The sequence below is a fragment of the Microcaecilia unicolor genome, chromosome 9 (genome assembly GCF_901765095.1).
Source record: "Microcaecilia unicolor chromosome 9, aMicUni1.1, whole genome shotgun sequence".
Lineage (NCBI taxonomy): Eukaryota > Metazoa > Chordata > Amphibia > Gymnophiona > Siphonopidae > Microcaecilia > Microcaecilia unicolor.
Genome location: NC_044039.1, coordinates 118,956,666 through 119,028,754, shown reverse-complemented (window position 1 = coordinate 119,028,754; position 72,089 = coordinate 118,956,666).

Below are 72,089 nucleotides of genomic sequence, written 5' to 3'. Positions count from 1 at the left end.
TGTGATGCGTTTGCTTCACTATCACATCAGAAAGACCTGGGAAAGCATGGGGGAAATTCATATCCTGTCTGCACAAAATTGATCAGACTTATCACCACATGCTTTCCTTGAGGCATTTAGATGATCTGTTTATGGGCTCTAAGGTTAGGATTTTTCCAGATCTTTCCAGGCCGACACAAGCTAGACGCAGAGCCTTTTTACATCTGTGTTCTAGAGTAGAAGCCTTGAAAGCAATTTTTCTTTTGCGTTTTCCTTGTATATGCATTGTATTGCTTGAGGGTAAACAATTTCAATTTGTAGACCCTAAACAGCTTAAAGATTTCCTAGATGCTAGAGTTGATGTGACTGTTACATGCCCTCCTACATAGCAGGCAGGAGTCGGAACATAGAGATAGTAGTTGTGTAATAACAATTTAAATATTTTGTTTCTTTTCCTTTTCTTGGAATCCTCTTTTTCTTTTTTATAGTGGACGGAAAATAGTCTTCATTGTTTCCTTATATTTTTATGTAAAGTGACTTTTTTTTTGTTATTTGAATCTGAATTGCATAATCACATTGTGTTGTGAATTATTAAATGATTAATAAAGGGGAAAAAAAGACATCACCACAGAGCAGTTTTATTTATTTATTTGCCTTTATTTGCCATCTTTTTGCAGAAATTCACCCAAGGTGATGTACAACGTGATCAGTTTTAACATAGACAATAGACAACATTAATAGAAAATATATTCTAAATAACAGTATATATTATGGCATAGTATGTTACTTACAATGTTGGCATAATCTACTATAATAAAACGCAGCCTCAACGTTCTGAGGACACTGACGTCACTGAAGTCACTCACACACCGGTTCGTGGTTTCATGGTGGTGAAGCCACACAACATCTTCATGCCCCGCCCTCGCATCACACGTGATGACGTCGAGGGCGCAACACGAAAACAAGGCTAATTAACGCACGGGGAGCAGTAGGGAAACACACGGAGCGTGTTTCCCTACTCCTCCCCTTCCAAAAAATCCCAGCCGCCCAGGACGTCCACATCAACCCGGCCCCTTTCCCCACATAGCCCCGCCCCTTAGAAGTTACCGCCCCGCCCACGGTACCACACTCACCCTCAGCAATGTCCCTCCCCCCCTGTCACCTCCCCTCCCCTTCCCTTCCGCCTGTCTCCCTGGTGGTCTAGAGGTACCTGTTCGGTGGGGGCAGGAAAGAAAGAGCCCCCTCTTTCCTGCCCATAGCGGTGGTGGTAGCATCCTTGCTACATCGTGTGGGAGTCCGGCTCTCGGCGTTTCAAAATGGCCGCTGAGAGTTCAAGCTGCATCGCGAGACTGCAACTCTCGGCGGCCATTTTGAAACGCCGAGAGCCGGACTCCCACACGATGTAGCAAGGATGCTACCACCACCGCTACGGGCAGGAAAGAGGGGGCTCTTTCTTTCCTGCCCCCACCGAACAGATACCTCTAGACCACCAGGGAGACACGCTGTAAGGAGTATGGTAAGGAGTCTGGAGAAAGAAAGGGGGTGGGGAGGAACCCCAGCTACCAAAAAGGGAAAGAAGACACGGTGGGGGTTCCGATCCTGCCCAAAAGGGACATAAGAGTAGAACACTACAAGTCCCAGAAAGCCCCAGGAGAGCACCTGGTAAGGGGGAGAAATAGGGTGCACCTCCCAGAGGCTCCAAAAGGGGGCCAACCAAAAAGGGAGAAAGCTGAAGCTCTACCCTGGTGGAAAAAGTGGTGGTGGAAAAAAGGGGCGGAGAAAGAACAACCCCAGAACCCGGTTAATGAGGGAAAAGGGAATCAGCTGGAGGGGGGGAGGGGAGAGGAGAAAATGGACTGGGCTCCAGAGGAGAGGGGAGGAGAGGAGCCAGAGGCAATGGAACAAGGAGAGCCAGAGGAGGTCCCTGAGGAACCGATGGAGCTGTTGGCTCTGACTCAGTCAGAGCAGGAGGTATAGGGGGCTGTCCGGGTCGAGCGGGAGGAGGTCAGGGGAAAAGGCTGACCAAGAGGGTGGGACCCGGAGGCTTTGAGCCCGCGCAAAGCCTTGCTACTTTGTGATACTGTGGTTGAAAAGCCTGGCTACATTTAGGGCTGTGTTTGGAAAAGCCCTGTTGCAAGTGGAACTGTGTTTAAAAGCCTTGCTACTTTGTGATACTGTGTTTGGAAAGCCTGGCTACATTTAGGGCTGGGTTTGGAAAAGCCCTGCTGGGTTTGGAAAAGCCCTGCTGCAAGTGGAACTGTGTTTAAAGGCCTTGCTGCTTTTTGAGACTGTGTTTGAAAAGCCAGGCTACATTTAGGGCTGTGTTTGGAAAGGCCCTGCTGCAAGTGGAACTGTGTTTAAAAGCCTTGCTACTTTGGGATACTGTGTTTGAAAAGCCTGGCTACATTTAGGGCTGTGTTTGGAAAAGCCCTGCTGCAAGAGGAACTGGGTTTAAAGGCCTTGCTACTTTTTGAGACTGTGTTTGAAAAGCCAGGCTACATTTAGGGCTGTGTTTGGAAAGGCCCTGCTGCAATTGGAACTGGGTGTAAAAGCCTTGCTGTAAATTGAAAGGTGCTGGAATCAGCCTGTCTCCCCAGGGAGCCGGGTTTTGAGTGGAAAGATCCCTAAGGAAGTGGGACAACAGAGGAAAAGGGCTCTGAGCTGAGGACCAGCAGGTTCATTTCTACAACGCGTAAGGGGAGGGGAAGGGAGTCCCCTGCCTGCTAGCGCCCATTTCATCGCCGCCAGAAACGGGCCATTTTTACTAGTACACAATAAAACATCTTAATAGGATATAAGCGAACATGGACTGGCAAGAAAATAACAAGAGTAAGAGAATAAGGGGACTAACTTAGTTACATGTGGAGTCATAAATGTACATGAAATTGATCTCAACTACAGTAGGAGTGGATAAACAAGTCCTCCTAGGGTGCAATGCTGCTTCTGTACAAGTTCAGATTAATTAACAGGTTTTTTTTAACAATGTATGGAGAGTCAATAAAATTACTGAACACAAAGATGAACGTGGTTTAATGGGACAGTCGGCATGGATTCAGGCAAGGGAAGTCATGCCTCACCAATTTGCTTCATTTCTTTGAAGGTATGAATAAGGATGTGGATAAAGGTGAGCCGGTCAATGTAGTGCATCTAGATTTTCAGAAAGCTTTTGACAAAGTCCCTCATGAGAATTAATGGGTAGAAACATGACGGCAGATAAGAGCCAAATTGCCAATCCAGTCTGCCCATCCACGGCAACCAATATCTCCTCCTTTCCCTAAGAGATCCCACGTGCCTCCCCTCCACTGGTATCTCTAACACCTCAGTCTTCCTACTCCCCCCAAACCTTCAAATTGCAAATCAAAGGAATAAGCAAGAAAATAAATGAATTATATATATATATATATATGTATATATTTATATATATATATAGGGAGTATGGTTGGCTCAGTCATGGTAAGACACCTTAACTCATAACTGAGATGGTGCCATCTGAATAGCACCTAGGTAGCTGCTTTGCTGCCACTTACATGCGTAAGTGTACACTTACTCGCAAAAGGTATACTGTACCTTTAGGTATGCACACGGCATGGAAACGCGGATGCCCAGTTCTAGTATTTCCCTTACAAAGTCAATTTAATGTGCATATGGTACATGCATATAATTTTTCCAAACTGAAACACAAACTAAGGGGCCCATTTACCAAGCCGATTTGCCGCACGCAAACCTGGCGGTAGCCCTACTGCCTCTTTGTTAAAGGACCCCTAAATACACAGCACTACTTAGAATTATTCAAAAAGAAATAGAAAATAAAGCTGAGAATATAATAATGCCTGTATATTGATCCACGGTGCAACCATGCCATGCATATCATGTACAGGTCTCAACACCAAATCTTAAAAAGGATATTGGAAAACTAGAAAAGATGCAAGGGAAAAGCAGCAGAAATTAAGAGGACTTTTACAGACAATCTGGATTGTTACAGATTCCTACATAGAAATTACATGCCAGCAGAATGCATGACCTCTTCACACAAGCAAATGAGACAGAGCCTCACCCAATACAAAATAAATGACTGCAGACTAGAAATAGAACACACAGGCAAAAAGGTAACTGAAAACTCAAGAAGCCAGCCTTTCAATGCAATGCATTACTGTGGAAATAGAAACAGAAATGCGGTTTCTGTTGCACTATGCAAAATAATAATAACAACAATGATAAAAACCCAGCGGTGCTCATTTCCCAAGACCAATAGAGGAAGTCAAAGACTACCCTCCAAAAAAATCAGGAGGAAAAACCCCATATAATCTGGGAGAAATAGCTTCAAATATGTTCTATCCTGCCACCAGCAAGAAACGTAACTGACTAGGGACAATACGTACCAGAAATAAAACCTGGACATTGTTCTTTTTGTCTGTTCTTTGCCCAGTAAAGTCATCTGAATAATTTTATTCAGCCAATTTTATCTAAGACTGACTGCCACTTTGATCCCTTCCTTTTATCTGTTTAATGGCATTCAGCTAAAATAATTCCCTGCCACGAGTTTTTTTTTTTTTTATAATATAAGGAATTGATGTACTGAAATATGTCAAAGGACTCATTTTTGAAACAGAAAGACCTCCAAAAAGTCGCAGATGGACTTTTGTTTGCCAAAACGTCCAACTCACTATGTTCAAAACCCATTTTAAGACATTTTTCTATGCTGATCCTCTGCAGTGCATCCAAATCACAAGGGGGCAAGTCAGGGGCACATTGGGAGGCGGGATTTGGGCATTCCCCAAAAGTGGATGTTTTTCTGCCATAATGGAACAAAACAAAAACATCCAGGGCTAAAATTAGACATCTTGATCTAGACCTGTTTCAATTATGACTGTCACTAAAAGGTACCCTAAATGACCAGATGACCACTGGAGGGATTAAGACATGACCCCCCCCCCCTTACTCCACCAGTGGTCACTGACCTCCTTCCACCTCCAGAGATGTGAAAGAAACAGTACATACCAGCCTCTATGACAGCTTCAGATGTTAGGGTCAGTCCTATTAGAGCAGCAAGCAGATCCCTGGAGTAGTGGTTGGTGCAGTGGACCGTAGAGAAGGGGACCCAGGCCCATATCTCACTCTAACTGTTACACTTGTGGTGGAAAGTGTGAGGCTTCTAAAACCCACCAAAACCCCACTGTACCCACATTATAGGTGACACCTGCAGCCCCCCTGCATAAGTGGTGTACAGTTGGGTACAGTAGGTTTTTGGTGGGTTTTCGAGGCCTCCCCATACAATATAAGGGGTAATGGTGAGATATGTACCTGAAACCTTTTATGTGAAGTCCACTGCAGCACCCCCTAGGGAGCCCCACTGCTCTGCTGGGATGTCTGTGTTGACAGTGCACTATGAATGCTGCCCCCCCCCCCCCCCCCCCCCCCAATACGTCCCAATGGCTTATTTTTGTGTGGTTTTCCCTTGGACTTTTTTTTTTTTTTCAAAAATTGTAACAAGAAAAATGCACTAAGCACAAAACATTTAAGAGATGACCATTTTTGAAACAAAGACATTTTGCTGGTTTGAAAAACGTTATGTTTGCCACTTGATTTTTGCACATTTTAAGCAAAACATCCAAAATAATATTTAGACATCATATCAAAAATGCCCCTTTAAAGTTATCATAAGTATGAATGTGCATTAAAATCACTGTTAGCATGTGCAAATTGATTTACACACAACTATCTCGCTATTAATATGCATAAATTAGTTTTAATGGGAATTCGATACTAATGAAATAATGAGATACAAAACTATGCAAAATAGCTTATTAGCGCAACCAAAAAACATGTTTGCAGATGCATTAAGGCAAATGTTTTAAGTGCATGGTTTGGAGGTGTAGTTAATTTTTCACATGTATAGTGTCTGCCTCATTAATACCTTGTGCAATTAATGCTTGCAAATGCAATGTTTAAGACCAAGGTTAGTGTACTAATATTATAAAACTACTTTCCTAAGGGAAAAAGGAACATTGATTTTTAAGTTTGAGTTTATTTGATATACCACAAATCGATACTGGTCAAAGCAATTTACAATTGATATAAATGTAAAAAGAAAATATAATATAGTAGTCAGTTGAAACAACACAAAATAGGCAGACACAGATGTTCAGAACAACAAAAAAACAATAATATTCAAAACAGATTTATAACAATGAAAAAGAAACATAACATAAAGGACTAATCAGTCAAATTATAACACATGAACAGTAATACTTAAGCAGACAAGTCTATTGCTTCAACTACTAGGACACTCTCCCTTGTCTGCAAGTAGCAAGTGAACAGAGTTGCAAGGAGTGCGGTCTGGACATTCTTGAATTCTTATCTGCTTTCATCTGCATGATATTTCAACTACCCTCTTTCATTTCACAATTATCAATGCCATTTTCTGCTTCAGGTCCCTCACCTTCTCCTTCTGTAAATACTGCATAACAGAAGGTTACAAATCCTATATTCTCCCTTTTTTTCTTTCACCTATTACCCCTTTGGTTTATGCCTTTTCCTTATCTCTCTAAAGAACATACATTGCAGGCTCTGCAGTGGGGTAGTTAGAGGTGCTGAGCAATGTACCAAAGTTTGATCACATGCTGTTATACATTATTCTCTTTCCCTGCATGGTAGATATAGCAGCCACACAGGCCGTCAAAGTCTTATTTTTACACAGTAACTTATTACCAGAGGAACACTATAAATTTTATAGTACTGTACAGAAGAGACAGTTCTGTTTATCAGTTCTGCTGAACTATGATAGCTCAGCTGCAAAATGCAGCAAGATATTTTGTCCCCTCTGCTCACTCCTTGTTCGTTACACAGAGAAGAGACTATCTTGGTGGTATAAAGAGAATATCCCTATACTATGTTCATTCACAGTTCAATTAGTTTGAAATGTTATTAGAAATAGGGTTACCAAATTTGCGGAGACAAAAAAAGAGGACACACAAAAAAAAATGCTGCCCTGCCCCTCCCCCAGTCCGCCGCCAGCCCCACACTGCACCCTGCCACACAGTCACCTTGACCCCTCCCTCTCAAGAAAGCCAGATTCCTTAAGCAGTGAAAATACTTGTAAAAGTAACAGAAAATCGTTTTCTTCTGTACTCTGCTAAATATAAAATTAGAAAATATGTACATTTCCAAAAAAGCAAGTATCCATGAGCAGCATGTCCCCCTTTCCTTTCCCTCCCATCCATGAGCAGCATGACCCCCTCTCCTCTCTTCTCCATAACCTTTTATCCATGTGCTGCATTTTCCCCGTTTCCTTTCCCCCTCTCCCTTCCCTCCATGTACAGCATGTCCCCCTCTCCTCTCCCTTCCCTTCCATCCACTTGCAGCTTGTCTCCTTTTCTCCCCCCCCCCCATCCATTTGCTGCTTGCCCCTTCTCCCTCCCATCTATAAGCAGCTTATCCCCTTCGCTCTCTCCCATCTATGTGCAGCATATGAACCCCCTCCCCTCCCCTACCATCAATGTGCAGAATATCAACCCCCCTCACCCCTGTCCCCTGGCCTGGTCTTACAGCCATGGTGGTCTACTGACCTCTTCAGGGCAGGAAAGAACCCCACTCTTTCCTGCCTGCTGTCGCCGCTTCTTTAAAATGACTGCTGAGATTTCAAGCCGTGGCCTCACATACTGCATGTTGGGGGTACTGAAATTGCTGCTTGATGATAATGCTCCTGAAGAAGCCAATATAAAACAGTTGCGCTGTAGAGCGCGTCAGCTTACATTTCAGATAAGTACCTAATTGAGTAAAAATCATGACAATGAAAAAGGATATAATGAAAATGGCACAATAAAAATGTAATAAAATTGATAATAAGAAGTTGAGCCAGTCATTAGTCCAAAGCACTATCAAGATGTGATCTAAGCCTCTGAAGTCCTTTTTCCTCCTTGTTATTTTTAGCAGATTGGGAGTCACTTGCATTATTCTCAATAGTGACATTTTCTTCAGTGCAAGTAAAGCCTTTATTGATAGTTGTGATACATTATATTAAATGGAAATCATAAACGGCTGTGCCAGTGGTGTGCTGGTAAATGTTTAACAACAGGCTCTCTCCCCGGTCCCCCTCTGCACCCCCTTGTCCCCCTCTGCGCCCCCCCCCCAAATTGCAGAGCTGGCTATAGCCGGGGAGAGAGCCTGGGGGGGGGGGGGGTGGCAATGCATTACTCCAGGGAAAAAAAATTAAATGATCCCAGGTTCCAATCTAATTCATGTTTAATGTGGGATAAAATGCCATAAATAAGTAAATAAATATAAACTTTTAATGTTGAGCACCTGATTCTCAAAGTGAACATATTCCAAACACTATAATGAAAATAAAATGATTTTTTTCTACCTTTGTTGTCTGGTGACTGTTTTTCTGATCATGCTGGCCCAGTATCCGATTCTGCTGCTATCTGTCCTCTTAACTCCGTTTCCAGGGCTTCCCTTCCATTTATTTCTTTCCTTTCCTCCTTTCTTCTTCATTTCTGGTCCTCAGCTTCTGCCTATTTTCTTCATCCTGTGGAGTTTTTCTCCTCTCTTCCTTTTCCCTCATCTCATCTCCTGCCTCACTCTTCCCTCCCCTCCATCCATGTCCAGCATTTCTTCTCTCTCCCCTTCGCTCCCCTGCCCTCCATCCACCCATGTCCAGCGACCCTTCTCTCCTCCTGCCCTCCATCCACCCATGTCCAGCAACCCTTCTCTCCCCCTGCCCTGCATGCACCCATACCCAGTGAACCTCCTCTCCCCTGCCCTGCATGCACCCATACCCAGCGACCCTCCTCTCCCCTGCCCTGCATGCACCCATACCCAGTGACCCTCCTTTCCCCTGCCCTCCATCCACCCATGTCCAGTGACCCTTCTTTCCCCCTGGCCTTCCATTACCCATACCCAGTGACCCTCCTCTCCCCTGCCCTGCCCTCCATCCACCCATGTCCAGTGACCCTCCTTTCCCCTGCCCTGCATGCACCCATACCCAGCGACCCTTCTCTCCCCTCCATCCACCCATGCCCAGCGATTCCCTTCTTTCCCCTGCCACCCCCTCCCGAGTTGTTCAGTGAATTCTCCTCCCTCCCTCCCTCGGGATCCGGTCCCTCACCGACTCCTTGTCCTTCGAATTCTTCGGGGCAGGCAGTCTTGCCTGCCCGCTGCCAGCACTGACTCTCCCCCGCTGCTGGATCGCGTTTCAAAATGGCTACAGAGACTTCAACAGAAGTCTCGCGAGACCGCCTCTGGAAGTCTCGGCGGCCATTTTTAAAGCGTGAACCGGCAGCGGGGGAGAGTCAGCTCTGGCAGTGGGCAGGCAAGACTGCCTGCCCCGAAAAATTCGAAGGCCAAGGAGTCGGTGAGGGACCGGATCCGGAGGGAGGGAGGAGGGAGGGAGGGAGGAGAGCCAGAGCCGGCTTGCGCGTTTTAACAACTGGCTCTTGCGAGCCAGTGCGAGCCGGCTCCAGCACACCACTGGGCTGTGCACTAATTAAAATATTGGTCAGTGGTGATTTACTGCCTGAGCCCTTAACGCCTCCTATTTAGCAGGCAGTAAGGGCTCATGCACTTATCCTGCGGTAATCAGACAGCACATGCCGATGGCCAATTACTGCTGGGCATGCCTACTTCCTGCCCTTTGCGCTAGAAAATGAAGCACAGAACTATTGCAGGGCACCACAGTGCACCAAGCAATAGTGCTGTTTTGCAGCACAGTACCCGCATGGTAGCCCTACCACACCTTTGTAAAAGTGCTCCTAAGTGCAATATTCAGAATTTAACTAGCTAGGAACTGCATAAAGATAGGATTGTGTTTCATGCACTCCTACATATGCGATTAGCTTAGTCAATTAAGTGCTAAATATCAGCTCTTAATTGGCCAAGTGCCAATTGCATCCTGGGAATGCCCACAAAATAGCTAGTTTTAGCTTGGGCATTAACCAGACATTTTCAGCAGCACTATGCTGTTAAATACCATAGAATATGCCTGAACAGCCGCGGACAAGTGATTTAAACGGCCAGGATTCATTTCTGACCATTTAAATATCTCCCCCTAACTGAATAAATGCCAGCAGTTTGCACATACCCAGATCTTCTATGCCAGTGCCTGGACATGGCCCAGCATTGAATATAGTAACATAGTAGATGACGGCAGAGAAAGACCTGTATGGTCCATCCAGTCAGCCCAACAAGATAAACTCATATGTGCTACTTTATGTGTATACCTGACCTTGATTTGTATCTGCCATTTTCAGGATACAGACCATAGAAGTCTGCCCAGCACTAGCCCCGCCTACCAACCACTAGCCCCGCCTCCTCCCACCGGCTCTGCCACCCAATCTCCCCTAAGCTTCTGAGGATCCATTTCTTCTGAACAGGATTCCTTTATGTTTATCCCACACATTTTTGAATTCTGTTAACATTTTCATCTCCACCACCGGAGAATAAACCACTGCCGGTTAAATATTTAGCCAAATGTGTGATTCACTATTCAAAAAGATAACTTTAATCACATCTGAGGTAGTGAAAAGACCACCAGATCCCCTTTCCTCCAGAAGAGTGTACTATCGCATGATTCTGCTACATGACTCTGAGCTGGTCCATTTGAGCACCACGCTATAACATTTAAAATTAGAATACAGACAAACCTCCTCCGATTGTGATAACCACAAAATCTGAGTTTTGGCAACATTCAAGGTCAAACCATTCGCTCGCAACCAACCCTGAACTGTCTGAAAATAAGATTCCACCAAAGAAACGCCCTCAGACAGGTACAGGAAAATAACACTATATTGTCAGCATACAAACGATAACAAACACCTATATTCGCAATCACCTTGCAGATAGGGAGCAAAAATAAATTGAACAACAATGATGGTAGATATGAACCTTGGGGTACACCTGCAGTCACCATCATCCAACTAGACAAAGTGGAACACTGAACCACCTGAGACAAACCAGCACCCAAAAATGATCGAAACCAAGCCAACACTTTCTCAGAGATTCCAAAAGACTGCAATCAATATAACAACAGTTCACGATCTATGGTATCAAATGCAGCGGCAACATCCAAAGGGAGTTAAAAAACTGATCTTCCCAATCAAAACCCAAGTGAACATCATCCAACATAGTAGGCAACAACAACTCAGTGTTCTGTTGTTTATGAAAACCAAATTGGCAATAATTAGAATTTACATACATAACTCACTAAGCACATTCTGTAATGAATTGTGCCTAAATTCTGAAGTGCGCAGTTCAAAAGGGGCATGGCTATGGGCGGGGAAATAGGCATTTCATGGGCATTCCCATATTTACGCGCATTGTTATAGAATATGGCCCAGTACGTGTACATCTGCATGCCGGGATTTACGCTACATTTTCGTTGGTGTAAATGGAGGCATGTAGTTTTAGATGCTGGGATATCAACTAAGCATATTCTCTATACTACGCCTAAATCTTATAGAATACGCTTAGGAAGAAATGTTTTGCACACCTGATATTTTAAGCGCCATATATAGAATCTGGCCCATGATGCCTATCTGTTGTGTACTCTTATAGTATTGTCTGTTCCTCAATTTCTGAGAACACAAAAGGTAAGGTACGGTTGGTGTTTCATAGTTTAAAGATACATGATAGATTCACAGAGCCAAGAAGGTTGCATGAGAGAAAAAAGGTAGAGGTAAAGCTGAGATACACTTGACAAGGCAGAATAATGTGGGGAAAAGGACAAGAAGACATGCACAAATATTTGGATGAGAAGGGGAAGAATAAATTAAGAAAGATTTACTCAGGGAAGAGAAGGATAGATATGCTTGTTTGTAAAGGGAGAGACCACCACTTGAAATCTCGGCAGCCATTTTAAAAAAGCAGATACAGTGAGAGGATCAGCGGCAGCGGGCAGGAAAGAGCGGGGATCTTTCCTGCCCCAAGGAAGCCGCGAGACCACCAGGGTGCCTTGAGGTATGTGCCAGGAGGGCACTCAGGGCTGGAGGGGAGGTGAATGGATATGGTCGGGCTGTTGTCAAAAAGTTTAAACCAATTAGGTTAGTCTCTATTTCTCCTTCCTTGTGCAGCCGCCATTACGTTACACTCAAAACAAAGCAACCAAGCCTATCAGCTGCTGCATCCACGTTGTCATTCTTTATTGTTGGTGGCATTTTTATTTAATCTCACTTATATTTTCAAACATGCCGGTTTATGCAGCATACAGATGTACATAGAGGAAGTATAATAACGGAATAACTTTTCATAGGTAGAGTAGTAATTTGTTATAAATCGTAATCAGTGTGTCATTTGGAGGGGCTGGTTATAGGGACACCCTAGCACTGTTTTATTTGTGCATAGATATTTTTTCTCCTGGTAAAGGGCCACTAAAACAGACATCATGTTATGAGAATCAGATGCTCAACATTCAGAATTTCTATCTATCTATTTACTTATTTATGACATTTATATCCCACATTAAACATTAAACTCAGGCACTGACAGGAAAATCAGTGCAGAATAGTGAGCAGCTAATGTATACTGCAGTTTTAACGTGGCATTAATTTGCATGATCATTATTTTGAGCATGTAGGTTCGCGGTAGAATTTAATTGCACGATGAACCTTTGAGCATTGCCCCTAAATGTGAACAGTATCCTAAAAGTCCCTTTTACTAAAGCTTAGTGCATGCTAAAGGAATTAGAATATGCTAAATGCTAAGAAGCCCATATGTATAAAATGAGTTTCTTAACATTTAGCACACGCTAATTTTATTAGAGTGTGCTAAGCTTTAGTAAAAGGGCCCTTAAGTGTCACTTAACCTTCCTGATGTCAGGGAGACTTTGAAATTCTGTGAAAGTATTGAAATAAGAATGTACAGGCAAACAAAATGTTTTGTTCCTTGTGTCGTTTGCAGACTTTCATTTTACTTTGTCTTTATAAATTCTATTTCTAGGGCACAGCTGGACAAGAACAACACTGAAGCAACAGGAAACAGCCCAGAGGTGGAGCAGAAATGCTCAAGCCTGCCCCGAGCTTGTTCCTGCTGGCCCAAGATGACCAGAAATACAAGACACTGCTAGGAATGGGCTGGCAATTATAAGCTTCTAAAATGCAGAATAGCTTCTTCTGGAAAGTGGCTGCTTTCCAACCCAAAGGTCACAGCTTCACGGTTGGCTCGCTTGTGTGTAATTTTTACTAACACTAGGTTAAAATGCAGAAATTTAAAGACATTGGAAAGAAATCTGTCATTTTGGGGTTTTTCCCCTGTCATTTCAGGTTAGACTCAAATTTAGCTGAGCTTTTCTATCAACTTTTTTTTTTATGTAGGTAACTGTGTTAAGTTTTTCAGTATTTTTACTTTGGCTGATTCATTCTGTTACAGAGGCCCTAGCAGGGACTCCTGAGGCTTGAATACTGGACTAAAACAAGATAAAATTAGGATTGCTGAGGTAAGTCTTAATGTCATTGTACCTCCACAAGTGCACGAAGCACAAAAGGACACACAAGGTTGAAAACAAAAAGCCAAAGAGGAAACAGGAACTATTAGAAATATAAGACACAGGTAGGCAGGATTGGTTAAGCTGGACTCTCAAGAGGCAGTCTGAGAGCATTTTCCATCTCACAGATAGGCTGCAGAGAATACCTTCTCCTGCTTTAGACTTAGCCTGGCCTCAGAATGACATCCTATAGTATATCTCCTATCAAACTGAGCTCTCTTTTTCATCAAGCACTGCCATTTCCTCCCCTCACCCTCCCCACTGACAGTTTGAACTTCGTGGGTGTGGCTTGGATCTCTTTCAGGGAGAGAAAACTAACAACTTATAGCAGCAGCTTCAGAGAGCATTTTCCATCTCACAGATAGGCTGCAGAGAATACCTTCTCCTGCTTCCACCCACCCTACCCCTCTACCCACCCACCCCTAGAGTGACATGTCTTATATAACCTCCCTATCAACCCACTCATTACTTTACCTCACCCATTTCTATTCTTCTATCACCTTCTCCCACTACTCCAACCAGAGTTACACCTAATCACACTGACCACCCTTCAACATCTTCTGTCCTTCTGTGACTGTTCTCTTGTGCTTGACTGCTTAAATATTTTAAATTTAAATGCTTTACTTTTTGTCTATTAGATTGTAAGCTCTTTGAGCAGGGACTGTCTTTCTTCTGTGTTTGTACAGCGCTGCGTACACTTTGTAGCGCTCTAGAAATGTTAAATAGTAGTAGTAGTATCTCTTTGGAAAATGAATGCTATCCAATCCAAAGGTCACAGGTTCAAGGCTGGCCAGTTCCTGACAACTATTAACACCCTGTCATTTCATGTTAACCTTGTCATTTACTTTTTCCATGTCATTTCAAACATGTAGATACCTAATTTGAAACAGGATTCTTCTGGGCAGCCCAGCATTTAGTTTGCCACTCATTTCCCCACAAAGTTGGATTGTGCAAGTGATGCATTTTTTTAAATAAGTGAATCTGCTCCTTTGCGTGAGTGAATGCCTTCAGGGTTACAAATGCATGGTCTTTTCTGGAGCTTGCATAACCCGTGGTCCTTCTAATTTCTGTTCGGATTAAAATCATAAAATGAGCTCAGATTTGTTTTTTCAGGTATGACTGCTGCTAAGACTGATATCTCTTGTATAATTCTCCAATTTGTAGCTGTTTGTTATAGTATGTATTCCTAAACTATGCCACACTTCTCGTACACCATGGCCATTTTTTTATACCTTTTTACCATGAATGCAACTGTCTCCAAGTAAAACAATAGTGATATTTTTAGTATAATATATGGGACCCAAAAGGGTTGCAATCATTTGCTTCATAACTTAGCCCTCAGGAGCAGTGCAGTATTGGAATGGGGTAAATCTGCAGTTGAATACTCATTCTAGACAGGCATTCTTTCCACTAATGACTAATTAAAGGTCAGAGTTTTCCCAGTGAGTAATCCCAGCTGTCATCCTGATTTTCAACATGAGCATATCATTAAGCCAATCAATTCTGGCAGAGGAAGAGTCGGATCAGCAACTTGAAACCTTTACAGAAAGTTGCTCTGATTTCTATTTCCATACTTCTGCAGACCTGTTACCACTGTGTAACCTTTCCCTGGATTCATCATGCCAATCCTATGAACATATCAGTCTCCTTTCGGTTTGCAGCACCTGTGAGTAAATACTTTACACCTTGATAAATCAGCTACATTTCTTTAATGCCTAAGGAATTATGGATTTCACTTCCCGACATGTCCAATCTAGCTGAGCGACCCAATGTGCTGAGTCGGCAGTTGGCTGCCCACCAGATGCACATTTTTCAAATTCTCTTATTTATCTTGATGGGCATCACATCCATGGTAAATGAAGCAGCTCCAGCATATAGATGTCAAATTAAAGCACCCCAGATAAATGTGACAGAAAGAGAGAGAGAGCGAGCGAGAAAAATAGCTAATGTAAAATATGGTGGGACCAAAGCAGTATTAAACAGTCAGAATCACTCACTTGAAATCTTTACTTTGTAAACTCTTACTTCTTTTTATGAATTTCAGCAGAAAGCCCAATTATTTAATTTAAGGCCACATGCATCAAAACATCATTCCGCTTTCTCAAAGGTCAGGCTAACCTCTTAGGCGTTAATTGATATTGTATGTGTAGCTCATGCAGTGCGTTTTGTCTAGCAAAAAATGTGCCGGTACTCAAATACAAGGCCACCTTTCAGGGGTGGGGTGATCACTGAGGGACCCACCCACAATAGCCAGGCCCCCTGCAACCAGTCACCGAACTTATGACAAGGCAGAATTGGTATGTAGAGCCTGAGCTCTTTCATTAAAACTTGGGGACCATGAGTCAATTTTAGCAGACAATGGAAAAGATGTCATTACTCAGAACCCCCAAGTACCCCCTCAAAAAAAGCTCTGAGCTCATATGTGGCCAAGTGTCCTGGTGGTGTAGCTAAGAAATAGCACAACTGGCCATTCTATTTGATCAATTCACCTACCTTTGATAAATAATACTGCTGAGACACTTGGCTGTGGAAATTAGTATGACCCCCATGCCTTACATCGGACAAGCTCGATTTTGTACTTGAAATATTGAATGTGTTGCTTGGAGGGAATCCAGTACTGAATCTCTGTCATTCAAGATTATTTAAAATTCATATTCATCTCATTTGAAGTTGGTGCACATCTTGAGAAACTTGCTGAACATGCAAAGAGAGAGGACAAACAAGGAGAGAGAATGGAAAGTAATACTCTAGGATGGCTAGGGTACATTATTTTTCACATTTGGCTAAAGAAAATGATAGGAACCAAAAATTGCAATTATATAGGTTCACAATATGCAAATAAATTTTAACAATCAGTACCTGGCCCAGTGGCTGAATGACTATCCTGCTTATTTTCGAAGGAGAAGGCCGGCCATCTTCCGACACAAATCAGGAGATGGCCGGCCATCTCCTAAACCCGGCCAAATCAGTATAATCGAAAGCCGATTTTGGCTGGCTTCAACTGCTTTCCGTCACAGGGCCAGCCAAAGTTAAAGGGGGCGTTTCGGCAGGGTACGGAAGGTGGGATGGGGACGTGGTTACGAGATGGCCGGCTTTGGCTGATAATGGAAAAAAGAAGGCCGACTCTGACGAGCACTTGGCCGGCTTCACTTGGTCCTTTTATTTTTAGGACCAAGCCTCAAAAAGGTGCCCCAACTGACAAGATGACCACCGGAGGGAATCTGGGATCACCTCCCCTTACTCCTCCAGTGGTCACCAACCCCCTCCCACCCAAAAAATTTTTTTTTAACATTTTTTTGCCAGCCTCTATGCCAGCCTCAAATGTCATACCCAGCTCCCTGACAGCAGTATGCAGGTACCTGGAGCAGTTTTAGTGGGTGCTGCAGTGCACTTCAGGCAGGCGGACCCAGGCCCATCCTCCCCCTACCTGTTACACTTGTAGTGGTAAATGTGAGCCCTCCAAAACCCACCCAAAACCCACTGTACCCACATCTAGGTGCCCCCCTTCACCCATAAGGGCTATGGTAGTGTTGTACAGTTGTGGGTAGTGGGTTTGGGGGTTTTGGGTGGGCTCAGGTCCCAAGGTAAGGGAGCTATGCACCTGGGAGCAATTTGTGAAGTCCACTGCAGTGCCCCCTAGGTTGCCTGGTTGGTGTCCTGGCATGTGAGGGGGACCACTGCACTATAAATGCTGGCTCCTCCCACGACCAAATGGCTTCGATTTGACTGGGTTTGAGATGGCCGCCATTAGTTTCCATTATCGGCGGGAAACCAATGGCGGCCATCTCTAACGCCGGCCATCTCTAATGCCGGCCAAAATGTTGAGATTTGGCCAGCCCCGACCGTATTATCGAAATGAAAGATGGCCGGCCATCTTGTTTCGATAATACGGTCGGGTATGCCGCTTTCTGGGGCCGGCCTTGGAGATGGCCGCCCATATAGATGGCCGGCCCCATTCGATTATGCCCCTCCCCGCTATGCACTGGACCTTGGTTGTTCGGCATTGGACGTGCTAAGGAATCATGTCCCCTGGTAGTCCCATTCATACCATAATGGCAACTCACAGTAATCAGATTTAGGGCCAATGATTGCAAACAAACCCATGTCTTTTACCTTTGACCAAGGAGTCTCTCTGCAATGAGTGGATTACACTAGAGGCATTGTAAAATAGAGAAAGTGAGAGTTTCTAGGTACTCATGAGTGAAGGCTTCAGCTGTCATAGTGGAATAGGATGGGTTCTGATTGAACTGGAAATTCAAAGGAGCGTTACTGCAGTTGCATCTATTTGTAATTGCTATTGTAAAATGATTAGCACTGGGTCATACAGGATGAAATGAGGGTGGTGTGGGACCCCAGGCGCTGAGGGTGGTCTGGGCCCCCTGTCTGGCAACTGCCCGACACCCCCTGCCACCCCTGCCACTCCTGCCGCCGTAGCCGACGCCCCTGCTGCTCTGGTCTTACCTGAGGGGTCCTGGTGGTCTGGTGGCCTCTGTGAAGGAGCATGTTCTTTCCTGCCCATTGCACTGCCGTTATTCCCCCACCTGTTGGTGCCACCGTGTTTTCTCAAATGGCGGCCGAGACTTCCTGCTGTAGTCTCACGGGTCTCGACAGTCTCGTGAGACTTCCACAGGGAGTCTTGGCCGCCACTTTTAAAATACGGTGGTGCCGGTTGGGGGGGTATAGCGGCAGCCCAGCGGGCCGAGCAGGAAAGAACATGTGCCTCCCCCCCCCCCCCCCCCCCCCCCCGCAGAGGCCACTAGATCACCAGCGGTGCACTGGGTATCCAGGTAGAGCCTCTGGGCCCCCTAGAGCCTCTGGGCCCTCGGGCATTGCCCGGTTAGCAGAATGGTCAGTCCGCCCCTGGTACCTGGTTAACTTAGGACAGTCTTTGGTTGGGTAATGGAGGGCTTACATGAAGTGAATATTTCATAGACAAAGCACTCTCTACTGGATTCTATATATCGTGCCTAGCGTTCTGCACCTAAATCTAAGCATATACCATAACAATGCGTGTAACTTAATTGACTTAACAAACCAATCAGCAAACAATAATAAGCACTAATTGGCTGCACCCTATGCCTGGAATAAACTTCCTGAGCCCCTACGTCTTGCCCCATCCTTGGCCACCTTTAAATCTAGACTGAAAGCCCACCTCTTTAACATTGCTTTTGACTCGTAACCACTTGTAACCACTCGCCTCCACCTACCCTTTACCTCCTCCTGTATACATTAATTGATTTGATTTGCTTACTTTATTTTTTGTCTATTAGATTGTAAGCTCTTTGAGCAGGGACTGTCTTTCTTCTGTGTTTGTGCAGCGCCGCATACGCCTTGTAGTGCTATAGAAATGCTAAATAATAGTAGTAGTAGTAGCAATAATTAGAATGTATGCACATAACTCGCTAAGCGTATGCTGTAACTCACTTCCCCTAAATTCTAATGCACACATCCAAAAAGGGGCGTGGTTATAGATGAGGAGATGGGCATTTCATGGGCGTTCCCAAATTTACACATGCTGTTATAGAATATGGCCCCGTCTGCATAAATCTACATGCAGGGATTTATGCCATGTTTTCATTGGTGTAAATGGATGCACATAGTTTTAGGCGCTGGGATATCAACTAAGTATATTCTATATACCGTGCCTACATCTTATAGAATACGCTTAGGCAAAAATGATTTCCTCGTGGATTTTCCTGGTGCCATATATAGAATCTCCCCCTACATGTGATTGTGATGCTAGGAAGTTATGCATGAAATGGTAATAAACCAACAGTGCACTAAGGTGTAATTCAGTAGGTGGGGATTTAAGTCACACAGGGTATTAATGCTGAGGAAGTTGGTATAGCACAGTATGAGATATCAGATTCAACGCAGGGCTGGAGGTGCAATGAGCATTCTGTGCCATAGCTGTGGTGCTTTTGTGGTACACGCTGTGGTGTTTAAGGAGTGGTGGACCCAATGTATGCATTCCCCATTTTCCCCACTTGAGTGCGGAATCCCAATAATTGGAAAGGGTTTAGTGTCCCAATAGACTCCCTGACAGAGGAATGCTTTTTTCGGCAGTTAAAGAAGTCCCCTAGGACACAGGGAAGACACCTAAAGAGAGAAGCTTCCTGATTCCCTAACCCTCTAGCTGCCAATCAAATGAGGGAGTGATCCCAAGGGAGGGATCTGAGAACTCCTGCAGTTAGAGATAAGAAAACGGAAGAGTGGGGAAAACAGAGCTAGAGGAAGAGTCCCAGCCCAGAGACAGTCTCCAAACACAAACACTGAGGAAAGGCCGGCGGATATGGACTTAGAGGAGGCCTGTGAGCAAAGGGTTGGAGGCAGCAGCCCTAAAGTTACAGAGGAAGACCCAGCCATGAAGGAGTTTTGATTGTTTTGTGGGATTACTCTTTTGCCCTGAACTGTTAAGACGCTGTGGTTTTGTTTGCTCACGGCAATGGCTGGTGGGCCAGTGTGCCAAGGAACACTGCAAGAGTGGTGGCTGTCACATCCCATATAGCTATGAACTAAAAACCAGGGCTGTGTTTTTCTTTTGAATTCAGACAAGTTTGGAGAGAAACTTGTGGACAGCATAAAGATGCAAAGAAAACTGTTAACCAGGGCTAAGGGAAGAGAGGGGGAAAGGGACTTGATATACTGCCTTTCTGTGGTTTTTGCAACTACATTCAAAGCAGTTTATATAGTATATACAGGTATTTATTTGTACCTGGGACAATGGAGTGACTTGCCCAGAATCACAAGGAGCTGCAGTGGGAATTGAACTCAGTTCCCCAGGATCAACATATGTTGTATTAACCACTAGGCTACTCCTCCACTCCACAGAAAAGAGGGGGATGGGCAAAGACCCTATTAGGGGAAGCAGGCGCACCAAACTCCTGTTGAGTCAGGCCCAGTGACCCAGGGGTTGCCTGAGAAGAAGGAATCCCAAAGAGACTATCTCCTGGATTCTATGTATAGTGCCCAAAATTATGCACACAATTTAATTGAGTAATAAGCCAATTAGTACCAATAATTGGGTGCTAACATTCAATTGCTGGTTTTAATTGACAACAATTTTGATTTGAGTGCACATCTATAAAATGCCATTCTATTAAGATATACGCACAAATCTTTTAGTGTGTAACTGAAAAGGGGGTGTAGCTATGGGAGGGGTATGGGCAGGTCGGGGCGTTCAACAAAGATGTGTGCAGTATTATAGAATTTGGGGGATCTACGCTTAATTTACATGCAAGAATTTACACCAGGGTTCAGTTGGTGTAAATTTTCGCACCCAAAGCTGAGCCTGGATCCTGGCGCTAAGAGCTGTTCTATAAATGGCGCCCAACTGGGAGCACTGTTTATAGAAGAGTTCTGTGCACATTTTTCAGTGCCCCAATTTAGGCACCATGTACTGAATCCAGTCCTATATGAATAAAGTAGAATACTGCACAGGTAACTTGTCTTCCTAAGCTAAGACTATTGGAAACCATAATGAAGAACTATTATTGTTGAGAGAGACTGGCTCACAAGAACTGTTTTGATGGAAAAAGCTACTGGAGAGAAGCACAGAGTAAAGGAGCTAAACCGTGTCAGAGATGCTCTGCCCATGGTGACCCACATTACCATTGCAGAAGAAGCTGATTGAACAGTGGGACTCATGACCACAGGATCAGCACAACCCTGAACAAGAGAACTCAAGCATGACCTGACAGCCTTCAAGGAAACAGATCAATAAAATATTTCTCTGTTTCCAGACCTCTGGAGCCTCTGCACTGGTAGGCCTCTAGTAGAATAGCAAGGTGACTGGTTGAACGCCGTGGTATCCTCATAACACAACTCTTCCGTTCTCTGATTCCCTAATGTGGCTGTGCCACATGAACTTGATCTTACCACAGCATCACCCTGTATTTGTTCACACCGGAGCTTGCAAAGGCCTCTCCGGTACTATGTAAGCCACATTGAGCCTACAAATAGGTGGGAAAATGTGGGATATAAATGTAACAAATAAATAAATAACTTGGATGTTCCAGTGAACCACCACAACAGAAAAGAAGTTAGTGATCTGGTCCTGATATTGACAAAGCTGCTCAAGCCTGTATTTCAGTAGGATATCACTGTATAGAACATGCAACTTTCTGGGTCATGACCCATCCCCCGGCAGGCAAGTAAAAGGAACAAATTCCTTTTCTTCTGGAAGTTTCCAATACATGGAAGACACAGCTGGAGAGTTTACCTGCTATAAAAGATAAAATCGCACTTTTCCCTCAAAAATAAAACGATGGAGGACTTTGACAGTTTATGAGAAAATAAAAGCAAGGAAATGATAATGGAATGAAATTTGATGGGAGAATTTTGTTGTGTCTATTTGGTAAAGCAAAAGAAAAAAAATTGAGGAGATGAGGAGACCGCTGCGTGTGGGAAAGGTTATACATGCTCAGAATTTTATACTACGGGCTAGATTCAAGACATGGCGCTGATATATAGGCACCAAGAAAAAGCACTCCGTGCTCTTTTATAAAGGGCACTTTGAGATAGACACCCTTTAGAACAGCACCTAGAGGGGATTCCTGCACTCAACTTTGGATATGAGGACTTACGCCCGCTGAAACCCGGTGTAAATCCTGGCATGCAGGTTGGGCATGGATCCCCAGAATTCTATAACACTGCGCTGATCTTTTGAGAATTCCCCTGACCCGCCTATAGCCCTTCCATGGATTGGCCACTGTTAGAAACAGGATGCTGGGCTTGATGGACCTTCGGTCTGTCTCAGTATGGCAATACTTATGTACCTTGAGATAAGCATGTTTTTAGCCATTTGCGCTAGTATTTTATATAGAAAAGTAGGCATCTACTTCTGTTTATAGACTAGGCTGGCAATAAGCACTATAACCCGCACTATAGTGAGTGTCCTGTTATAGAAATACCTCCCAAGTGTGTAGGGCCATGAAAGGTCTTTCTCTCTCTCTCTCTTTGGACACCAGCTGGACCCACAAATAGAAAGGTTGTTCTATAGCCTCATGAATCAGCCTAGCCAATCGGGGTTCGATAAGGGGCAGCTACATTTGCAAGGAGATTTCATCACTCCTCCAATCTACCCATCAATATTGGTCTTACCCCACCACACCAAAGCTACAAACTTCCACATCAAGGATCTTCCACATGAGTGACCACTTTACTCCCACTAGGATAGAATGTTTTGATAGCTCAAAACTGACTTAACAATCTAGAAAGGAATGGTAAGACCATGAGGAAAGGCATGTTCTTCTACCTCATACCCGATTTTAACATACCAGACTATGAAATACACAGTACTGGGAAAAAGATAATACAAACTGAGAGGCCCTATTACATAGGGGCCTTTTTCATGCACTAAGCCCATTTCTAACGTATTCCTTAAATAAGGCTTTTTTTTTCTTCATTTTTGCAGGTCCCATGCCAATTTTTCCATTAGCATGCAAGACCTACAAAAATATTAATGTGGGAGCATTTACTAAGTGCCCCCACGTTAGGTCTGTGTTATCTAGTTAGCATGCACTAATGCGAACACCCTAGCTGGATAACACTTCCATGCCCATTCCCCACCCATGACAAGCCCCCCTCCCGAAAACATTACCAAAAAAACCAAAGTGCACAATTAGTGCACATTGACAGGCACTTTACTGCATTTTGTAGTAAGCCTTTTCTTGCACATGAAGCGGGTGTATTCTATAACCCTGCATGCACATTTTTGGAACACCATGATCCGCTCATGGCCACGACCCCTTTTTGTCAGCGCCACTCCACTGAAGCAGAGTGAAGCAGTCAATTTTTGTGTACATTTTCTGTAAGTTAACCATAATTCTTATATTCTGATGTATATTTGACTTTGAATATGCCTTGTGTTCAGAAATGCCATGTTTAGCAAGAAATATATGAACAGTGTGCTAAACTGCTGCGCTGTATGTTTGTAAAATAAGCATTTGAATAATACATGTGCACACTGGCTTGTGTAGAATAGAATTAATGGTCTATAGTAGTACTAAATGATGTGTCTCTATATCTTCTGATATAGCTATAGTCCTAAGAATCCTTTGTGCCATAGATGCATGCTATGAAATGGAAAAGAAAGGTGTGCATGAGAAAGTGTTTTATTGTTCGTTCTTCCTCTTCTTTGTATGGAGGGTGGGGATGAGGTAGGAATTTTAGGAGACAGGAGGGGGAAGGAAGGAGGAATGATTGTATTTCATAGTGGTGTAAATTTGGATTGATTGCACGTGTTTTGTTGGGCTTTTTATTTTTATTAAGACACAATGAAAAGAAGGGTGCATTTTAAATAGGTGCCTATATTGACAATGTATACATGTACTATTTAGCCCATTCAAAACCAATTTTCAAACATAAAATACCCATGTACATTGTGGTTGAATATTGGTTTATGGATTTGTCAAGCAATTGGAGCAGCAAGTTGAAAACATATTTATTTAGCATTACTTATATTCTCCATCATTCAGCTTTCTAAGCGGATTACATAAAAACACACATAAAATACATAAAACAGGATAGGGTATGATACATACCTGTAGCAGTTGTTCTCCGAGGACAGCAGGCTGATTGTTCTCACGACTGGGTGACGTCCGCGGCAGCCCCCACCAACCGGAAAAAAGCTTCGCGGGACGGTCGGCACGCAGGGCACGCCCACCGCGCATGCGCGGCCGTCTTCCCGCCCGTGCGCGACCGCTCCCGCCAGTTGAATAACTAGCAAAAGATGAAACACACAACTCCAAAGGGGAGGAGGGAGGGTAGGTGAGAACAATCAGCCTGCTGTCCTCGGAGAACAACTGCTACAGGTATGTATCATACCCTTTCTCCGAGGACAAGCAGGCTGCTTGTTCTCACGACTGGGGTATCCCTAGCTCTCAGGCTCACTCAAAACAAGAACCCAGGTCAATTGAAGCTCGCAACGGCGAGGGTACAACAGAAATTGACCTACGAAGAACAACTAACTGAGAGTGCAGCCTGACCAGAATAAATTCGGGTCCTGGAGGGTGGAGTTGGATTTACACCCCAAACAGATTCTGCAGCACCGACTGCCCGAACCGACTGTCGCGTCGGGTATCCTGCTGGAGGCAGTAATGTGATGTGAATGTGTGGACAGATGACCACGTCGCAGCCTTGCAAATCTCTTCAATAGTGGCTGACTTCAAGTGGGCCACTGACGCTGCCATGGCTCTAACACTATGAGCCGTGACATGACCCTCAAGAGCCAGCCCAGCCTGGGCGTAAGTGAAGGAAATGCAATCTGCTAGCCAATTGGAGATGGTGCGTTTCCCGACAGCGACCCCTAGCCTGTTAGGGTCGAAAGAAATAAACAATTGGGCGGACTGTCTGTGGGGCTGTGTCCGCTCCAAGTAGAAGGCCAATGCTCTCTTGCAGTCCAATGTGTGCAACTGACGTTCAGCAGGGCGGGTATGCGGCCTGGGGAAGAATGTTGGCAAGACAATTGACTGGTTAAGATGGAACTCCGACACCACCTTCGGCAGGAACTTTGGGTGAGTGCGGAGCACTACTCTGTTGTGATGAAATTTGGTATATGGAGCATGAGCTACTAGGGCTTGAAGCTCACTGACCCTACGAGCTGAAGTAACTGCCACCAAGAAAATGACCTTCCAGGTCAAGTACTTCAGATGGCAGGTATTCAGTGGCTCAAAAGGAGGTTTCATCAGCTGGGTGAGGACGACGTTGAGATCCCACGACACAGTAGGAGGCTTGATAGGGGGCTTTGACAAAAGCAAACCTCTCATGAATCGAACGACTAAAGGCTCTCCAGAGATGGCTTTACCTTCCACACGATAATGGTAAGCACTAATCGCACTAAGGTGATTCCTTACTGAGTTGGTCTTGAGGCCAGACTCCGATAAGTGCAGAAGGTATTCAAGCAGGTTTTGTGCAGGACAAGAACGAGGTTCTAGGGCCTTGCTCTCACACCAAACGACAAACCTCCTCCACTTGAAAAAAGTAACTCTTCTTAGTGGAATCCTTCCTAGAGGCAAGCAAGACCCGGGAGACACCCTCAGACAGACCCAACGCAGCGAAGTCTACGCCCTCAACATCCAGGCCGTGAGAGCCAGGGATTGAAGGTTGGGGTGCAGCAACGCTCCGTCGTTCTGCGAAATGAGAGTCGGGAAAACACTCCAATCTCCACGGTTCTTCGGAGGACAACTCCAGAAGAAGAGGGAACCAGATCTGACGGGGCCAAAAGGGCGCTATCAGAATCATGGTGCCGCGGGTCTTGCTTGAGCTTCAGTAAGGTCTTCCCCACCAAAGGTATGGGAGGATAAGCATACAGGAGGCCGGTCCCCCAATGAAGGAGAAAGGCATCTGACGCTAGCCTGCCGTGTGTCTGAAGTCTGGAACAGAACAGAGGCAGCTTGTGGTTGGTCTGAGAGGCGAAAAGATCCACCGAGGGGGTGCCCCACTCTCGGAAGATCTTGCGTACCACTCTGGAATGGAGCGACCACTCGTGCGGTTGCATGACTCTGCTCAGTCTGTCGGCCAGACTGTTGTTTACGCCTGCCAGGTATGTGGCTTGGAGAAGCATGCTGTGCTGGCATGCCCAGCGCCACATCCCGACGGCTTCCTGACACAGGGGGCGAGATCCGGTGCCCCCCTGCTTGTTGACGTAAAACATTGCAACCTGATTGTCTGTCCGAATTTGGATAATTTGGTAGGACAGCCGATCTCTGAAAGCCTTCAGTGCGTTCCAGATCGCTCGGAGCTCCAGGAGGTTGATCTGCAGATCCTTTTCCTGGAGGGACCACATACCCTGGGTGTGCAGCCCATCGACATGAGCTCCCCACCCCAGGCGAGAGGCATCCGTCGTCAGCACTCTCGTGGGCTGTGGAATTTGAAATGGACGTCCCAGTGTCAAATTGGTCCGAATGGTCCACCAGCGCAGTGAAGTGCGGCAGCTGGTGGAGAGGCGGATGACATCTTCTAGATTCCCGGTGGCTTGGAACCACTGGGAAGCTAGGGTCCATTGAGCAGATCTCATGTGAAGACGAGCCATGGGAGTCACATGAACTGTGGAGGCCATATGACCCAGAAGTCTCAACGTCTGCCGAGCTGTGATCTGCTGGGACGCTCTGGTCTGCGAAGCCAGGGCCAGGAGATTGGCGGCCCTCGCTTCGGGAAGATAGGCCTGAGCCGTCTGGGTATTCAGCAGCGCTCCTATGAATTCCAGAGACTGGGACGGTTGGAGATGGGACTTTGGGTAATTTATCACAAACCCCAGCAGCTCCAGAAGTTGAATAGTGCACTGCATGGACCGGAGGGCTCCTGCCTCCGAGGTGTTCTTGACCAGCCAATCGTCGAGATATGGGAACACGTGCACTCCCAGCTTGCGTAGGTAGGCCGCTACCACCACGAGGCACTTGGTAAACACTCGTGGGGCAGAGGCGAGCCCAAATGGCAGCACACAATACTGAAAGTGGCGTGCGCCCAGGCGGAATCTGAGATACTGTCTGTGAGCTGGCAGTATCGGTATGTGAGTATATGCGTCCTTTAAATCCAGGGAACATAGCCAATCGTTTTTCTGAATCATTGGCAGAAGGGTGCCCAAGGAAAGCATCCTGAACTTTTCTTTGACCAGGAATTTGTTCAGGCCTCTCAGGTCTAGGATGGGACGCATCCCCCCTGTTTTCTTTTCCACAAGGAAGTACCTGGAATAGAATCCCTGCCCTTCCTGCCCGGGTGGTACGGGCTCGACCGCATTGGCGCTGAGAAGGGCGGAGAGTTCCTCTGCAAGTACCTGCTTGTGATGGGAGCTGAAAGACTGAGCTCCCGGAGGACAATTTGGAGGCAGGGAGGCCAAATTCAGGGCGTATCCGCACCGCACTATTTGGAGAACCCACTGGTCGGAGGTTATGAGAGGCCACCTTTGGTGAAAAAATTTTAACCTCCCTCCGACCGGCAGATCGTCCGGTACGGACACTTGTAGGGCGGCTATGTTCCCGTGGATCCAGTCAAAAGCCCGTCCCCGGCTTTTGCTGTGGAGGCGCAGGGGGCTGCTTAGGCGCACGCTGTTGACGAGAACGAGCGCGCTGGGGCTGTCCCTGTGCCTGACGAGGCCTTCGGGCCGGCTGGTTGTACCTACGCTTTGCAAAAGAATAGGGTGCAGCCTGCCGTGCCCGGGAAAAACGCCCACCAGTGGGGGCGGATGCTGAAGGCGCCCGGTGGGAGAGCTTGTCGAGAGCGGTTTCCCGCTGATGCAGTTGGTCCACCATCTGCTCGACCTTCTCACCGAAAATGTTATCCCCCCGGCAAGGGACGTCGGCCAGTCTCTGCTGGGTGCGGTTGTCCAGGTCAGAGGCGCGCAGCCATGAGAGCCTGCGCATCACTATACCTTGGGCCGCAGCACGAGATGCCACGTCACAGGTGTCAAAAATACCCCTGGACAGGAACTTTCTGCATGCCTTCAGCTGCCTGACCACCTCCTGATAAGGCCTGGACTGCTCCGGCGGGAGCTTCTCGACCAGGTCCGCCAGCTGTTGCACATTGGTCCGCATGTGGATGCTCATATAGAGCAGGTATGACTGGATGCGGGTCACGAGCATGGAGGATTGGTAGGCCTTCCTCCCAAACGAGTCCAGAGTGCGAGACTCCCGCCCCGGGGGCGCCGAGGCGGTATCCCTCGAACTCCGTGCCCTCTTGAGAGCAGAATCCACGACCGCTGAGTCATGGGGCAATTGGGGCCGCATGAGCTCTGGGTCGGAGTGGATCCTGTACTGGGACTCTGCTTTCTTGGGAATGGTGGGGTTAGTTAACGGTCTCACCCAGTTCCGGAGCAGCGTCTCCTTCAGGACATTGTGCAGCGGCACCGTGGAGGACTCTCTAGGTGGTGATGGATAGTCGAGGACCTCGAGCATCTCGGCCCTCGGCTCTTCCACAGAGACCACGGGGAAGGGAATGGTGATCGACATATCCCGCACAAAGGAGGCAAAGGAGAGGCTCTCAGGAGGTGAGAGCTTCCTCTCCGGTGAAGGCGTGGGGTCCGAGGGAAGGCCCGTAGACTCCTCTGAGGAGAAATATCTAGGGTCCTCCTCTTCCCCCCACGAGTCCTCATCCTCGGTATCGGACATTAGCTCATGTAGCTGAGTCCTGTACCGGGCCCGGCTCGACGTCGAGGCACCGAGGTCTCGGTGTCGTCGAGCGGTGGACCCCCGCGCCGGCGGGGACGGAGCTCCCTCCATCGACGTCGACGGGGACTCCACCTGCGTAGCAGTCGAGACCGGCACCGCAAGCGGCGGCGGTGTCGACAGCTCCGGCGCCGGGCTAGAGCTCGCCGGCGCCACAGTCATCGGCGCCGAGGGCGCAAGCACCCCCGGCGCCGGCACAGCCTGGCGCATCAGCCCTTCCAGGATCCCCGGAAGGATGGCTCTGAGGCACTCGTCCAGGCCCGCTGCCGGGAAAGGCGGTGGGGCCGGTAAGGGTGTCGGTGCCGGAAGCTGCTGGGAGCCAGGAGACGGCACCGAGGTGCCGGAACCCCGACGCGTCGGTACCTCCACAACCGACGGGGACCTCTCCTCTCGACAATGACGCTTCGGCGTCGACTCCTCTTCAGGATGCACCGAGGGCGTCCGGTGACGACGCTTTTTGTCCTTCTTTCGATGCACGTCACCGGCGCCGGAGGGCATGGAGGAGGAGGAGGTCGATCCCCCTCGGTCTCGAGGCACCGGGTCAGACAGGGTTCGGTCCCGTGGCTCACGAGCTGAGGGAGTGACCTGGGCCGACTGCCCACGCGGCCTCTCAACCCCACTCTCACCGGCGGACCGGCGGGCCGACGGGACCTGTTCTCCTGGGGTCGCTGCCATCGGTGCCGATGTCTCGGGCATCGATACCGGTACCGAAGAACCGGCCTTCGATACCGATGCCGTCGAGGTCGACGTCGAGGGGCCGGCGCAAGTTCCAAAAAGACGGTCCCGCAGAACTTGCCTCGCATCCTGAGTCCGTTTCCGGAGACCGAGACACAAAGCACACGACTTGAGATTGTGCTCCGGCCCGAGGCACTGGAGGCACCAAGCGTGGGTGTCGGTCTGCGAGATCGGCCGGCCGCAGCGACCACACTTTTTAAATCCACTCGGGACCTTCGAGGACATCGACGGAAAAATCGCGTCGGCGAAGTCAAAGTCGTCAATGGTGGCTAAAATCACACCACGAAAAAATAAACGACCGAGCGACCACTAGGCCGCAACGTAGCGTCCCCGCTGGAAGCGAGGGAAAAGGGGAGCGCGTGCTCCACACGCGCAGTCTTTTTTTTTTTTTTTTTTTTGTAAAAAGAAAAGATAAAAGGAAATTAAATTAAATTAACGAAGCGCGATCCGCGTATACGCGATCGCAAGAATCCGGCAGCTGAAGTAGAGAGAGCGGCAAGGCACGACTCTCTCCAGGCGCGGAAAAAAAGGAACTGGCGGGAGCGGTCGCGCACGGGCGGGAAGACGGCCGCGCATGCGCGGTGGGCGTGCCCTGCGTGCCGACCGTCCCGCGAAGCTTTTTTCCGGTTGGTGGGGGCTGCCGCGGACGTCACCCAGTCGTGAGAACAAGCAGCCTGCTTGTCCTCGGAGAAAATAAACATCAATTATAAACTAACCCCCCCCCCCCCCCCGTTTAATAAGCCACACTAGCGGCTGCTGTGTGCTAATGCCAATGCAGCCCATTCATTTTGAATGGGCTGTGTTGGCATTGCCGCGTGGCTTAGTAAACAGGGAGGTAAATCAACAAAAACCACCAAATAGTTAAAAAAAACCCTCAGGAAAGCCACTAATATGTATTGTCTGCAAGAATTGTCAAAAGACGTGCCTAAAAAATAAAGGGCCGATATTCAGCAGGCAACGATCAGAATTTTGCTGACTGCCCCTACTGCAGTTAAACCTGGATATTCAATGCCAGTCCATGTCCATGCTCCAGCATTGACTTTCTGGATATAGAGAGTTGGCTAAAACATAGCCGGTTAAGGGCCTCTTTTATCAAGCCGCCCTAGCGGTTCCCACGCAGTAATGCCGACAGAGCTTATATAAAGTAAATGGGCTTTGTCGACATTAGCGCACCAGGAGGCAGGAGGGGCTCAAAGGGGTTGGCGGTGTGGGGGCCAGGGCCAAATCTACGGGGGTCCATGCCCCCGTGGCCGCATGTAGCTATGCCCCGGGCCTTAGTGCATGGGAAAGATCCACATAAGGGCATGCTAGAGCCACTTTTTACCACAACTTAGTAAAAGGATCCCTTAGGATTCTATTTACTAAAGGTTTTCTTCTATTTTGCCTCTATGGGGAAAATGATTAATGAATGGGAACCTTAGATTTTATGACTTACATGGACAGAGACATAAGCATCAAAATGCAGTAGCTACATAGGCCATCCAAATTTTAAACCCTCTCCCTCCGTCCTACTGCTGTCGGTATATCTTGCTGTCTAGGGAGTAGATTCTATATATGGCGCCTGAAAAATAAGATTTCCACCTAGTCGTATTGTATAAACTGGGCCTAGAGTTAGACGTAGTAAAACTTGGAATAAACACCAGCACCTAAGTTAGGCGCAAAGTGGGTGTATTCTATAAACCTGCATGTACATTTTTGGAACACCATGATCCGTTCATGACCTCGTCCCCTTTTTGGCAGCGTGCATTAGAATTTACGCAGATCACATTATAGAATACGCTTAGCAAGTAGTGTGTGTAAATTCTAATTAATGCCAATTAGTGCTGATAATTGCTTGTTAACATCGAGTTAACAGCGCTGATTGGCTTGTTAACCAAATAGTTTATGCACATTGTTATGGAATATGCTTCGATTTCCACATGGAAATCTAGGCGTGATATATAGAATCTGGGGGTAGATGTCTAAAATGCATATGCTTACTGAAGCAAAAATCAAAAATAGTCAGATACCTAGATATCAGATACCTAGAGAATTGCACAATCCTGTAACGCTTATTTAGACACTTGTTGAAAAGGGAACAAAGTAGAATTCAATATAGGTTGTTCCCACAGCTGAACTTTAATTTCAGTGAGTTTAGCTGAAAGCAGCTCACTTGAAAGCTCTATACATCATTAATACTCCTTATTTTTGTAACCCTTAATTTATTTCTTTTTTATATCAAACACATGTTTTACATTGTACATCAAACATATAAATGACAAGTGACCGACTCACCCGCAAATGCGCAGTAGAGACTTCCTTCTCTGTCCCGCCCTCGCATCAAGATGTAATGACGTCAGAGAGCGGAACAGAGAGAAACGGACGCTGCCTGCTGCTGCCGCTGGAGCCTGCAGACGAAACAACATCACTGGTGCACCAACCTCCACCCCGCCATCCCCCATCCCCGATGTCGTCACCGCCACCGCTCCCGCCCCCCTCCGTATCGGGCCCCCTGCACTGACATGACAGCCCCTCTCACCTCTGTGTGGAAGCACTGCATGCAGCAGCAGAACGATCTGCTGCTGCCTGCAGCGCTTTCACACGGAGGTCAGAGATGCTCTCATGTCAGTGCAGGGGGTCGGTGGACGGGGTGAGGCCAGGGGAGACAGGAGGGCTGCTGGACATGGGGGGGGAGGGCAGGGGAAAGAGGAAGGTTGCTGGATATGGGGGGAACGCAGGGGAAAGAGGATGGTTGGTGGACGGAGGGAGGCCAGGGGATACAGAAGGGCTGCTGGACATGGGGGGGAGGGCAGGGGAGAGAGCAGGGTTGCTGGAGATGGATGGGGGAGGGGAGAGAGGAGGATTGCTGGACATGGGGGGAGGGCAGGGGAGAGAGGTGGGTTGCTGGACATGGGGGGAGGGCAAGGGAGAGAACAGGGTTGGTGGATGGGGGGGGGGGCAAGGGAAAGAGGAGGGTTGCTGGATATGGGGGGAACGCAGGGGAGAGAGGATGGTTGGTGGACGGAGGGAGGCCAGGGGATACAGGAGGGCTGCTGGACATGGGCGGGGGAGGGCAGGGGAGAGAGCAGGGTTGCTGGACATGGATTGGGGGAGAGGAGGGCAAGGGAGAGAGGAGGTTTGCTGAACATGGATGGTTGGGGTTGAGAATGATTTCATTTTGCAAAACACAAATCTCGCCCGTTTTAACGGGCTTAACGGCTAATTTTATTATGTCAAACCAGGTATGTGAAAAATTCAATAGGAATCCGTATACAAAGAAAGAACTGCAAACTGGATGACTTGTTTGAAGCCTTGGAGCTGTAGACCTGATTATTGATGGTCATCGTTGTCACAGTGTGGGACGGATGCCCTGTGCTATGTTCAAATAAATGTGTGCAGCAATGCATTTGAAATACCGGGCTATTTTGTAATCTGATTTGCAGCTCTTAAAATGAAGCCTGAATGTTCTATGAATTCTAGGGGAATGGAGCTGACCCGTCTACCATGGCCTCCAGCACGGCAGAACAATATCTGAAAAAGAATGAGTGCACATTTGCTTTGTGTCCAAATGGAAATCAAAGCAGTGTTCTGTTTATAGTTAAACGTAACTCATTTTTTATACTGATTAGAAAATAGACTGTACGATTAATATTTAAAACAAGTGAAAGGCCGGTTTCTTTTAAACCTAGTGTTGCTGATCAGGATAAACTGTACAGAAAATTAGCTCTTTTACAGCCAGTCTTCCCTTTATTTCCCCTATGGTTTCAATTTCCTGTAGAAATGTGATATTTCTTATATTCCCAATGTAGCAGCCAACTCATTGAGGCTTTTTCCCCATTCTAAGGGCAATTCTATAATCTAGGCACTAATGGATATGTGTGCATTATCCCACGGATTCTCTATATGGTACCTAGAATTGCACGCCAAAATTTGGGCGTGTGCCCAAGATGTGCAAACGACTTAATTGCGTAATAAGCCCTTAACTATCAATAATTGGGTGTTAACAACCAATTATTAATAATTGTCACTCATTAAAGTTTGCATGCACATCTGGCTGCACACTATCCTATAAGGAATGGTGCCTAACTCCCATAGTGTGTAACTCAAAAAGGGGCGTGGCCATGGGGATGTCAAGGGGTACTCCGAAAAGTTGTGTCCAGAATTAGAGAATTCAGCTTCAGAGTACCCTAAGTTGCATGCTTCATTTACATCAGGTTTCAACAGGCATAAACAGTGGCGCCTGCGCAATTCTATAAAGAGCGCACACCCTTTATAGAATCACGCTTGGTGCTTATTTTTTTCCAGTGCCGAATTTTGAAGGGTATTCCTTCATATGTGCATAAGTGTTTACAATACTAGCATATACATGCACAAATGTGCGCACAGAGGGGCCCTTTTACTAAAGGGTTGGCGTGCAGCAACAGGCTTGACGAGCACCAATTCAGAACTACCACCGGGCTACCACAGGAGCCCGATGGTAGTTCCCATTCCCAGCTATCCCATTTCTGGTGGTACAAAAATATTTTCTATTTTTGTAGCGCCGGTGCTTACCTTGCGGTAATTGGGCAGCACTGCACACTGCCCAGTTACCGCTGTGGTAAAAAGGGGCCTCAGCATGCATCAAAAACATGTGCTGAAACTAGTGCAGACCTCCCCTTCACCACAGCTTAGTAAAAGGACCCGATAGTGCATGTATGCTAGCTTGCCGAAGTGCTATTCTGCAAATACCAGCTTACTTCACAAAGCCTGTATTTTCAAAAGGGTATACACAGGGGCAAAGCATTGGTGGGACATACTTAGGGCTCCCACGAACGCACATAACTTACAGAGTATTGTAAGTTACCCATGTATTGGTTGCATTCACGGGCGCACTGTTATACCAGCTGAATAGCTGGCATAAGTGTAGGTATCTAATTGTTAGGCGTATTAAAACTGGATTACACTAGTATTCTACACTGGAACTTTATCATCTAGTTTCTTTAATAGAATAGACTCCTACCATGCACCCTTGGGGCACCTAAATGAAGGCCCCCAGTTATGGAGCCACCTCCTTTGTCTGTCTGTATGATAAGACATAATAACATAGTAGAAGACAGCAGATAAAGACCTGTACAGTCCATCCAGTCTGCCCAATAAGATAAATTCATAGCATAAGATATGATGTGATATTACATATATAAATATACTTGATCTTGATTTGTCCTTTCCATTTTTAGGGGATAGGTCATAGAGTATGCCTGGCACTGGTCTTGTTCACCAAATAATGAAGCTGTCATTGAAGCCCCACTCCAGCCCATCCCAATCTGTCCATCCACAATCAGGGCACAAACTGTAGAAGTCTGTCTGGCACTGACTTTTTTTTCCCAATTGCTGGAGTTGCCGTATAATCACCGCTAAGTTTGTTTGGCTCCATTCTTTCCACACAGGATTCCTTTATGCTTACCCCACACATTTTAAAATTCTGTTTTCATCTCCACCATAGGAGGGCATTCCAAGTATCTACCACCGTGAAAAAAATACTTCCTGACGTTATTCCTGAATTGGCCCCCCTGCAACCTAAATTCATTTGTTCTACCACTTTTCTATCTTTGAAAAAGGGTTTGTTTGTTTATTTATCTTCAAATATAAATCCTTCTCCCTGCCCATCCATTAACTAGCTATCGTGTAACCTTGTTTCCCTATTCTCCTTCCCCTGCCTGGTATATTTGCTCTAATTAAAATATGATCGTTCTTGATCCCTCTCTTTGCAGTGCTAATTCCCACTCCTACCTTGTCAAGCTTCTAGTCTCCCTATGATTTAATTTTTCCTACTACAGGGTTCTTTTACAAAGGAGCGCTAGCGTTTTTAGCACATGCTAAAATTAAGCATGCGCTACATGCTAGAGACACCCATAGGAATATATAGCTGTCTCTAGCATTTAGCATGTGCTAAAAACACTAGCATGCCTTTATTAAAAAAAACCCTATGTGAGTTGTCTGGTACTGCTTTGCTCTGCCTTCAGGATAGCCACCTTAATAAAGCAAAAACAAGTAGGGAAAGAATGTATCGGTATGATGGCCATTGGAATATATATGATACCAAACTATAAATTAGCACATCAGAACAATCTAATCATCATTCACGCAAAACAAATTTCCATTCTATCATGAAATTCAAACCAAGTGAATCCACCAAATTAAGAGGCCCTTATACTAAGCTGCAGCAAAAAGTGGGCAACATTATTTTTAACATGTGTAATTCTCACACGCTGAGGCCGGTGGTAAAATTTATTTATTAGGATTTATTTACCGCCTTTTTGAAGGACTTCACTCAAGGTGGTGTACAGTAAGAATAGATCAAACATGAGCAATAGACAATTACAGCAGTAAAAATATTCAAAAACAATACAAAGTATGGCATGGTATACTATTTACAATGTCAACACAATTCACAACAGAACATTATAGGTGACAGCGAAGGGTAAAGCAAAAATGTAACATATAGAAGGGTAAGAAAGTAGGAAGAGTTAGAAAGTAAGGTGACCGATTTAAAGAAAGTTGCACATGAGGTCAGAGAAATGGTTAAACGCTACCTCAGCATTTTTCCATTGATGGCCATGCGCTAATTGGTTTTTCCCACACGCTAAGGCCATTTATTGCTGCAGCGGTAAAATGGTTGATTTTTCCATTTTTTTTTCTATTGAGGGCCATGCATCTGGATTGTTTATGCTATCCTTATTGGAGAATAAAACTTGTTACATTTGGAAGATACTGGACTTCTGGAGTTCTTGGAACTTTTTGTTTCCTTTCACGCTGAGCTGGTTTGTTCACGCGCTAATGTTGTCATTAGCCACGTGGCCATTAAAAAAATTTACAGTGCGAGCATTTACTGCCACCCATTTTGTAGAGTGTAAGGGATCATGCAGTAATCCTGCACTAACTAGTTAGTGCGCGAATGTAGTTACACTAAATGATTAGCACAGGAATGCCCCTTGACACGCCCCCTTAAAAAAAACTGAAAATTTTTAAAGTGCACAGCACTTATTGCAAGATGCCTGAGCAGGGGTGGCCCGACCATTAAGCTACCTGAGGCGGAGGCCTCAGGCAGCACACTTCGGGGAAGAGCACCTCCCCTTTTCTTCCTGCACCCATACACTGCCCTGCCATCAGCACCCACCTTTTCTTTTTACTGCAGCTGCCTCTCTGATGTAACTTCCTGTTTCGGCGGCCGCAGTAGAGAAGAGGCCAGTGCTGGTGGCAGGGTTTCATATGGAAATTGTTGCTGCTGCCGCCGCCAGCTATTGGAACATGAAGAAATAATGTAAACGGCCCGGGGGGGGGGGGGGGGGAGCGGCACCTCAGCCTAACTCAGGCGGCATCTTGACTTGGACCGCCCCTGCGCCTGAGTAGATCCTGTGGTATGCCATTTTAAGCTGCATTAGGCATGTGTTAGCATCTAATGCAGCTTAGTAAAAGGACCCATTAATACCTACTAACAGTGCTGCTCCCTTCTTCTCAGTTGCATTCTAATATCTCCTCTTCTCCATGAAACCTCATCATGTCAACAATTACACAATTTATTGACATTTTGGAGGAGTTTTTATTTTTTAATACCTATGATGAGAATACAGATTCAGTGACTGTTTAATACTAGAATAGCTCTGGTAAGCTCTGAGGTCTTTCTCCACCTTTTTTTTTTTGAGTAGAAATAAATGTTCCAGAAAATTGTACTAGCTGTAATGCAAATTGATTGAACAGCAGATAATTGTGGATTTGTTGATTGTGGTAATTTTAAACTCTCCACATTAATGCAACATAATTAGAGATAAAGGTAAAACTAGTAGTTGTCATATGCTTGTATGGGGCTTAAAAACATATTTATATTATAGCAGGGGGCCCAATATATTTGATTACTAGGACCCATCAAAGTATTAATCCTGCACTAGTGACAGACAATTAAGGGGTTTACTGAAATAGACAGTAACGGCAGATGATATCAGTTAAAGGGCCCTGTTTACTAAGCTGCACTGTAGGCGCGCAAACTTTTAGCGCACACTAAAAATTAGTGTGCGTTAATGATAGAGACACCCACAGGAATATAATGGGTGTCTCTATCATTAGCGCATGGTAAAACATTTGTGCGCCTACCGAGCAGCCTAGTAAACAAGGCCCAAACAGCTCATGTCCCCCAAAAATATATGTTCCATGTACGCAGAATACTAGCTACTTCACACTTACAAAATGTGGGCTATGTGTGTCTGTAGGGATGTTAACATTAACGAAAAAAAATCCTCTTTTGTGCAAATTACCTACCACTATGCTGCAGCAGTTTTGTCCTGACTTTATTTTGTCAAATTTTGAGGAACCACACCCACTGCTTAGAAAACGAGAACGCTTCTGTGTTTTTCTCCCTGCAGCTACTGAAGTTAGATCAGCCTGTCTCTACTGGTAATGGGATTGTGTAGGCAAAAGCTGTTAGTCTGTCAAGCCATCTGTCCAATATGGCACTTTTTAAATTAAGCTCTGTGTGGAAGTTATCAGCAGTACTTTATTGTTATAGCTAGTTGTGTTTCTATTATTACAGAAGTCATAAGGCTGACAGATTTGATATTTTGGATGGACTAATTTATTTGAGATGTTTGTTTTGAAGATGCTCTGATAAACAGTTCAAAATACACCGAGTCCATTGGGTACATTTTCAAAGGCTTAATTTTGATTTATATAGATAAAAATGTTTGGGGGTTATTGACTGAATTCATAAGGGTTCTATCAGCCAGTACTTTCACAACATGTATACTGTTAGTTATATTTAAGAGGTGTTTTGGGGATATGACTTAAATTTAAATGCACATGTATAGTTTTCAAAGATGTAGGTATATTACTACCATTAGAAATGGTTTAAAAGTTTAGCTTTGTCCTAATAACAACCCAATCTTCAAATACAAACTATGGGTCTCTTTTACTAAGCTGTGCTGAAAAGTGGCTAGTACTGTCCCCAGAGTGGGCCTTTCCCCCATGATGAGGCCACTTTTAGTACAGCGATAAAATGGCCCCATTTTCCATTATTCCTATTAATGGCCACATGCTAATTTCCCCATTAGCACATGGCCATTAGCATGTGAGCACTTACCTATTCTCTATGCGGTGAGGGCTCACATGCATAGACGGTCGGTGACTCAGATGTTTGGGAGGCTAAAGTGGGGTGGGGTTGAGGCAAGACTAATGCAGGGTAAAATGGGATGTGGCATGACAAATCGTTGGGGTTGTGACACGTGTGCCTGTGGGGGCAGTTCTATCTCTGTCGCCCCCTTAACCATGCAGCATATCTTCGTCTGACCGCTGTGCTTGCCAACAAGGGTTTTGCCACCAAGTATTAGGTCTTGTTTGCCAGAGGGATTAAATACTTATTTCCCTCTGCAGAATGCAAATAAATTCATATACTTTCCACAATGTGATTTTCCGGATTTAATTTGTGATGTGCTATCTCTCACTGTTACCAATAACCTACCCTTCAATTATGGGCTGCTCATGTCTTTGTCAGTGGGCAAACTTACAAAATCAGCAAGGGATCAAATACTTATTTCCACCACTGTAACTCACCTTGAGCTACAACTGAAAAAGATGTGAGCTAAAAACAGTAGCCCACCTTTGTAAAAGGACCCCTTAGTTAGTTATTGGGATTTATTAACAGTATAACAATAGCATAATAATCAAGTGTAAACATAAATACAATAAGGGGTCCTTTTACTAAAGTGCGCTGAAAAATGGCTTGCGGTAGTGTAGGCGCGGGTTTTGGGCGTGCGCTGATCCATTTTTTAGCATGCCTGTAAAAAGGCCTGGGGGGGGGGGGGGTTGCCGAAAATGGATGTGCCGCAAAATCAAAATTGCCTCGTGTCCATTTTGGGTCTGAGACCTTACCGCCAGCCATTGACCTAGTGGGAAACAATTCGGGCGGTAATGACCTACGCACGTCAAATGCCACTTGGGGCGTGTCTGTTACGCTTGTCCGAAAATAAAAAATATTTTTCAGATGCGTGTATCGGATGTGCGCCAAAAATGAAATTACTGCAACAACCACGTGGTAGTCAGGCGGTAACTCCATTTCGGCGCACGTTGGGCGCGTTTAGACGCTTATGTGTTATAGTAAATGGGACCCTAAATGAGGTAATCTTGAAAACAGCAAATTGAAACCTAATAATAGAACTACCATGAAACAGGATTAAAAATATACACATTTAACAGCACTGAAATTCAAATGACAGAGGTATAATATAATTATAGGAATTATAGAATGGACGAATGATGAAAGTTTGATTAGGCACAGTTCGCACCATTCACTATCATGGTGAATGTGAAAAGACTAGCTCATGATTAGCTGATCTAAATGCTCTGATTAGAATATGTAATATCATCAGATAAACTAAAAAAATGGATCTGTTGAATTGTTTAGCCTCTTTAGAATCCTTACATTAGCTTTATACTTGGTCATGCATCCATCTCCTATTCATATTTCATAATTAAATCAATTCAGTTGCTTGGCTAAGCATAATCTAATACAGCTTGACATATCCTAAATTACTAAATAATGTGAGCTTGTGATGCACATGGCTAGATTATTTAACAAATCAGGAAATGTTGAAATGTAGTTCAATTACTTTTATTTTCATCAAATTCTGTAAGTTAAAAAATGAGAAAATGCAAGTTATAGATTGCAAATATTTTATTACCTTCAAAGTTTTTTCATAGACATCTCAAACTCTTGTCCTTGAAGCCTGTGGAAAGTTGTGAGTATAAAAAAATATGGAAATTAGCCATTAACTATAATAGCTACATGCTAATAAATTTCATGGATATTCATTGTGGATATCCTAGCAATCAGACAAAACTGCTGTCCTTGGGGACTTGAGCATTTCCAATGACCGACTGGCAGGCACAATGATCCGCACAGCGAGTCATGTATCTCCATGTCATGCTGACTTCAAAGGATTCTTCCAGAGCTTTTCAAAAAGACCTACTATTCCTCATTTACTTTTGGATGTCTCTCCAAAACACTTTTTCCACCAATTTAGGGTGACAAGTTTTATTTTTCTTAGTTTTGTTTTCTTTCAATATCTTTTTATTGAATTTTTCATTAGATATTACAAAAACATTAGTAAATAAGTAAGCTATTGGCGTAACAGTAACAATATAAGAATATTATAATATATGCAATGCATAAAGAGAGATTAATGTTATCATTTACAGTAATTGTCAAATGGTGCCTATAGGTTTTTTAAAAAAAATTAGAATAGTTATGAAGTTTAACAGCTGTCGTTTATTTATATTGTCTGATAGTATAGAGGTGATTCCTCATGTATACTGAGGGTGGAATTGTTCTTCAAATGGTAAACAATGAGGTGGGAGGTGAGAGCCAGCATTAAATCAAATAGCTTCCTATGGGTTTCGGGTATGATTAAATCAGGAGTAAAGGAGTGTAAAATAGTCATCTTGTAACTTATGTTGATAGTAGAATTCAAAGCAAAAATTACTGAGATTCTGGTCCAAATCATAGTCTAGTAGATGTTTACATTAGGACAACAGAAGAGGAGGTGAGAAAGTGAACCTTCTTGAGTGGAGCAGGACCAGCATTTGGATGACTGCTGACTTCTGGTAAATTTCACAATTTTGGAAGGTGTCCAACATGCTTTATAGACAATGAAGAAGGATTATTGTGTTATCCTAGCAGAAAGAGAGGGATGACAAACTTTAGCCCTGAACATTTGCAAGTTAAGATTCTCTGATTGTAATGCAAATTCCTTTTTCCACCTTTGCACAAGGATTAGGTAGGTGTTCATGCAGGTTTTTGTAGATTATGGAGGCTTTTTTTGTTGTTGTTGCTGGAGCATAGCACCTGACAGAAAGAGAAGAGATCCGAGGAAGTTTAAGGAGCTGAAATAGCAGAGCAGTTATTTATTAAACAGTTTTTCAGTTAAGCCCATAGATCATTCTGATGCATAAATAAGCCAAACAGCTGATTCAGGGTTTGAGGTGAGACAATTTCTTTATTATGGATGACTTGAGAAACTGTCCAAATTCCACATTCCCACCATAATGGCCTGATGGAGGAGGAGTTGTCATTCTTAAAAGTAGAATTATACCATAGCAAGGTCTCCATAGTTGAGTCAGCAGAAAGTTTTACAATGATCTTATATTCGTTAAAAGTGCACACTGTCATTTTGATTAACCTTAAGGGCCCTGTTTACTAAGCCGTGCTATAGGCATGAAATGTTTTTAGCACACACTAAAAATTAGTGCGTACTAACGCTAGATACACCCATAAGAATATATGGGTGTCTCTAGCATTAGCACATGCTCATTTATAGCACACGCTAAAAACGCTAGTGCACTTTAGTAAACGGGGCCCTAAGTAATCTGGGTAGTGGTATTAATCCATGGATAGTAATAGGTGGAGAGAGCAAAGGTAAACTAAATTCTCTTTGAGTAGTAACCATCTAGGAATGTCAGGAGTGTTTAAATTTGATACCAGAAAATAATTTGAGACATTCTGAAGATGAGGTGATATGACTTGAAATCAAGTAACTATATACCCCCATTTTATTTATTCATTTTTAGTTTCTGTAGAGCAATTTGGGGGGGGGGGGGGGTTTCCAGAAAAATTTGGAGATTTTACTGTCTATTTTCTTGTATAGGTTAGGGGGAAAAGAAAAGGGAACCATACTAAAAATGAAGTGTCGCTTAGGGCCTAGTACCATTTTTATTGCTTCCGCTTGGCCCTACCACAAAAAGTAGAAAGGCAGCCATTTTTCTAAAATGGAGGTAGTTATAGAGAGTAAGGCGGAGGAATTTCTGGGTGTCACCAATTGTGTTGCTGTACCAAATTCCCATATAAATGGATAAGGAGACAGATGTTGTTTAAAGATTTGTGGTGAGAGGGGCATAATGGCTGATTTACTCCAATTAATTTTATATCCACATATAACCGAAAAGGAATCTATGTAGGATAGTAGTGATGTTATTGATTCTAGTGTTGTATAAAGAAGCTGATGGTGTCTACACTTCTTAAGTGGACTCCATGTATCAAATGGTTTGCCCTGATGGATATAGCCAAGGGTTCCAGGACCAGATTAAAGAGAAGGGTGGAGAGTAGGCAGCCTGTTTGGTGCCTTTTTTTAGGAGAAAGTGGGGGATGTAGTGCCATTAACTGATATAGAGGGGCACTTAGGAAGGCGACCTCCAAGTTGTGATTTGGATGTCCTTGCACAACGGCAAAATCCAGGGGCGGGGAAATCCCATATTTTTGAAAGAAGATGGACATCCATCTTTCGTTTCAAAAATACCGTCAGGGATGTCCAAATCCTTAAATTTGGACGTCCCTAGATTTGGTTGTCCCTAGACATGGACATTTCTGACTTTCAGCGATTTTTGAAACCAAAGACATCCATGTCAAAAATGGCCAAATGCAAGTCATTTGGTCATGGAAGGAGCCAGCATTTGTAGTGCACTGGTCCCCCTGACATGCCAGGACAACAACCGGGCACCCTAGAGAGCACTGCTCCCAGGTACATAGCTCCCTTACCTTGTGTGCTGAGCCCCCCAACCTCCCCCCCCCAAACCCACCACCCCCAATTGTACACCACTACCATAGCCCTTACTGGTGAAGGGGGGCACCTAGATGTGGGTACAGTGGGTTTGTGGTGGGTTTTGGAGGTCTCGCTGTTTCCTCCACAAATGTAACAGGTAGGGGGGGATGGGCCTGGGTCCGTCTGTCTGAAGTGCACTGCAGTACCCACTAAAACTGCTCCAGGGACCTGCATGCACTGTCAAGGACCTGAGTATGACATCTGAGGCTGGCATAGAGGCTGGCACAACATATTTTGAAAGATATTTTTTGAGGGTGGGAGGAGGTTAGTGGCCACTGGGGGAGTAACGGGAGATCATCCCTGATTCTCTCCGATGGTCATCTGGTCATTTCGGGCACCTTTTTGTGCCTTAGTTGTAAGAAAAACAGGTCCAAGTAAAAACGTCCAAGTGTTTGTCAAGGACGTCCTTGTTTTTTTCGACTATGGGTCAAGGACATCCAAGCGTTAGGCACGCCCAAGTTTTGCCTTTGCTACACCTCCAACATGCCCCCTTGAACTTTGGCCGTCCTTGCAACGGAGTGCAGTTGGTGACGTCCTAAATTGGGTTTCGATTATACCGATTTGGGCGTCCCTGGGAGTAGGACGTCCATCTTCCGATTTATGTCGAAAGATGGACGTCCTTCTCTTTCAAAAATGAGCCCCATAGAGGGGCATAATCGAACGGCGCTGGCGAAATAGATCACCGGTGAACTATTTTGGCGGCGGCGCAACAGCTGGCCGTAACCGTATTATCGAAAAAGATGGCCGGCCATCTTTTCTTTCGATAATACGGTTTGGCCCAGCCAAATGCCAGAGTTTGCCGGGTTTGAGATCGCCGGTTTTGTTTTTCAGCGATAATGGAAAAAAATGCCGGCCATCTCAAACCCGGCGAAATCCAAGGCATTTGGTCATGGGAGGAGCCAGCATTTGTAGTGCACTGGTCCCCCTGACATGCCAGGACACCAACCGGGCACCCTAGGGGGCACTTCTAAAAATTAAAAAAATATATACAAATAGCTCCCAGATGCATAGCTCCCTTACCTTGGGTGCTGAGCCCCCCCAAATCCCCCCCCAAACCCACTCCCCACAACTCTACACCATCACCATAGCCCTTATGGGTTAAGGGGGGCACCTACATGTGGCTACAGCGGGTTTTGGGGGGGGGGTTTGGAGGGCTCAACACTTAGCACCACAAGTGTAACAGGTAGGGGGTAGGATGGACCTGGGTCTGCCTGCCTGAAGTGCACTGCACCCATTAAAAACTGCTCCAGGGACTTGCATACTGCTATCAGGGAGCTGGGTATGACATTTGAGGCTGGCATACAGGCTGGCAAAAAATGTTTTTATTTTTATTTTTTTAGTGTAGGAGGGGGTTGGTGACCACTGGGGGAGTATGGGGAGGTCATCCCCCATTCCCTCCGGTGGTCATCTGGTGAGTTAGGGCACCTTTTTGAGGCTTGGTCGTGAAAATAAAAGGACCAAGTAAACCTGGCGAAATACTGATTAACACCGCTTTTTTTTTCCATTATCCGCGAAAGCTGGCCATCTGGTAGCCATGCCCATGCTCGCCCATGTCCCGCCTTTGCTACTCCGCTGACACGCCCCCTTGAACTTTCGCCGGCTCGGCGATGGGAAAGCGGCGAAGGTGTCAAAAAAGCACCTTTCGATTATAGCGATTTTGCCACTTTTAAGAGATCGCCGGCCATCTCCCGATTAATGTCGGAAAATGGCCGGCGATCACTTTTGAAAATAAGCCTTATAGTGAGTGGCCTGAGGGCTACTATAGAGGTGGCGTATCATTATTATAAATTTGTCACCAAGCCCAAACCATTTCAATGAATTAAATAGATAATTCAATTCAAATTCAAATCAATTCTTGTATACCGCTAATATCCCCTTTCCGGAGTTCAGTTCGGTTTACATTCTAGGTGAGACAAAAGCAAGTAATGTTAGTGTGAGGTTTGAGAAACATTAGAGACCATTGGATTAATGCATGAGATTAAAAACATTAAGGACTCCATCCAGTTTATAGCTTTTTGAACGTGCGGTATGTAAAATTAAGTATCACATACCAATCACTCAAAAACTAATGTAAGCAAAAAAATCTTTTTTGCCTAGCATGCTCCTGATTCATGTCTAACAATCAGGCTTTTATGTTTGTTTACACATGTATGGACAGACCCCCCTGTCTTTATGATTTTTTAATTGCATGGATAAATATTTTAGTCCAAAGTTTGTTACATTTATTTATGGCCATATATGTTTAAGTTATTTTAATTATGTATTATTCATATATGCAAGGAAAAGTACATATATGTTTGCTGTCTTAATCTGTTTTTAGATAATTTTATTCGGTTTTTATGTTGTATGCATATTTATTCTTATTTACATTTTTTATTTATTTGTGTTTTGTCAGACCCCTGAGGCAGGTGTCTGTGGTGCCGAAACATGGTCCGTGTTGGGTCATTTCTATTAAAGTTTGTACCATTGTTCCTCAGGCTCATTTTCAAAAGAGATAGACGTCCAAAAAGTGACATAAGTCAGCGTTTGGACGTTTATCTCACAGAAACGTCCAAATCAGTATTATTGAAATCTCTTTTTGGACGTCTTTCTCTGAAGTCTGTCAGCATTTGGACGTCCAAATCTCAAGGGGGCATGCCAGGGGTGTGTTCAAGGTGGGACTTGGGCAGTCCTAAGACATGGATGTCTTTCAGCAATAATGGAATAAAACAAAGACGTCCAAGACTAAAACTTAGACGTTTTGAGCTAGACACCAAGACTAAAACTTAGATGTTTTGAGCTAGACCTGTTTTTATTACAAACAGCTGTAGTGGGAATTTAATCCACTTCCCCAGGATCAAAGTCTGCTGCACTAACCACTAGGCTACTCTTCTACCACACACAAGAGGTGCCCCAAATGACCAGATGACCACTGGAGGGACTTAGGGATCACCTCCCCTTACTCCCCCAGATCACAAAACATTTTTCCAAACAGCACTTTCAAAAGGAAAATTTTGTAGAAAATTACCTTTCCTGTTCTGATTTTGGACGTTTTACAAAAAATGTCCAAATTCAAACTTAGATGTCATATCCAAAAATCCCCTTTCTGTATTTGACTTGCCCAAAGTCTCAAGGAGCAGCAGTGGGACTTGAGCCCATGTTGCCAGGATCAAAGTCCAGTACACTAACCATTAAGCCACTCCTCCTCTGTTTTGACCATCTTGCATTTGGACATTTTTTGTTTGAAAATGGACCAAAAACAAAGGACATCCAAATCACCACCATTTACCACTACCCTCTGTTGCCTTCCACTCAACCAGTTCCTAATCTAGTCAGTCACTTTAGGGCCTATCCCAAGAGCTCTAAAGTAATTTATTAGTCATCTATGCGGAATCGTGTCAAAGGCTTTGCTAAAATCTAAATATACCACATCTTCCTCAAGTCAACTCTTTGGTCACCCAGTCAAAAAAATTAATCAGATTTGTCTGACAAGACCTGCCTCCAGGGCTACCGAGAGGGAGGGGCAAGACTCCCCGGGCCGGCATGAGGGTGCAGAAGCTTCTTCCTGCCTGTCTGCATCCGGATCTGTTTCTCTCATGCTCCTGTGTGCCAGTTCCCTAAGGATTGCGTTAGTGCAATAACCCGGGTCCTGGCACACAGAAGCAGGAGACGACAGAACAAGGGAGGAGCAGAGTGACACAGGAAGGTAAGATGACAGCAGCAATCCAAGTGTGGGGTGGTGGCCCGAGAATGTGGAGGGTGAGGGCATGTGTGAGGGGGCGGGTGCAGCAGCAGCCCCGGCCCAGGTGGAGTTAGTGGTCCTGCCCTGGGCCCAGCTGTGTCTCTTTGCGGCCCTGCCTGTCTCTAGTGAAACAATGTGGCCTCAGGTCCTGTAATCCATTAGATTCTAAAAACTTTACTATTCTCTGTTTTAAAAGCATGTCCATTAATTTACTTACCACAGAAGTCAGATATACTGGCCTATAGTTCCCAACCTCTTCCTTACTTCTGCAAAGACTTGGGTCACAGAAGCCTCTATTTTGAAATCTCATTTGAAGTTCCAGTGGCACCTTGATATCTTTCCGATATACTAGATATTTCTGAGACTGCATTACTTGCTACAGCAACTTTATTGACTGTTCTTGAATTAAAATTGGACAGGAAGTGGTGTTTTAAGCATCAAGATCTTTTTGTGAACTTTAAGATCGGAATGTTCCCAAATGTGAATAAAATTATGAATTCCTATCATTGAGATCTGGTATATTACAGCTGGGAGCTGTAAGTGTGTTATACAATATCTGAAAAATATGCTTTTTTTCTGCTGTCTCTTTATTTATCTGCTAAAAAAAATGGAGGTCCCTTCCAGTTCTACTCTTTCTTACGTTGTTAAACGGTGTATAGATTATTACGCTTGGGTTTGTTGTGGCTTTACTTTTTTTTTTTTTTTTGCTTTTTATTTATTACTATAATTTTACCTGCAGATAATCTGTATTAGATCTCTACCTTATATTGTGGACTTCAGTGGCACATTGTTTAGTTTTAGCCCTTAATAGATTTTCTTTTTTTTTTTTTGTCCTTAAATTGTTCACTTTTCTATACAAGCATGGTTGCTTGAATGTATATTTAAACTTAAAATAATAATTAAAAGATACCATACTAATAATCTACCATGCCAAAACCATCAAGAATAAGTTATCTATTTAAACTTGGGGGAAAAAAGAGCTTTCAATTACCTGCAAAGAAACCAGATTAATTCACTTCTTGAATGGGAGTTTGTTCCACATTACTGATGCCATGATAGAAAATGCAGGAGATTGCCACCATCTGACAGCACAACAGAACTACTAACAGACAGTCTTGACTGAATTGAAGCGATCATGTCAGCAGACACCTGTGCCCATAGCTATGTGGGAGAAAAATTGATCACAAACCAGCTCAGAGAGGGTCTAAAGTACAGAACAAAGTCCAAAAAGCCAAAAGAAGGACCAGCAGCCTTCAAAATCAGGACACAGATCCTTTAATAGTATAACTTGAACATCAATCTTTCCTTAGTGACCCAACATGGCCATGTTTCAGCACACAGCACCCGCGTTAGAGGTCTGCATTACACATAGACAAAAATACAGATCAAACATGAAAAAATGAAAGAATATTTGAGAAAATATATCTTTGGTGGAACCCAAGAAAAGTATACATTGATAAAGTGACCATGCATATTGATTGTTCTTTGTAAAATACATAGAACATTATCCACCTTATAATTGAAAGAGAAAAACGTCTAGATTTCGACCCAAATCGAGAGATAGACGTTTATCTCACAAAAACGAATAAATCGGTATAATGGAAAGCCGATTTTGGATGTTTTCAACTGCACTCCATCACGGAAGCGTACAAAGTTGACGGCGGCGTGTCGGAGGCGTGGTGAAGGTGGAACTGGGGCGTGGTTATCGGCCGAGGAGAGATGGCCGCCTTTCGCCGATAATGGACAAAAAGTATGCGTTTGTAGCTAGAATTTAGGGCACTTTTCCTGGACCCTGTTTTTTCACGAATAAGGCCCCCAAAAGTGCCCTAAATGACCAGATTACCACCATAGGGAATCGGGGATGACCTCCCCTGACTCCCCCAGTGGTCACTAACCCCCTCCCACCACAAAACATGATGTTTCACAACTTTTTATTTTCACCCTCAAATGTCATACCCACCTCCCTGGCAGCAGTATGCAGGTCCCTGGAGCAGTTGTTAGGGGGTGCAGTGGACTTCAGGCAGGTGGACCCAGGCCCATCCCCCCCTACCTGTTACAATTGTGCTGCTTAATGCTTAGTCATCCAACCCCCCCAAACCCACTATACCCACATGTAGGTGCCCCCCTTCACCCCTTAGGGCTATAGTAATGGTGTAGACTTGTGGGCAGTGGGTTTTGAGGGGGATTTGGGGGGGCTCAACACACAAGGGAAGGGTGCTATGCACCTGGGAGCTCTTGTACCTTTTTTTTCGTTTTTGTAAAAGTGCCCCCTAGGGTGCCCGGTTGGTGTCCTGGCATGTGAGGGGGACCAGTGCACTACGAATCCTGGCCCCTCCCACGAACAAATACCTTGGATTTATTCGTTTTTGAGCTGGGCGCTTTCATTTTCCATTATCACTGAAAAACAAAAACGCCCAGCTCACAAATTGTCGAATAAAACATGGACGTCTATTTTTTTTCGAAAATACGGTTCGGTCCGCCCCTTCACGGACCCGTTCTCGGAGATAAACGCCCATGGAGATAGACGTTTTCGTTCAATTATGCCCCTCTATATGTGAACATACACCAACATATTGGAAGTGTTGTATAACTTAAGAAAAAAAGCAATTTAGAAATGTATGAACTAGGAAAAAGGTGCATATTACCTTCAATGATGTGAATAGATCGTCCTTTATATAGTGCCTTTCAAAAGAAATTGTACGAATGTGAAAGAGTGTCATAAAAGATGGTGGATTTCGCAAAACTCACCAACTGGGTTATAACAGCTAAGAAGTGGTGTACAACAACGGAACTCTGTCCTTTAAAAATAGCATGAAGAATAATTACCATCTTTATAAATTGTAGTATGCTGCTACTACCTGTATAGCTTTCACAAGATTAAAAAACATTGTTTATTTAGAAAAACATTCAAAATATTAAATACTAGTGTGCTCCAAGTACCGTGCCACGAGCCATATATGTTTGCATTAGACTGGAGGGTAGTGGACCATATGTTACAATCCTACTCCTTTAGAGATTCTGGGGCCTTTTTGCTAAGCTGCGCAAGAACCTACGCATGCCAAATTGGAATTACTGTCCTGTTACCATGTGGCCCTTGTGGTAATTTCAATACTTTCTATTTTCTGACGCGCGGCAGCTACGCACATCAAGTAACATTTGACGTGCATAGATATTACCGCCCGGTTACCGCGTGAGACCTTACCGCTAGGTCAATGGCTTGCGGTAAGGTCTCAGACCCAAAAATAGATGCGCGGCAATTTTCATTTTGCCACACATCCATTTTTGGCAAAAATGTTTTAAAAGGGCATGTTTTGTAGGTGTGCTGAAAAATAAATTTGCGTGTGCCCAATACATGCATCTACACTACCGCAGGCCATTTTTCAGTTCACCTTAGTAAAAGGACCCCTGTGAATATTAAACACAACTCCACATTGATAGCTGTTTGTGTAGTGTATCACTTTCAGCATGTTATTTTTAACACACGGTTGATAAGCAGCTAATTTTGGCGCCTTTTTTCAAACCATTGTCTTAATTGTTTGGATTTATATTATGTGATATTGAGCATCACCAGATTTTTGTATGTATTTGATATCAGTACAACCTGTCCCTCAAATATGAATGGCCTTTTGCCCTTAAAACCTTATATTCAACACTGTAATCTTGAATAATATCCACTTCACAGAGACCTAGGGCAAATCTATCAATGATCAGCTGGGTACCCTCTCAATGACCCTGGCTTAAAATAACTCACTCGTCAGTATTTTGCACAACCTGCAATCTCTTCAGTTGATAGTCTGGCACCTTAGGCAGAGGAAATTGCCACAATAACTGTGATATTGAGGACCTCCAGAAGAAATGGGGTGATCTTAAGAAGCAAACCAATGCTAAACAGGCAGGCAGAGTTGTTCTAAATTCAAGTATACTATCTATATTTTCCCCTCTCCAGGAGAGCCGTGGTCAGAGAGGACAAAAGAAACACTTGTACTCTTCATAAACATATCACTTCTCCATAGCATGTTCAAACGGAGGTTTGTCTTTCAATTCTCTTTAAATGTAGCTCCTGTGTTTGATTATCTTGATTTTTAAATTTCCTCTGTTTTTCCTATATTATATTACAGGGACATGTAGCCAAGTAAACAACTTTCTCTGTATTGCAGTTCATAAAATGAGTCAGTGTATGTGTCACCAGTGTCTGGATGTCTGAAAGAACTAATGTTAGGAGACACAACACAGATGGAACTGGAATCACATTTAAAATGGCCCTTGGGGAGATAAGAACTGTTAACCTCAAAATTTGGCAAAGCAGATGGCATCAAAAATCCTTCAGATTTCTGTTTCTAGGATAAGCCACCATAATCTGTTTGTTTAAAAATGATCTAGATTTTGGATTATGTGCCAGTGTTTTTTTAAGGACTTTCACAATGTCTTTGGACAAATGTATGAACTTGAAAGTTTATACTACCTTGATTGGGGGGGGGGGGGGGGGGGGGGGGGGGGGAGGGGGGAGGGTAGTTGTTGGGGTTTTGTGTTTTGTTTTGGTTTTTTGGCTGACCTTTATTGAAGCTTTGTATACAAAATTGAGGGTATCCTTTTCCTAAAAATCTCTCACCCATAATAATATAGTGATTAAGAAAGTCATCATAATAAGCATGCCTTTAAAAATGGACTAAAAGAGAGATTTTTCTGAAGAGATCAATTGTGGCAACTTGTGAAATGTAATAGTTAATTAAAATCAGTGGGTTTCTGATATATGCTTGTAGTGAATCTATCTTCCCAATATTTTGATAGTAATATCCAAAAAGGGAATCTCGTTCACATTATGACCCACCTCTAGTGATCAAATTATTTAAAATATTGCCGTGTCAAATAAAATCATCTATATAACGCTTACCGAGTAAAATATTCTCTTTAAAAGGATGATCATTTTTAAAAATCTGTTCAAACTAGGGGTTCCATTTACTAAGGTGCGCTGAAAAATGGTCTGCAGTAGTGTAGGCACAGGTTTTGGGCGCACGCAGATCCATCTTTCAGTGCGCCTGTAAAAAAACGCCTTTTTTATTTTTGCCAAAAATGGATGTGCGACAAAATAAAAATTGGCACGCGTCCATATTGGGTCTGAGACCTTACCGCCAGCCATTGACTCAGTGGTAAGGTCTCTCTTGTTAACTGTGCGGTAATCGCTTATGCGTGTCAAGTCAGAGTTGCCACCCGATTTTCGCTGCGCACCAGAAAATAAAATTTATTCTCTGGCGCGCATAGCGGATGCACGTAAAAAATGAAATTACCATACGGGCCACGCGGTAGCTGGGCGGTAACTCCAAATTGACGTGCATTGGGCGCACATAGGTGCCTACACGGCTTAGTAAAAGGGCCCCTCAGTTTGCTATATTGGGGGCCTAGGGGTCCCCATTGCTGTACCTTTAACTTGTTTGTAAAAAGTTCCATTGAAACAAATAAAGTGCTCTGTGAGAGCCAGAGTGCCAAGTTCCACAATATATTCTGTGTGAATGCGCAGATGAGAATCTCTGTACTTTAGATTATGCCTGATATCAGTGGCTGCTAGTGGTATATTTATTCATAGTGACGTGATGTCCATTGTAGCAAGAACATCATCGTGGCATGAAAAATCCTTTAGAATTTGTTAATAATGGGCTAGATTTTATATATGGCACCTTGAGTAGAGAGGTGTGGTAGCCGTGTTAGTCCACTTTTAAAGGTAATCAATAGAAATGAAACAAAATAAAACATGGAAAATAAAATAAGATGATACCTTTTTTATTGGACATAACTTAATACATTTCTTGATTAGCTTTCGAAGGTTGCCCTTCTTCGTCAGATCAGAAATAAGCAAATGTTGGTAGATGACAGTATATATAAGTGAAACATCAAAGCATTCCAGTGACAGTCTAACAGGATGGGGGTGGATAGGTGAGAGACAGGAAGAGTCGGGTGGATGAGGGACAGGGAGATATGCATGGAGACAGGAGGGTGACAAAGCAGTACAATTTTATGGTTTATAATGGGCTAGAAACCCCAGATCTTTGTTAAGTCCTGTCTGGTGAGTGTCAAAATATTTAATCATTCTGACTTCAAAGGTTTTATGTTCCTGTACTGTTTTAAAGTTCCCTTTTAGGATTCTTACCATGAAATCACTGGTACAGTGTTCTGGTTTTGTAAAGTGCTGCCCCCACAGGCGTGACATCTTTATTGGTACTAGCATTTTTCATATGGTGTCTATGTAAATTAAATCTCTTCTTTAGCATCTGACTTGTTTCTCCAATATAGCAGCCTTAGTTGCATTTTTTTTACACTGAATGATATATACCACATTGAAAGATGGGCACGTGAAAGATTCCTTAATGTTGAATATTATTCCATTGTGAATGATCGTAGGGTCCTGTGAGATATTTTGGCATAGTTTGCAGCTGGATATATTGCAAGGATGTGTACCATTCTTTTCTTTTTGAGTCTGTGTTGGGAGCTTACTTCTAATTAGCTTGTGTTTTAAGTTGGGTGGCTGTCGGAAGGCCAGCACTGGTGGGGATGGGAATATCTCTTTCAGTAATTCATCCTCCTGGAGTAGAGGCTGCAGATCTTCTATGATTTTTCTTAATTTTAATTAATATGGCACCTAACATTCGGTGCCGAAAAATACCCACGTAAGCAGTATTCTACGAGCCATGCCTAAACTTCGGCACGGTTTATAGAATAGATGCTTAAGCAGAGAGATCACACATAAATTTAGGTGCCGCCATTTGCGCCAACAAAAATGTGGTGCAAATGCCCTCGCCTATATTTACAAGTGAAGCCCCGATATTCTGTAATTATGCAAGTAACTCAAAACCGTGCCCCCCATTCCACCCTGAAATGCCCATGATCCTCCCTTTTCTGTGCCTCCCCCCCTTTTTTTGGACTGTGCATGAATTTTAGGTACCTAACTTTGGGGTTCTTTTACAAAGCTGCAGCAAAAGGGGGCCTGCGCTGGCATCAGCGCATGTTTTTGATTGCACCGAGGCCCCCTTTTACCGCAGCTGTTAAAAGGAAGGGTTAGTGAAGCACTTGCTGTGTGCCACTTACAGCCACCCTTTGAGGTGGCGGTAAGGGCTCCCGTGCTACCCCAGCAGTGACTGGGCAGCGTGCAGCACTGCTGACATGCCATGGCCATGCCCTATTGTAATATATGCGCCATGGCAGTTAGGCGCTGTGCCTTATAGAATAGTACACATCCAGATGTGCATGCAAGTTTTAATGAGTACCAATTGACATCAATAATTGGTTGTTAGCACCCAATTATTGATGGTTCAGAGGTCATTATCCAGTTTATTTGCATGTGTGCAACTTTGGGTGCCATGTATAGAATCCAGGGATAAGTGCTTAATGCATTTTAGTAAAAGAGCATGAGGAATGAGGTTTTCTTTTGTAATCTAGGGGTAGGATCATCTTTCAATTTAACATAGAAATTCTCATCCCAAAATTGACTCTTGATCTCTCCAATATAGTCAGTCTTATTCATGATGACCACAGTCATAGGAACTGACTATGTGGGTGCTGAAGTACCCCCAATATTTTAGGGCACAGCAAGGGCAACGCTCCACAGGAGGAACCCCCTCCCCATTCTTAGTCCATGACATCCTGCTGCCGGCAGCTCTCCCTCTCCCTGCGGCTTACTGGTGCTGCTAACTACCTTGTTCGCTGTGATTGAAAGGAGCGGAGCTGTCTCGGGGCCACGATCTTCCCTATGATGCATTCTGCCTCCTCTGATACAACTTCCTGTTCTGTGTGGACAGGACGCAGTGCCACAGGGAAGATCAAGGCCCCGAGGCAGCGCCTTTCAATCGCTGCAGTGCCTCTACTGGTAGCAATCAAGGTAGTTAGTAGCACCGGTGAACCGCTGTGGGGGGGGGGGGGGGGGAGACAAAGCGGGGAAACATGGACCTAAAGGCCAGAGGGAGAGAGAGAGAGGTGATGCTTTGCTGGACCAGGAAAGGGGAATGGGGGGGGGGAGGGGCAGCCAGACAGGAAGAGGTGCTGGAGGGAAATGGGAGAGGGAGAGGGATAGATACTGGACCAGCTTGGGGGGGGGAGAGGAAGAGAGAGAGAGGTGTGGGGAAGAAGAAATGGGGAAAGAAGATGCTGGATGGAAGAGTGGGGGAGAGATGATGGAGATCCATGAGGAAGCCATACTGAACTGTGAGGGGGTGTGGGTGGAAAGCTACAGGAAGAGATTCTGGCCCCAGGGGGAAGAAAAGAGTGACAGGGAGATAGAGGAAAGATGCTGGGCATGGAGGGGGAAGGGATAAGGACACAGAGGGGTAATGGTGGGCATGGGAGAGCGGGGACACAGATGGGTAATAGTAGACATGGGAGAAAGGAAACACAGAGGAGTAATGCTTGACACAGGAGGAGGGGGATGAATAAAAACAAGGACACAAAGTGGAAAATGCAGGGTAGGTCATGACATGCACAGAGGGAAAATGCTAAATATAAGGGCCGGATTGGGACACTGAGAGGGCAGAAGCTGAAAATAGAGGAAGGTAAGGAACAGGGACACAGAGAGGAGATGTTAGACAGGACGGATAAGGATGCATGAGGGGGATGGTGAACATGGAGCTAGAAGAAATGTCAAATGGACAAACCACAGCAAAGACAGGGAAAAAAAACAGAAACGCAGAAAAGAGACACTGAAACCAAAGTGAACTAAAAAAATAAAATGCTCAGACAACAAAGGTAGGAAAAAAGTATTTTATTCTGAATTAATTAATTGGAATATGTCAGTTTTTGAAAATGCGCATCTCTGATATTTTCCATTTTAGTTAACTTCTTGAGGTTTCCAGATCAGTTTTTGTGCCTTTATATTGACCTCTGGCCCCTTGTGATATATTTGTTGTGTCATGTGGTTTTCATGTGTGACTCTGGTGTGGTATTCTGTGTAGAAATCTTGTTTTGTTTTGTTTTTCACTATGTAGTGTATTTAGGGCCCAGTGTAGTATTTAAATTGCTGCCTTTTCACACATGAGATTGTAGCTCTTCGTGTCCTGATAGTTAATGCTATTATGCTATGGTAATATTCTGAGTGTGGTTTTGCCCAGGTTTGTGTATAGTGTTAAAGATGACTTAACAAGGTGTGGTTTGGATTTTAAAACGTGCAGGGGACAGTGTTTTGATGGTGTAGTAATGTCTCAGGAATAAGGAATGGTGTGTAAGCTAAACCTCAGGAAATGGAGCCTTTTTTGGTGGTGGCAGGCAGAGGGATAATGTTGGGTTGCGTTCAGCACCCCCAATCATTTTGAAAAGTTGGCTTCTACAACCCACCCTTATGGGTTCATTTATTTATAATATGTTTAGGGGTCCTTTTACTAATCCGCGGTAAAAAATGGCTTGCAGTAGTGCGAGCATGTTTTTTGGGCGTGAGCTGGGCCATTTTTTACCCTGTCTAGGAAAAAGGGCTTTTTTTAAGGGGCTGGAAAATGGATGTGCACTAAAATTGAAACCAGCGCATGTCCATTTTCAGCCTGAGACCTTACCGCCACCCATTGCTCCAACTGCCATTTACCGCCGGTCAGGTGCCCCACGGTAGAAAATAGAAAATATTTTCTACCGTGTGTTTTTAGCATACGCCAGATTCAGGATTACTGCCTGGGGCATGCGTTAGCCGGGCAGTGATGCCAACTTGGCGCATGCTGAACGAGCATAGGCCATTACACGCCTTTGTAAAAGGTCTCCTTAATTTGTTTCATTATACTTTTATTAAAATTTGTTTCATTTATATTTTTGAATCACCTCTGTCTTCTGTGGCCGGATGGCTGCAGAGCTTTTGAATCTCCTTGACTAACCCCATAATCTATGCATGTATTGTCTAAATAGCCATGTCTAAACAAATAATCTTTATGCATATACAGCCCTACCTCTTTGACTTTGTAGCTAGCACTATATATTAAAGGGGGAATTCTATATATGGCACTGAAAATTCGGCACCCAAAAACCCATGCTTAGCACTATTCTATAAACCTTGCCTAGAGTTAGGCGTGGTTGATAGATTACATGTACACCTATCCCCCTGACCAAAATTTAGGCATGGACATTTACGCCAACTAACATCTGATGCAAATGCCCACACATAACTTAGGCATGGATCAGGCATATTCTACAATACCACATGTAAGTTTTAGGAATGCCCATGGCCCATCCACGCACCTCCCATGACCATGCCCCCTTTTGTGATCCATGCATTAGAATTTCTGTGCACTACTTTACAGAATACGCTTAGAAAGTTGCATGAGTAAATTCTAATTAGTGCCAATTAATACCGATAATTGATTATTATTGCCCAATCATCAGCACTGATTGGCTTATTAATCAATGAAGTTGTGCACGCAATTTGGCCGCACTGCCAAATTTGCATGTGCAACGTTAGTCGCCATATATAGGACTTCCTCCTAAGGGCGCAATTCTATAATATATGCAGTAACATTTAAATGTTTAGAATATTAGCATATATATGCATATGTGCACATACGAGCACATATGCCTATATTTTACATGAGCACTATTCTGTAAATAGGAAGAAACGTGTCTTGGATAGCGTGTATTTGCAAGGAGCCAATGTGGGACTCCCCCTCATGTAGGTAGCTTATAAAATTCTAATTGTTATGTGCATATTTCCAATTAATGTAGACTAACATAGGCATTCACACGCCACCACCAATTCACAGCAAAACTCTTAAAATAAGGACTGTAAACTCAAGGCTCGTAGCATAAACAGGCCACAGCTTTAACAAAACCGTTGAAATACACTTGCAACTAACAAGCCGCCCCCCAAATTCTCAACATGTCCCCATCATCACCATATCACTTCAGGTTAGTCAGTCACGACCTAACCCATGTCAAGTTCATATTTATTTATATTCCCAAGCATGACTTGCAGTATCGCCAAATCATGCTAGCTCTCCCTCAGGCCAATGGTGATTAATGCACATGTACCTCCCTCCCCCAATTCTGTTCCACATCATCCTATCTTTCCAAATCCCAAGGAACCAGTTTTAAAGGAGGATGGCACAGTCACTCCACCACAAGCGGGAATAGCCTACCTGGTCCCTGCACCCCCCCCCCCCCCCCCAGCCGAAAAGAATGCTGCAAAGTAATTGTATTGTATACAAGCCTCCAATAAATTCTGTATATCAGACAAAAATATGTCTAGCCCAATGTCTGACAAATGCATTCCATCTGGATGATACAGACCTGGACAATCTGCTGCCAAAAGATATTGTACTAAAACTAAGCCTACCAATCTACTTACAAATCGTGACACTTCTGCATTAATTTGCCTACAAAGCTTCTCAATAGCCTAATTTGCCTAGAATACTTCTCAATAGCCTTCACATTACATGCATCTCTCCAGACTAACCTGGGTATAATCTGTAACCAAATTAATTGAGGGGAAGGAAAATAACACTGTGCTATGAACAAAGCTCTTTTCGTTTGACGAATCAGCTCACTCCTTTTACTGAACATATGTTTCGTCCCAAGTAAATTACCAGCAAAGCAGGTGTTGAAAAACGTCATGCCTGCAGTAATGTGTTGGCAGCAACTATTCCCACAGAATGCCTCTCAATCCCAACTAGCGAATCTGTACACCCAATGGAGCTAATGTAAGATGAGACCTGGCTGCAACTCCTTTTGTAACTTTTCTTTCGCTATCTCTCTATTAGTATTTACTGAGGGAGTATATAACATATTTGTATAGCAGCTGAGGACTTGCATTAGGGATTACAAAACCTGTCAAACCCTCCCATATGAATCGAGTTAAGATCATATCAGGATAAATCTGCAGCCACCACTCAAGGCCCGAAGCTAATTGGGCAACAGAGTTTTGCATAAACAAGCTTCTATTGGTTGATGGGACCTGTTGCCCAATCGGCTCTCTGTTGACTGAGAAACCTGTGGGCACACATTGAAAAGCTAGCTGCAATTCTCCACTCAATGAGCATAGTGCTGTGAAAGCAGGCCAGCTGGAATCAGTGGAGAAGAAGATTTGCTGATGGGTGAGTCTGATGGAGATCATATTCCCCAGTGGGTTATGTGTAATGATGGATGGTAATAAGGCAGCTGATAAGGTTGACAAATTCTTCTGAGTCCAGCCGTTCTGCTTCCACAGCACTATGCGCTGCTTCTCTGAAGGCCACTCCTCCTCTTCTATGCCTACTTTGTGTCCAGGCCACAGTACTCTTCTCTTTCTTAGCATATGCTCTGCATCCCTTCAGGGCCGGTCCTAGGGTCTCTAGTGCCCCCTGCAGACTATGAGTTGGCGCCCCCACCCCTCAGCATCTCCTTTCTCTCTTCTCCCACCTTGCCCCTGTCCAGCGATTCTCCGTTGCCCCATCCCCCTCCTATTTATGGCCACCTTCCCGCCCTCTTCTCCCCCCTACATCCCCCTTTTTCTTCTTGCCACTCTGCGTGGTTTAAGTCTTTTTTAATTCACCTCCATCCCAGTGGCCGCATCATTTGAAAGCCCTGCCCGTCTCTAGCCTTCCCTCCCTTTGTGAGTTCGTTCCCTCAGAGTCCCGCCCTCAAGGAAATGACATCAGAAGGTGGGACTCTGTGGAACGAACTCAAGAAGGGAGGGAAGGCTAGAGACGGGCAGGGCTTTCAAATGATGCGGCTGCTGGGACAGAGGTAAATTAAAGATTTAAACCCCCAAGGGCGGCGCAGTATGGCGGCGCAGCGGCGCCCTTGAAGGCAGGCGCCCCCTGCGGTGCTTACCCCGCTTACCGGGTTTGACCGGCCCAGCATCCCTTAACAGCTTTGGTAGTCTTGGGATCTGTCTGCCACTATCTTCCACAAAATGGACAAGCTTCTTGGACACTCTTTTCTCTACAACCCAAATTCTCTCCATCCCTTTCCCTTCGCTTTGCCCTTACTGCCCACTTTCCGTGGTGCCATACTTATTAGTTTAAAGTCCGTTAGACATGCCAAGGCCAATATAATCACTATTACAGGCTTAGTGCCCGTAGCCCTTCCTTTTCTCTTCTAATTATAATTTAATCAAAATATATATTTTTTCTTCTGCCCTTTTGCATTAACTCCCATTCACCATACTAAAATAACTGTCTAATTCCCAAACTCAGTTATACCCCCAACCCTGTCAACACCAACTGGCTGTGACAAATCAGCAGTGAAGCTGACTGCACGAAAGCCAGAAGGCTTTAGGACCACAGGAAGCAACTGATGTTGTGCCTGCTCCCGAACAAGGTTCCTGATGTACTGAGAGATGAACTGCTACTGACTAGTCATCAACAGACTAAGTAGTGCGCCGGGCCCTCTCCACCAGCCCCACTGGTCCACACACTGGCTACTAACTCACTGCCACCTAAAACATGTAAGGAGTTTGGGACACTTCAGATACACAAGAAACTTGACCTCCTCTCCATCGTGATTCTTAAAACACCGTATCCTGCTGAGTTACAGGTAAGACACTTAACAACTCAACACTGGTCAAATAGTGGGAGTTTCTCATTTGGGAGACTCAATGCAAATGGCTTTTTTACCAATGGACCATCCTCCAGTCAAGTCAAAACTAGACCTGGCTCCAGCGCCAACAACGAATGAACAAAGAGTAGTCTTTAATCTTTCTTCAGAAGTGTTATCTCAAGACCAATATCAGGTGCTTAGCTTGGGATTATCTTTTGTACCAACACATCTCTATGACTCTTTTCAAACTAGAAAATATTTACATAGATCTTCAGAACGAGGGGAAATGTCATTTATGTCTACTCACTGTTTACCATCAGTTTGGATGCCACCGGGACCCCCTGACTCTATAATAGAGACATTCAGCAGTTAGTATTGAAAAATGTTGATGCAATGGAACAAAGGTTTTGATACCCTACTAATAATTTGACTAAGACCCAATGGCAGGCTTTAATGAATTTACAATGGAATACCACCACAGTTGTGTTGAGAGCATACAAGGGAGGGGGAGGGTATAGTTTTACTGGACAAAGTTAAATATGTTCAAGAAGTGCTACGACAGTTGTCAGATCAGCAATATTATAGTTTATTGCCTTCTGATCCTACAAGCAGTTTTCAGCAAGAAGTTCATAGTATTCTATTGATAGCCAATCAGAGGGGAGTTCTCACTTTGAGGGAATTTAAATATCTATATAGATCATTTTCATCAGTCCCCCTTATTTATTTTATTCCTAAGATCCATAAATTGTTGAGGGATCCACCAGGGTGGCCAATTGTGTCCGGCACAAATTCATTATTTGAGCCTTTAGCTCAATATTTAGATCTTTATATCCAACCCTGTCTTTTTACAATTCAATCATATTTATGGGACTCTACTCACTTGTTGCAAATTTTGGGTTTGTTAGCTATAACTAGTATCAGGGCCCCAATTCTGGTTACACTGGATGTACAAGCTTTACTAATGTACAACAACAGGGATCATTAAGAGTAATTGATAACCATATTCAGAACCTGGAGATATCTGTAGATAAAAAGTTGTTCCTTAATGAAATAGCCAAATTAATTATAGAGGAAAACTATTTTCGTTTTGAGAATGCATTTTATTTGCAAACAAAGGGATTTGCAATGGGAGCAACGGTGGCCCCGACAGTTGCTTGTCTTTATATGTCTGAATTTGAAAAAAAATGCATGTTTTTCCCTCCGTGTATAGCCAACATATAGTGGTATGGAGACAACTTATAGATGATGTTTTTCTGGTGTGGGAAGGGGGATATGGATGTTTTTAAAAAACAATTTTTGGTTTACCTTAATACTTGTGATCCCTACATCATTTTCTCTTCACACATATGAGGACAGGTGGTAGATTTCCTAGATGTACACATTAGTTATAAACAGGGTAAGTTTTGTACTTCTATGTTTAGGAAGCCCACAGATAGGAACACGGTCCTCCATTATACAAGTTATCATCCTAAGAAATTGAAGGACGGGATTCCTATAGGGCAGTTTTTACGAGTCAAGCAACTCTGTAGTGCTAAGGATACTTTTAGGCAGCAAGCATCTTATATGATGTAAAAGTTTAAACAGCGAGGCTACCCTAATAGGGTAATCTGTAAAACCCATAAGCGAGCCTACAATGCACAGAGACAGTGGTTGTTGGTGACGACATCAACATCCAAAGAGGATGGTAATAGAATACAGAGTGTTCTTTCCTACTCAGCACAGGGGAGAGGTATAAGACAAATAATTAACAACTATTGATCTGTTTTAATGTTACATCCACAGTTTAAAGAGAAACCTCGGGTCTCATATACTAGAGCTAGAAAAATGGGAGAGATGTTATCAATTTTTAAACCTGATTATTCAAATGTACCGGGGGGGGGGGGGGGGGGGAGGACACATTTGTTGTCAAAGATGTGTATATTATAGACATGCTATAGAGATTCAGTTTGTAAATAACCCTAGAACTGGGACAGGATTTGATTTGCGTTCACATACGAATTGGAATTCTGCCCAGGTGGTTTATGCAATCAAATGTCCCTGCTCTAAATGGTATATAGATCAAACCAGACGAAAGATAAAACAAAGACTAGCAGAACAATTGAGCAATTTGAGAACATTTAAACGGGAGGCACCATTTGTTGATCATTGGGCTTCCCATAATCATACAGAGTTAGATTTAAAATATGTAGCCTTGTTACAAGTCCATTTAGAATGAGAAAGGAATGTATTGTCCATCCTTATTCAGAAGGAACAGCGGTTCATTTATGATTGTGGTACAGTTTCCACCATGGGATTAAACAAAGAAATAGATTGGCTAGCCTAAAAAGACTGACTTTGTTTTGGACCAATCAGCACAGAGTGTTGTTGTCACTGGAGGACATTTGAATATAATGCTATGGAGCATGGCCCGGCATCTTGGCCACTGGGAGGAGTTTGGGTATTTGATTTACCCCCTGGAATGGTCGAACAGGACATTTATATACTGACTGTTAAAGTTATAAGGTGTGAGATACGTAGTTTGCAGTTAATGCACTTTACTGAATTTGAAGAGGTGCTACTAGTGAGACGTTTTGTTGTTTTATAGCTTGTTCTCCTGAAGATGCCATTCGGTGAAACGTGATTTCAAGTTTGGAACAAGAGCACTGTCTTAATTATTGAACACAGACTTCACTATTTCAGCTCACAAGATACCAGCAGCCCTTCATTACCAGATTCCTGCTTTGAGATAAGTGACATTTGATATGATATCATAGAGATTGCAGACTCTAGAATTCGTCTGAAATACTAACTGGAAAAGTGACTAACAACAATATGTGAATGCACTTATAGGGTAGGGAGAGAGGGATCTGGTGTTATGATGGTATAAGGTTGAAGTGCAGTATGTTGGTGCCGTGTTATGTGGTGGTTTGGTACTTCAAATACACTGAGCACTATTCAAAAATGTTTTAAAACTTTTATAAATCATTATAAGAGTTTAACTGGTATGAAATGTGAGTAATGATAAAGTTCTATGTGATACCAGATAGAAAAATTAGAACCCCAAAGTTTATATTAAATTTTAACTGCCAGACCTTTCACCAGTCTTCTAATTTTTTGGAGGTCTCGTCTCATGTTTTCTATCCCCTCTGGGGTATCCACTCCATTGGCTAGCTTCATGTCATCCACAAAAAGGCAAACTTTTCCTTCTAACCCTTCAACAATGTCACTCACAAATATATTAAACAGAATCTTCTCCTGTACTGACCCCTGAGGCACTCCACTACTCACTTTCCTTTCCTCTGAGCGGATTCCATTTACCACCACCCTCTGCCGCCTGTCAGTCAACCATTTTCCAATCCATTTCACCACTTTGGGTCCTAAGTTCAGCCCTCTCAGCTTATTCACAAGTCTTCTGTGAGAAACTGTATCAAAGGCTTTGCTGATATCCAAATAGATTGCATCTAGCACATATCCTTCATCCAGTTCTTTGGTCACCCAAAGAAATCAAACAGATTGGTTTGGCAGGATTTTCCTTTGGTAAAGCCAAGTTGCCTCAGATCCTGCAACCCACTGGATTCTAGAAAGTTAATTATCTTTTCCTTCAGCAGTGACTCCATTCATTTTGCTACCGGCCTGTAGTTTCCCACTTCTTCCCTGTCTCTGCTTTTGTGAAAAGGAACCACATCCACTCATCTCCAATCCCGCAGAACCTCTCCCGTCTCTAAAGACCTATTAAATAAATCCATAAGAGGTCCTGCCAGGATTTCTCTGAGCTTCCTCAGTATCCTGGAATGTATCTCGTCCGGTCCCATAGCTTTGTCCACTTTCAGATTTTCAAGTTGTTTATAAACACTTTCTTCCATGGACGGCGCAATATTTATTTATTTACTTAGTTAGTTATTTGTAGCATTTGTATCCCGCATTTCCCCACATATTAGCAGGCTCAATGTGGCTTACAAAATACTGTAATGGTGAACGCCAAGTACGGTAGGTATTAAATACAATTAGAAAAAGGGTCAGGTAATCCACTCCATTCCCAGATATACCCTCACCAACCGACCGCAGTCCTTCTCCAGGAATTTCTACCATGAACACCAAAGAGAAGTATTTGTTTGACGCATTTGCTTTATCCTTATCACTCTCCACATAGCTATTCTCAGATTTTCAGTCTTATAATTCCATTCCTAGCTTTTCTCCTTTTTCCAATATATCTGAAAAAGATCTTCACCTCTTTTTACATGTTTGGCCAGTTTTTCTTCTGCTTGCGCTTTTGGTAGCCATATTTCCCTCTTCGCTTCTTTGAATTTCTTTGAGAACATTAGCATGACTTTTATCTTAGCATTTTTGTAATTTCCAATACATTTTGTGTATCATTATTTTATTGCATCAGGAGTTCATTTTTTTTAAGCATGGTAGTTGAGAAAATGTAAACGAAATTTTAGAGCACCTTTTTTTCCCATTGTTTTTAATTGCAGCAGCCTCGGGGAGAACGCTGACCTTTACAGCAGTTCTCTGCATCTCTACTTCCAGCCCCATCTCATCTTCCTCTGCAGCACTCCCTAACACACTGTTTAGTTCTTAAGTCTGACCGAAGAGTTAAAACTCTGTGCAAGGCCTGGTTTCTTACCAAATTACAGCAGGCAGAAATTGCAAGACAGCAGTTTCAACTGAATCTTACACTTGCCAGACTATGATGCAAGACGGGTTTGTGCACAGGCAGCTTGAGGACAGATTAACTCCATCAATGCAGGATTCATTTATTCCTGAGGTACAATGCAGTGTCTGAATTTTAAACACCAAAACAAGGGAACACATGATGCAGGCATCCAGGTGCATGATAAAATGGGCAGGCAAATAACACCTATGTCACAGCAGTTAGGGGAAAAAATGGGAAACCTATCTACAACAATCTGTATCATTGTTTTCTAACACATGCCATAGAAGGCCTGTCAACAGAAAATAGGTGAAGACTGGTTGTTCAGTGTGGTGAATGCCAGTGGCGTAGGAAGGGGGGGGGGCGGTGGGGCGGTCCGGCCCGGGTGCTCGCTGCTGGGGAGGTGTCGGCTCCGCTGGTTCCCTGCTCCCTCTGCTTCGGAACAGGTTACTTCCTGTTCCGGGGCAGAGAGAGCAGGAAACCAGTGGAGCCGACGCAGCTCCCAGCGACGTGCAGTCGGGGCGGATCGGCCCTCCCGCCCGCTCCCCGTTTTCCTATGCTAGTAAGAATGTGCTCCGGGGGGGTGCGCCGTGCTGCACCCGGGGGGGGGGGTGCGCAGCGGCGACCCGTCCCGGGTGTCAGCCGCCCTCGCTACGGCACTGGTGAATGCATACCTTCCACTGACAGGCAGACCAGTTAAACTTTTGAATGTAACCCTTTTTCACAGTGTCAGTTAGAACAGTGGGGCACACCATGAGCTCCTTGACCTTCCCTAAAAATCATATTTAACTTCAAATTCCTGAACTCGATTTGCTCTGAACATTAATAAAGGGGGATGGAAATGATCACGTTTATACTAGAGAATTTTGTAATTAAGAATGCAAAGGCAGCAAAATAATAAAACATCATAGAGGAGGATGTAAAAAGAGAAAAGTACTGCAAAAGGAGCCAAGAGTCTGGAATTCATTGTCAGAGAATGTGGTAAAGGCGGTTAGCTTAGCAGAGTTTTAAAAAGGTTTGGACGGCTTCCTAAAGGAAAAGTCCATAGACCGTTATTAAATTGGACTTGGGGAAAATCCACTATTTCTGGGATAAGCAGTATAAAATGTTTTGTACTTTTTTTGGGATCAGGTATTTGTGACCTGGATTGGCCACTATTGGAAACAGGATGTTGGGCTTGATGGACCGTGAATGGCTGTGTATTGGGCTGCTTCCTCCTCCTTTGTCTGCCTAGAGCCAACTGCTCATGAACTGCAGGGAGGGGGGGGGGGGGTCTCTGTGCAGACTTGCCTGGTTCACATGAGCAGTATGCTTGGGCTCAGTCAGTCAAACTCAAATCCAGAAGATTTTGAAAAGTAGATTGTCTACTGCTGTACTGTAAGTCAGTCACTCTTTGATGTGTGTTCATTAAACTAAAAGCCATTCACACATTTGCTATGAATAAATATTTCTTTAGCAAAGATAGCAACCATTTTTATTTACTTATTTATTTGTGTCTGCAAATATGGTAATTCTAGGTATGAGACTTGATTTGAGTGCATGATGCATGAATTAAAGTCTTGAATGGCAATCTTCCTTTCCCTCCCCTCCCCTCCCCTGCCTCTCAGGACCAAATGCAAGGAGGTAAGCCAAGATCTTCCCCTTCCAAATAGCAACTATCTGGAGCCATCGTACATGCAACCTGTCTAGACAATGTTTACAGTTGTGTTTAGTTTTTGTGTTTGTTTGAACATAAGAACATCAGCTTTGCCATATTGGGACAAAACCAAATGTCATCAAGCCCAGTAAGTATCTGTTTCCAACAGTGGTCAATCCAGGTCATATGTATCTGGCAAGATCCCAAAACAGTACAACAGATTTTATGCTACTTATTCTAGAAATAAGCAGTGGATTTTCCAGTCCATCTTAATAATGGCTTAAGGGCTTTTCTTTTAGAAAATGATCCAAACCTTTTTTTAAACCCTGCTAAACTATTTTTGCCACATTCTCTGACAACGAATTCCAGAGTTTAATTTCATGTTGATTGAAGAAATATTTTCTCCGGTTTGTTTTAAATTTACTACTTAGTAGCTTCATTGTATTCCCCTTAGTCCTAGTATTTATGGAAAGAGTAAACAAGTGATTCACGTCTACCCATTCCACTCCATTCAGTATTTTATAGACCTCTGCCATATCTCCCCTCAGCAATCTCTTCTCCAAGCTGAAGAGCCCTAGCCACTTTAGCCTTTCCTCATAGGGAAGTCGTCCCATCCCCTTTATCATTTTTGTCGCCATTTTCTAATTTCCTTTTCTATATCTTTTTTTGAGATGCGGTAACTAGAATTGCAGTATTCGAGGTGCACTCACACCATGGAGTGATACAAAGGCGTTATAACATCGTTTCGGAAACAAAATAAAAAATAAGGAATTTCACAGACATTTCCCATTTCATTTCAAATGACAACACAGCCCCATCCCTTGGTTGGAATCTAAACTAGGCCAAAAGCAATTTATCTATCCCTAGAATTTAAAGGACCGCACACTGCATTAAACTGTGTAATAGTTTTCATTACCTAGTACTGTAAAACTATTTCTCTCTCTCACGTTCTTCTACAGTCAGAAATATAGGCATTACTGAGAATATTGCTTAAGAGGCCTGTTTTTCGTCCCTCTAAAGTGCCTTAGATTGTGCTATTTCTTTACTTTTCATATAGACCTTTATAAATCAATATTCTTCAGAGTGTATTTTACTATAGCTCTGAAAGGATCTTCTTTGTAGCTGCAGAGCTCTTGTGAATATGCCTTCTTTGCTCAAAGCCATTTGTTTGATTTTCTAACTTATTCTTTTAATTATTTTCTATAGGACCTTAGATTTCTTCTGAATCAGACTCCCCAATAGCCCCAAAGTGTAGCCCTCTGCTATTTAGGCCAATTATTTTCTTATTTAAACAGATAGCAGGGCTGTGTAGCCAAAATAGTTTCATTTTGTTTAGTTTCCCATGTCATGAAAGGGAATTTTCTTTCTGTGTTGTGGGTTTTTTGTTTTTCTTTTGCCATTTTGAGGCAATATCGTAGTGTGCACTGCACTCTTTAGAAAGATCTTGTGCTAATTATAACACAAGAAAAAGTGCAGCACCCTTTTGCATAAGTTATGGAAATGGGAATATTGATGTTTTAGTGGAAATTTGCAGAGTCTGTGACATTTTATAATACTAGGAGGGGAATAATCGAACGGCGCCGGCGAAATACATGGCCGGCGATGTATTTTGGCGGTGCCGCAAACAGCTGGCCAGACCCCTATTTTCAAAAAAGATGGCCGGCCATCTTTTGTTTCGATAATACGGTTCCGGCCAGCCAAATGCCTTGAATTTGGCCAGGGGTTTGAGATGGCCGGCTTCATTTTTTAGCGATAATGGAAAGTTATGTCGGCCATCTCAAACCCCGACCAAATCCAAGGCATTTGACCGTGGGAGGAGCCAGCATTTTTAGTGCACTGGCCCCCCTGATATGCCAGGACACCAACCAGCCACCCTAGGGGTCACTGCGGTGGACTTCAGAAAAGCTCCCACGTGCATAGCTCCCTTACTTTGGGAGCTGAGCCCCCCAAACCCACTACCCACAAATGTACTGTACCCACTAAAACTGCTCCAGGGACCTGCATACAGGCTCTAGGACTTATTGCTGCTGTATAACTTTGGCACACCAGTTCACACCTGAAGACTAATCTCTCTGAAAAAGTCCTTTCTTGAAATATGAACGTTTACTCACTGTTAACTGCAGATCAGAGGTTGTGCCCCACTGGCAAAGAGTCCCCTGGTACTAAGATTAGCAGTAGGTCAGAGCTGGCACAATGGTATACAATGCCCTCTTTCAGCACCATTCAAGGTAATAACTAAGTTCTCTAACGTGGGTAACACAGGAAAGGGAACTAAAAGTGGCTTACAAAAATGGCCACTACCGCATGCATGGACTACAACAGGAAACAAAACAGGGCACACTCTGACCCAGTGAGCAGGGGGAAAGCACCAGGGGAGTACAGCCTAACAGCTACCAATACCTACACCCACCACAATGCATTGCTGATGTGACTCTCAGTGCAAATAACAGAAAACGTGTCACACTCACCCCAGAGCCACATCACAAGCAGGAAAAGGCTGTCGGAGGACAGAACACATTCTGCTGTCATGGAGGTGGGTACGGCATTTGAGGCTGGCATACAGGCTGGAAAAAAAGTGTTTAAAGTGGGGTTTTTTTGGTGGGAGGGGGTTAGTGACCACTGGGGGAGTACGGGGAAGTCATCTCCGCTTCCTTCCGGTGGTCATGTGGTCAGTTTGGGCACCTTTTTGAGGCTTAGTCCTGAAAATAAAAGGACCAAGTAAAGCCGGCGAAATACTGCTTAACACCGTATTTTCTTTCCATTATCGGCGAAAGCCGGCTATCTTTTAGCCATGCCCATACCCGCCCATGTCCCGCATTTTATCCCACATTAAACATGAATTAGATTGGAACCTGGGAGCATTTAAAATCTTTCTTTTTTCTGGAGAGATTGATGTATTGCCCCCTCCCAGGCTCTCTCCCTGGGTATAGCCAGCCCTCCAATTTTTTTTTTGGGGAGGTGCAGAGGCCCCAGTCCACCTCTGTGCCCCCCCCCCCCCAAATTGCAAGGCTGGCTATACCCAGGGAGAGAGCCTGGGAGGGGGCAATGCATCAATCTCTCCAGAAAAAAGAAAGATTTTAAATGCTCCCAGGTTCCAATCTAATTTATGTTTAATGTGGGATAAAATGCCAAAAATAAGTAGATAGATAGATAGATAGATAGATAGATAGATAGATAGATAGATAGATAGAAACTCTGTATGTTGAGCACTTGATTCTCATAATATGATGTCTGTTTTAGTGGACCTTTTACCAGGAGAAAAAAATCTCTGCACTTATATAACACATGCTAGGGTGTCCCTATAACCAGCCCCTCCTCCAAATGACACACTAATTACGATTTAAAACAAATTACTACTCTAGGTAGAAAAAGTTATACTTTCTCTAGTACATCCGTAGGTTGCAGAAGCTGGCTAGTATGTTTGAAAATATAAATAAGATTAAATAAAAATGCTACCAACAATTAAGCACAACAACGTGGTTGCAGCAGCTCTTATCCAATCCGATCTGCTCCAGCTCCCTCCACCCTCCATCCCCCATCCCAGACTTATGCTTTCTGTGGCTCCTCCGGCTCTGTCGTCTCTGTTGGGCTGCAGGTCCCTCTCTCCTAATGATCTGCTCTCTCTAAGAGCAGATCAGGAGGGGATCCGCCACCAGAGACACCGTCCATCTGGCGTCTGTCTCTGCGCTGCAGCACAGCCAAGAGGAAGAGGTCAGGCCACGTGAAAAAGCTGTGATCAGGGGGGGAGGCACAGAGACCACCACTGGCACTACTGGCAACAAGTGGAGAAAGCGCGCAAGCGAGCAGCACACACTTGTCCGCGGCGCGATTAATTTTTTTAAAGCAGTGCTGTATACGTCGGCAGGGAACATGCTACTTCAGCCAATCCCAGTGGCCTTCCTTCTGCCTGTCCCACCCTGGAGGGCTGAAGAAAGGCCCCGGGATTGGCTGAAACAGCCTGTTCCCTGCCAACGTATACAGCACTGCTTTAAAAAAATTAAGTGCACCGCAGCCGGCAGTACAAGAGGCAAGGAGGTGCAGGGGGGCAAAACTTGAGTGCAGAAAGGTGTGGGGGGGGGGGGGAGGGAGTGGGGAAAAAGGATGCCTAGCCTAAGCCACAGACATAGGGGAGGAAGACGCCAATGCCAGGAGGGTATCTGAGCCCAAATTTTGGGAACCGGTTGATAAAGTAGCTACTTTAACAACCGGCTCCCAAAATTCTTAAAAATGTAACAAACGGCTTTTGCGAGCTGGTGCGAGCCAGCTCCAGCACACCACTGCGTGGATCTCACAAAATGATACCATGGTAAACAGAGAAATCCAGAACATTCTGAAAGGGTGCCTACAATGCAGAAAACCCACCTACAATCTGCAAGGTCCACTCATCGTAGGAGCTGACCATTGAAATGTCTATCGGAGTTCTGGTGACACTAAACATGTAATGCTATCTCTATAGTTAGGGCCAGTCTTTACAACTTCGGGGCCCTTTATGGATCAGTTTGGGGTCTGTGCCCCCACCCCAGTGATCTGGTATGTCCTCCTTCCTCTATTCCCCAACCCTACCTTAAAACAATGTTTCTCTGTAGAGGACTCAAGGCAGCAGTAGCGATTTGCATAGGCCATCTGCCGCCGACCCCAGAGCCCACTCTCTGCTCTGTCCCACACTTGTGGAAGCAGGAAGTTACATCAGAAGGGGGCACAATGCAATAGAGAGCAGGCGGGGTTGGCAGCAGATGGTCTATGCAAATTGCTGCTGCTGCTGCTGCCCTGAGTCATCTACAGAGAAATGCTATTTTAAGATAGGGCTAGGTTCAGAGACAGGGGAACATGCCAGGGAAGGGTCCCTAATGGAGCAGTGCACTGTGCGGCTGCTCTTGACACCCCTGCTTAAGGTCAGCCCTGTGTATAGTGGCACTAAATGTGCAGCACGATTCATATAGCTCTATCCGTACAGCCTCAGATTGCAGCGGTACATGTCTAGACCCACGTGGCATGTAGAAGAACCCTCCTGGCAATGAGCAGGGAAGCCATGTGCCCATGGACCACCTGATACAATATATACAGTGGCCACTAGTGACCCCTCACAAACACAGGAAGATGGAGGCTCTGAGGAAGCAGAACTTTTCAGATAAAGAGAGTGACCTCCTGGCACTCTTATACAAAACAAGTAGGCTTGCTTTTCTGAAATAGGCTGTGAAAATTAAGGCTGTTTATAGCTATTCTTTATGTTGATTTAGATTCTATAAATTGCAATTTTTCAACTTGTATTTGTTATCTTGTCATTACTTTTTATTCTTTTTTTTTTAGGGTTGCATTTCGATTAAAATTTGTAATCACGATTAATCACACGATTAAAGGTATATTAGTTATTTTTTTCCCCACGGCAGCTTCTTGTGACTCTGGACAATGGAGGGTTAAGTGACTTGCCCAGAGTCAGAAGGAGCTGCAGTGGGGAAAAAAATAAATATCATACCTTTAATCTTGATTAAAATTTTAATCAAAATGTAGCCCTAAAAGCAAGCACTGGCTGTTCTGGAGGGCATGAGAAGGGTTCCACAGGAAACAGCAAGAAGGGTTTGGGAAGCTGTTCGGAAATCCCTGGAATGGTAAGGACTCACAATGTCCCCAAGTCCCTATGCCTATCTGAGACCAGGATGAGCCACAAAGTAACCACACTGTTGAGTG